This window comes from Balearica regulorum, chromosome 1, assembly GCF_011004875.1.
Source record: "Balearica regulorum gibbericeps isolate bBalReg1 chromosome 1, bBalReg1.pri, whole genome shotgun sequence".
Lineage (NCBI taxonomy): Eukaryota > Metazoa > Chordata > Aves > Gruiformes > Gruidae > Balearica > Balearica regulorum.
In genome coordinates this window covers 142,966,331-143,038,146 of record NC_046184.1, presented here as the reverse complement: position 1 = coordinate 143,038,146, position 71,816 = coordinate 142,966,331, and the positions used below count along the sequence as shown (strand labels likewise).

The window sequence follows — 71,816 nt, the reverse complement described above, 5'->3', positions numbered from 1 at the left end:
CCTATCATTTTTTTTAATATGTCAGTTATAGATAAACAATGATATTACATCAGAGTGAAAAATAAAAACCTTTAAGCCATAATCCATTTTGTTTAATTTTTGTGTAAAATTCCCAGAAAGATAAATGCATAAAAAGTTAGAATTAATATTCTTTGTCACACTTCCCTCTTTCCTTTCTTTGCTTTCCAGACCAATGAAATAACCAATACATGAACTTTTCATAATTGGTAATAATAGACAATACTTACCTATTTTTTGAGGTGTAAAAGCTTTGTAATAAGACAATCTTCGTGAATTGTTTCTCAGATCTCTTACAGTTATGTTTAAATTGATTTTTCTTGATGGTTGGAAATCTCTCTCTTTCATATGGCATCCAGTATTTTTTTTCCTTGCATTTTTTATATATTGCTGGCAGTCAAAATCTTTTCCTACGTGTCTGTGAGAAGGAAATATGAGTCTTTTAAATCAAGGACATAGGTACAAACCAATAAGTTCATACTTATTTTGCACAAGACCCTTACCTGTATGAAAAAAAGATCTGGATATCTTCAGGAGCTTCTGCTTTAATATGCCAGGTGCAATTGAAAAAAGAAATGTTATATATGATGCATGAAAGATTCTGAATATATACTGTAACAAAGAGAGAGGGAAAAAGAAAGAGTGATGTTTATTTTACATGGATTTTCTAATAACAGCATGACAGTTGCCTTTACAAACCCACTATGTAGCCTTATTTCCAGAAGCGTGAATAAGTGGAAGGTGAGAACAAATGGGTCTTTCAGTTTTTTGGACAATGACAACTGAGAAGCACACCTGCTACTACCACCATAAGTCTTACTAACCCACTTAAAGAAAAAAATGTCCAGAGTAGTAGCTGAAAAGCTCTGCTCTTTTAAGGTTTCCTGAAACCAGGTGATACAGAAGACAATCTTCAAGAGACATGTGTTGCTAGGGAAAATGGAGGGAGTGGTTGAGTCGTTCTGACATCTTGCTCAGGAGAATTGGGAGTTTTCCGAATCTGAACATGTCTAATAAAGGAAATAATTCTGCAATATTCCAGAATGTTATGTGCCATCTTTTCAACAAATCCGTACCAAAAAAATAGCATAAGATAAAAACGAGTTTTCAGAAATTATATGTCTTCAAGTAAGACAGGACATTATCATGAATGCTTGGATGTCTTAACAACATGTGGGAAATAGCTGACCTGGAGGTGCCTTGTAAGTAAATTCTGTCCAGCCACTCTCCTTAATTACGTCTCCTGTTCCTTTTGCAAAAAGCTGTGTTTTAACTTTAGCATTAAAACCAGAATGTAACTCAAGACGTATTAGCTTTTTCTTCTCCTGCAGTCTTTCCTAAGAGGAGGAAGAAAAAATTGCATGAAAGTAGATGGTGCTAAGTATTGAAAGGGAAATTATGCAAATTCATCTACTGAATAAAGTAATACATGATTACACTTTAAACTATGTGTAACCATTGAACAACTTACTTTTCTTTCATGAGTGGTATTGAAGAATTTATAACTCAAAATATATTTCACAGTGTAATTCTCAGTTTCTTCTTTTGTTAGGTTATTGTTCCAGAACAGAATAAGTCTCGACTCATGCTTGGTAATCCACAGAATATTATGTAGCCCAAGCGCATCTGTAATTACAATGATATTACACAGAGGAAGAGAGGGCCCACCGCTGTGTACACAAAAGATCTGGCCCTCAGTAAGGCTTGCACACCCAGTAGTTCCCCAGGAGCTCTGTCCTTACATGCAGCAGCTGGTTGCTGTTGACTATGACTGACTTGAGCAATGAGATTCGTGTTGACTTATCTGCAGCTCCCAAAATGTTACATGATTCACTTTTACCTGTCCTGGACACCTCTTCCAGCACAGGTCCCTGTTTCTCTCTATGGGCTGTAGAAAGTGCCTTGACAACAAGTTCGGATTAGACAGCTGTGATGGCTAGCATAGGATGAACTGTTAATTAGTATCTTACTTACCCACTACATCTGGTTGTCCACTTGCCAGGCTAGTGGAAAACAGTGCCTTACGCTGGGAAAAACTTAATATCAGCATGACAGGAACAACTCCAGCACGTGCCATAGCAAATGCTTTGAACCACAGGTCTATAGAAACTGAATTTCTTTAGTTCCAAGTTTGGCTGAAAAAGCACTTAGAGCATGATATTTTCATTTTGCACCTGTGAAACAATATGAAACAGTCACTTAATCATTTAAGTGTTGTCTGAAGTGTAAAAAGTAAATATGAAATAACATATGTTTAATGGGTCTTGTTGATCGATGCCTTCTATTCCCAGGTTGTTTGTATTTAAGCACACTCTTTAACTGGGTGCTGGGACCAAAGAGGACAGGTGTCCCATGCCAAGGTGGTTTTGAATAGCAGTGCTGCTTAATTTGCAAGGCAAGACCACAGATATGGCACTTGTTACTGAAAGCAAGATCACAGAAATGACACTACTGATTCTGAAAGCAGACAGTTTGGGTATGAGGCACCTGACATAACTTTTGCTAGATACAAAACCAGCTGCTGTATCTGTATGAGTTATCTAACTTCTAGTGGCAGTAGAGCAACTGTCACTTCGAGGTTGTGATTTGTGTTACCTGGTTTAGTTATCTGCTTTAGGAGGATATGAACTGTAACTGTCTGAGGAGAGACGAATCTTGCCGTTTGCAAAGTGACTATCGACAGGACTGTATCAGGTGTTTGTTAAATTTGGGATACAGTGAGAAAACAGATTCTTCACTGGTCAAAGCTAGTTTTAGAAAGACATAATTGCTGTTTGATTGCTGAGTATTCATTCAAAGGTTGCTTTAATGTAAAACAACCTCTGAGCCCTTACTAGTTCTCCATAAAATCAACAAGCCTCTGTGTTTGGGGTCTTACACTCACAAACTGACTGATTTACCTTGACTCTGATTGTTTTCAATAATAAGTCCTCACACACAGCCTGTTATCCAGGGATCAGAGAAAGGATTCCTGGAGCCACGTCAAAATGTTCAGAATACATTGACCAACAATAGGCATTGGCCATGTAGAGGAAAATCCGTGAATGTTCAGCACATCCAAAAAATCTACAATGAAGTTACCTGGGAAAAAAACAATACACATCATACACTTTCATTTACAATGTTATTTTGGTATAATGCAGTGAACAAGAGGTCATTTAATGAATGCTGTCGTCGTTTATGAAATGCTTAGAAAAATCACAAAATGCTTTAAGGCAAAGGTTCCCTCACCTTGTTCCTTCTGGTACTGATCTCAGCGGTAGCAGCAGCAGCAGCTGTAGTATGTGTGCCACACCATGCACACGGCAAACAAAAAAAGTGAGTATATTCTGTTTGGTGAGCCTGGGAAAGAAGTCAATTCCAGTTGCCTGGAGAGGTAAGGGGTGAGCTGTTCTTACCCTCACTTCTCAATAATGATATCCCTGGAATGGCAGCATGTGTGGCAAAATTCAGGGAAAATATAAAATTAAAACAAGGAGCTTTCAAGGGTTTCTAATTCAACATGCAGTGGCTGTAAAGGGCTCATACATTCCCAGGAGATGGAGCAATCAAAAATAGTTCTAAGCACCTGTATAAGCTTTATTTAAATTTTGAGACAATGAAAAAATGAGGATGGAAAACATCAAGCAAGTTAAAATATTTGTGGCTGTTAGTAACATTACTTTTGTGAAAAACACGAGTCAAAAGGGGACATGAAACAGGAAAAGGAACAAAATAAATTTTAGAGTAGCAACAACTTTTGACGCTAGAAACAGAAATAATCTGTGAGGTAATATAAATGCATTCAGTTGGAGAAAGGAAACACAGAAGCAGAGAAGGAAGATTTTTAAAGTAAGCCTGAATAAACTTAGAAAAAAAGCAACGAACTTGAATCAAAGAAAGGGATTTCAGGTGAGATCATTGCTGTTTCCTGGAGGTGACTTCTTCCTAGGAGCACCTTCCGTGCAGCGCTGAGAGGCACTTCTCCACTCAGCGTGCGACAAATTCTCCTGCACCTCGCTCCCACAGCGCTGTGGTGGCCAGCAGTGTCGGCAGGCTGAGAACAGGACTAGACAAATTCGTAGAAAGCAGGTCTATGAAAAGCTGCTAAAAGGTGCTGGAGATGGATGTACCCTCTAACAACCCTAATTCAGCAGCTGTAGATGCTGTGGGGAGTACTCAGAGAATGGGTTGCAGGAGGTGGCCAAAGTTGTGGATTATATCTAAGTAGCATCTCCTGTTGCCACTGCTGCAAACAGAACAGCAGACGGACCTCTGGGCTGACCTCATAGGCTATTTCTTATGTTTATATGCAATGAATTGGTCCACGGAAAACAGCAAAGCGAAAGCACTGCAACTTAGGGACACCCAAGGTGATCAGGAGGGAAAAAAAAAGCTGTTCGTACGTAACAGGCTTTTGATCCACGACTTGTCAAAGAATGCCTATTTCCATTTATGCCAGCATAGCTGAGCAGAAAGAGAATTTCTTCTCAAATGTACGCAGACAGGACTGTATGTTTCTAATCCTGTGCTACAAAGAATTTTGTGTCAGCATATGGTGTTGAAATTCAGTCTATGAGTTGCAAAATAAAATTCACTGCCTGACAATTTTTTTTGAAAAGGCCCTCTAGTCCTTTTGTCTCTGGAGAATTGCACACTAGCCAAATATACTTACAGACAGTCCAGATAGTCTAATAGAATAGAAATTATCTCAATAATCTAAATAATTAAAAAATAACCATAAAGAAAAAAAATATTGCTTTCCAAACAGTGCACTGTCAAAAGGAAAATATTCTTAATATTTAAAGACAGTGCTACACTTATATTTTACCTTTCTTTGGGTATTTTGTTTATCCCCGTGCTTTCATTACTGAGCTTCAACTACAGCCAATGCCTGCTGGTTGCTGCCCAGCAATTGCCCGGCAATAGTGGGTTGCTGGAGTCAGAGAAAGGAGAGGTAACACAAGGGCAGCTGCCAGCCCAGACACCACAGCAGCTGCAGAGATTGTAAGGGCTCGTGCAAAACCCATCTGCTGAATCTGGGAAGTAGACACTCAGGGCAATAAAAATGAAAGTAGTGATACCAATCTTCACAAAACATAGAGCAGTTAATTTGAGTGTGGGGAAAATGAACCATTTAATTTTAAAAATTCAAGAAACCTGAAGTGTAGATCTGTTCACTGTCCATGTGTCTGAAGAAAGTAATTTTTGAAAGGTTTGTGAGGCTGATTATTATATCTTCCCAAATACAAAAGTTAACATTTCAAGAAATAGCATTTTTTAATATTTTCTATGAAAAAAAATGGTAAAATTGCCCAAAAAACCAATTTCAAGTGCTCTTGAAAAATATATTCTGCCTAATTTAGAGGGTAAATTCAATCATTAAGCAATGAAATCTTTTATTTGTGGCTCTAATGCACAGTCTTAGATAAGGAGAAGCACTAGGGCTGTTTGTCTATTTAAGACTACCTAAAACTTACGCTTCTTTTAAGGCCGTCGATTCATATTTTACAAAGCTCCCATATTTGATAGTAGACAATTTCAAAATCAAATAAGTAATGATGAAATAAACAATATAGGTCAAATATATTTTAAAGGTCTGGGTAGCTGAAGAGTAAAAAGCAGTACCATTCACATTCTTTTTTCAAAACTTACCTTCATTTTAATGCATGTTAAATCCTGGATACCTATGCATCGTTTGGGCTGAGAAGCAGGAGCGGTCAGCACTGCAGAATGCCTTGATTTAAAACTACAATAAGAAATTGATTTGAGATACTTCCCTTTTCGCAAGATGCCACCTCAGAAAAGCCCATTTCCACTGCCACTTTCCGCTATGGGACCGAAGCACAACTCTGAATATGCAAACACTAACTGGAACCTTAGCCAAGTTCTTAAAAATACCTTGAAAGAGGTGCATCTCTGAATGACTAACTGAGTGGGCAGAGCTGTTACTATTTTTTCTCTCTTTTCATAGAGAAGAGAAAGATTTCAAAGCAATTTACACATTGTAATGAGTTCTTATATGTTTGGGGTTTTTTTTAAGTAGCTCATAGGAGAAATTAAATCCTGTAGTGCAAGTGGTGGCTATGAAATTAAAATCTCAGAAAGATCATACCCTACCTGTCGTTGTTCTCCTGGTGGCTAATAAGCATCTTTCACTGCACACCAAATTTAAAAAAAGGCCAAAAAAACCAAAAACCCAAAACCAAACACAAACGACAAACTAGACAGATAACCAAAAGTCCCAGAACTAATGGAGGAAAAAGAACAATTACATTTTGAACAGATACCACTGTCTGTTTTATTCTCCATATCTGAAGCTTTGCCCAGCCTCTGAAATTGTCCTACTTTTACCTTTTTTTACTTTGTAAATGGAGTTAATTTGCAGTTATCACATATGCAATTGCAAGCCAAACTGGCATGTTATGAGTTGTGTTCTGGGGAGTTTGACTGCTTTGATAATAAGTGGGTTTGAAATCAACTTATCATTTTATTGATATAAGCTGATATTTTACACCTTAAGCTGAATTTGGAGCCGTAATAATAGATAAAATTGTTCATTTTTTTTCTGGGAATGTGGTTTGGAACAGATATGCCTCTTCATTCATGTTAAAAAGTGTATTTGCTGAGAATCTAAGCTCAGGTTTTGGTGTCAAGAATGCATAATATACTGCCTTTAAAAAAAATCCCAAATTTGGACAATCATTACCCTTTTTAAAAGTTTCATTTCACAAGCACTGCTGCAAAGTGCTGAAGAGATCAAGGAATACCTTTTTTTTTTTTTTTCCCCCCTCATTTAGTAACTGGTGCATTCCCCTCCAGAGCATAGAAACTGGCTTTTCTGCTTTGTTTTTCTCCATCTTTAGCTACTGGGCACACAGCACAAAAATGCTGACAAAGAATGGATCCCACCTCCCTCTCGCTTTGATGGCTTGTTAGGCGAAATGATAGAGACCTAAAGATCTTCACCCTCATCCCAGGCAGAGGTTGTTACAGTTAATATAGAAACATTTTTATTCTTTCAGTATGTACATTAAAAATATATGTCATAAAAAAGACCAACCAACCAAAAAAAAAAATCCCAACCAAAGAGACGTCATGTAAAAGCCCAATGGAATGTTTCAGATTCTTACTATTAAAGCATTAAAACCTGCTGCTTTGCATCTTGGGTACACGTCATGTGCCTCTTTCTTTTAATCGTATTTTTTTTGCTGTGATTACTGTGACTGCTTTATATCCAGATTTCCATTATACAGAGATTCAATAAGTTAATCTTGGGTTTAGATTAGAAAAGAATGTCTTTAGGTCCACGTGTTATTTTGTTAGCACTAGATAATGCAATTATACAACATAAGGCCAAACCAACAGCCTTCACCTCTCTTTTGAAGTTTATCAGGCATCAGCTTAAGGGGTGTGTACAAACCCCCCACTTTTCTAACAATGAACTAGATGAAGGGAGGTAAATGATTCCTGAGAATTTTTACTATATTTACAAGTATGTTGTATTTAAGTGAGAACAGTGTGACTTAGAATCTCAAATCCAATGGTAATCGTAGCAAACCTGACCACAGGCTCAGTACATAATTTTTAAAATGTAGGAAATTTATTTTCTCATTGTGTCTTCTGCTTATTAGCAAAACATGTAAATTTTGTCTGGTTTAAGTATGGTTTATACATTGAATTGATGGTAGCACATTAGTAATTGCAGCATGATTCTTCTGGTTTTCTTACATCAATAAAAAACTACCATTGCTGACTTCAGAGAAAAGCCACTCATTACCTGGTGATATGTTTTCTGGAGTTTTCTTACAATTCAAAATAATTAAAGATGAAAAGGAAGAAAGCTACACCTCAGGGATTTATTTTTTTTTTTAATTTTCACACATTGTTAATTTATTCAGGAAAGCAGGAATGGCAGGTATTCAACACTTTTTTCCATCCCTGGTAGACTCTCACACTGAACTGAATAATAGTTCTAGTTCATCAAAGTGCTGCGTTGGAACAACATGCGGATTTGGGCTGATGAAAATGACATGTCATATAATTAAAAAGATCCATAAAGCCAATGCACTGTGCAGTACTTCACCCAGGGTTTAGTTGCCTGTAAAAAGAAATGACTGCTAACAATCCATAAAGCCAGTGCTCTAAGCAAAGCTCAGTATTTCGCAGTCATTTCTTTTGTACTCATCTGAAGCCTGTGCTGAGCTAGTCCCAGGAAGTCCCATGTGTGTGAGTAACGGACATGGGTTTTCCCTTCTCACATTCCTTTGAAGTCTAGTTTGTTGTGATAGCACAATTAGTGTTTGCAATCATGTGCTGGGGGCATTTGGGGTGCTCTTTAGTTCCAACTTCGTTTACATAAAGAGAGAAAGAGGGGGAAATCTCATCTTTTGCTTTGCAGTGATGTGAAAATGAAGTTTCAGAGATTTGATCTGTTGAAAATGAAATGTTTCAATGCAAAAGGGTAGTGAGGTAGGCTTGAAGGATATCAGTAACATAAAAAGAGTGTCCTGAAAGTGATATGTGCTTGTTAGCAGAAGGGAGTTTTGACATCATAGTTTTCTACTGCAATGACTAAATTACCACCATTTTAGTCTCTTAGTCTTGTTTTGAAGCTGATCTCATGTTTCTGTTTCACATAATAGGGATGGCAGCTGTCTATCTGGCCTTCTGCTCTACATCTGCAGTTTCAAAATGTAAAGTTTCTTTTGTTATGGATTACTTTAGTAACATCTTTCAAACTAGATAGATGCATATGTACATACATCACTATGAGACTTGCCAGAGAAAGTAAGATGTCTCTTTGCTTTCCAAGAATTATCAGCTGCAGCAAATAGCCATCTGTTCACAGTGAAAGTAAACTTCAGATACGTCTCTGTTCTAATTTCTCTGTTTTTCTAAATCTGTACAGGTTAATATCAATTACAGTCAAATCCTATGGGCAGAGATTTATGAGACAACAACGCGCAGGTTTGGGATACACTATAGGGTACTCTGAGTTTGCATGAGGGTTGGGAACGAGCCCTATAAAGGAGTGCAATACTAGATAGACATGCTTATTCTCAGCTAATCAGGAGGAATCAGTGAAAGGCTTGCATTTAAAAGGTAGTGCTGCTAGTACTGTGATTACAAATCCATCAGACTAAATCAGACCCGTTTAACATCTACTATAGGATATGCACTACTTTTAATGGGGGAGAGAAAGGAGAAGAAAAGATGGGAAAAAACAGAGCCCTAATGTCTTCTGAGTAAGGAACTGAGGCATGGAGAGATTATACAAGTTTTCCAAATCACACTAGCAATAGCTGAAATAGCTAGGAATTGTTACTATTCTGAAATGTCCATTTTAAACTTTGTGAACTACATAGAAAAATTCAGACCACTGATCAGGAGCTGATATCTCATTATGCATACAAGTTCCTCTGGGGCGATGGTGAGATGAGTGATGAATCACAGTAATTGTGATGACAAGCAGCCTAAGAGACGGAGGCTTGAAGTAATGACTTTTCTATTATTGTGAAAACAATAGATATGCATCCTGAATATTTCTAGGAAGACAGCCTGCTGTATTATAAAAGATAAGCTATGTTTCATAACCATTACCCTTCTTTCAAGGGAACTGGTGAAACATAGCCTAACACAGAGAAAATTCCTGGACAATTAAGAGCATATATATTGGCATCTAATTGCAAATTTACGTAAATATTCCTGATCATATATTCAAGCACTGACAACAGAATACTTTATATATATACTTTATCAGCTTCAGACTTGTAGAATTAAATAAGAGACTAACAATGTATGTAATGTTAGCCTTTATTTATGCTTAGCTCTTAGAGTCAGTTTAAATCATTGGATAGCTGTTGTGCCTCAAACAGCAACTCTGCATGGTCACAGGTGTGTGGTGTGCCAGTTTCTGTATTGGAACTACTAAGATCCATGTATGTCATCATTTATCTCAAGGAGGCAGAGACCTCAATGCCGCCTTCTTTAATTCTGTTTATCACTTGGCATTCCCAGTTAACTAGATGAAACTGAGCTACTAACCCACTGCATCAGCCTAGAGTATCTTCCTGCTAGACCTGCACTCCTTTAGCAGCTACCTGGAGTCCGTAGTGTATGGGCAGAGAATAAACAAGGGAACAGGAACAGTCCCTGCTGGGAGGACACAGGTAGGGAAGGGCTTAAAATACATGCTCAGTCTTTTTCTCAGTCAAAAATCTGGAAATGGCATTAATCCTCAGTTTTGGTTTCTACACTTTAGAACTAGGATTCAGACACCTGCAAACTGGCATCTACAAGTTGCTGGTAGTCCAGGTTTCCATTACAGCTAGTGGACATCTAGCTAAAGTAATGAGTGAACTACAGAGAGAAGGGGTTGTGTAAGGAGGAGAAGACTTATCTCACCTTGAGGTAGACCCATACAGTAAACCTGATAAATCAAACTCTAAGTTGAATTGATTAGATCTCTGCTCATTACAATTGAATTTCAGACCCCTGAAAATAGTTACAAACACAATCCCTACTCCCCTTGCTTGGATAAAACCTTTAAAAATGGGTAGATTGAAAAAAGCAATGGAATCTGAATAAAAAATATTTTTTCTTTCCATTCCTTTAATGGAGCACTGTTAATTTCTCGGCATGCTTCCTCCATACAGTTCAAGAATGTCCTTCAGAATGGTTCCTTCTATTTTCCTTTACAGTTGGTATACAAAAAAAAGCATTTCAGGTGCTCAAAAACTATCCTTGTCCTTATAATATTTTTAAACTTCAAGTTTTAATTTTCATTCTTCCACCATTAAAAGCTAGAACTGGCTCTGGCAAAGCTTCTATTGATTCACAAATCATTATTAAAAGACTGCTTTCTATCTTCACTGAAGATTTTGTAAAATGCTGCCTTCTGCATCCTCCATCTGATTCTTCCAACTCAGAAACCAGTATTTGATAAGGAATCTTCTAGTGCTACCATGGGACACTCTTTGCCTAGCCAAGAAAGTCAACATATATGCGCAGATGACATGGTCAGTGAAGGCAAGCATATCCATATCCTTTACGCAGCCAAATTTGGAGGGGAAAAATGCCTGTCCACCTGCTATAGCCATCATTTTTGGAAGAACTTTCCTCACCCTTGTGACACTCTTCCCCTACCAAATTCTAGTTGCCCAAGATTACAATAGTGAAGAGCAGCAATTACCAGTCAGTTGAAAGAAATTGTCTCATTGCCAAACAGTCTGGTGATATAAAATTCACTAGAGAGAGGCAGAGGGAAAATGTCTATCCATCTGCCAAGCACATGTAAATGAGTAACTTGTTTGTGAAACAACTTTTGCTAATCTCTGTTTCAATACACGTCAACCTCTTTACAATCGAACTAACAAAATCATTGTCATTGGCCACTTCACCTAGAGACACTTTAAAAAATTCATCCTGTTTTAGAGAAAGATATGTTTCTAAGCACTCTGCTCAGCACTCTTAAATATTGATTAACATTGATAGTTGTGCTTGATCAGACTTCTGTCTCCTTGTCACTAATCTGGAGCTCATCAATCAAAATTCTTCCATTGTGTTCTTGTGGTCTCTCAGTCTCCTATCAGTGAGAATACACCAAGCAAGAAATCACACTGAAAGACAGTGAGCTGTGTCCCTTCATCCCGACACTTCTGAAGCATTGCCGTAGCTCAGATTGAAGCAACCATTACATGCACTCTTTGAAGCAACTCTATTCTCACCCAAAAGACTGACTTATCTATGGGCACTGTTATTTGTCATCCATAAAAAAAATCAGAATATGTATTGATAAAATCTTGAAATGTTAGACATTTAACAAATCTGATTTATTCAAAATTTTAGAAAGTTTTGTAAAAAGAGCCTTCTGAAATCTCCAACTTTGCCTGCAAATAATTCGAGAGTTCAGAGGGGTTTTTTTGCAATTTCCCAGTGGAGGGTACTTGATTTTTCTGTCTAAACAATAAAGTTTTTCACTTGAGAATTACTGGATAGAAAACAGAGGCGGTGGAGGAGAAGCTAGGTTAAAAATCTGTCAGTCAGAGGAAGGCTGCTCTAGCACAGCCCTGACTCCTGTCTTCCTCAACAGAGGAGGAGGTGAGGGTTTCTGCACCTGGAAAGAATTTGAGAGAAGGGAATTAACCTTGCCTGAAGTTTAAAGAAGAAATGATGTTATGACCTACCTTTGGCAGAGGTTCACAGCTGTTGCAGTCCATCCACAATTCACTCCTTCAGTCCCACAAGAAGGGCACACACTTTTCTGATGGAGAAGATGAGAGGATACAGCCCTCTGTGGTGCTATTTCCAACTGTGAAGCTTAGGTAATTCCCAGTTTAGCATGCTGGAGAGTCCCAGTGAGATGTCTTTCTCATTCTGAGGTGATTTCTCAAAGCTGTAGCTTCCACTGTAGATCAAGCTTGCCTCACATTTCCAAATCCTCTCCTGCACTCAGTCCAATATTACTTGCCCTTTTCCCACAGATTAGCTTACTCACCTCCCTTTGTGCAACCAGACTAGCTAACTAGTGAATTAGTCAGATTCCTGCTCACTCCCAGGCACCACTTCCTTTTCCAACCATTACTAGTGAACTTGATCATGCAAACAGTACCAGGTCTCTTGACGCAAGAGGACTCAAAGTTAGTCCAGCTGAGTCATGATTCTCATCACTGTTAAAACTGCTCCCTGTGCTAGGCTGAGCCGCATTAATTTAGCCACTTCCATTTCATTTTATCTAAGTGAATGTGACTAAACATTTTCTTTCCTTTTAAGCAGCAGTTCCTTAGTTTAAAAAAGGTTTATTTCTGAAGAATCACTGTAAGTGTTCCAAAAACTGGAAAAACCTAAGGGGAAGACAGACTAAGCATTGTGCAAACATGATAGAGCTAGCTAATTTGTAGTAGGTAACCTCACCACTGAAACTACCAGTACCAGTATCAGTGGATACATCACATGAAGACTATTCAACACTTCATCTTCTCCTGAAATTGCTAGTAACCTATCTTAACTGGGTCATTATTTCTGATAAGCATAGTATTTAAATTCAGGAGCAAGAAATGTCCCTGCATTTTCTGACCTGTAACTATTTTGCTGGTGAGAATGACTGTACACAGGTGACATCCCAGAGAAAGTGCTGTTGAGCTCTAGCTCAATTTTATTTCACTCTTCTCTTTATTTTAGGAAGAAAAGGCAAAGCATTAGAAACTTATTTTAACATGCATTGGGTGTAGGTGGCCAGAAGTGGTGATAGGTGTGGCCAGGACTGCAGGGGTGGCCCCTGTGAGAAGACACCAGGGACTGTCCTGCATCCTATTCCACCCAGCTCCGATGAACCCACAGCACGACACAGCTGAGCCCAGCAGCCAAGGTGGTGGTACCTCTGGGAAAACAGGAAAGAGGAGGAGGAAGCAAATAGAGTGAGAATAAGCAGAGGGAACACCAAGGTTGGAGGAGGAGGAGTTGGAGATGGCCCATCATGGAGCGGAGATTCACTGCAGCCCATGGAGGACCTGTGCTGGAGAAGAGAGGAAGCATGAGGAGGAAGGAGCAGTGGAGATGAACTGTTCATGTACCGATCATAGCCCCTCAGTACCCATCCCCCTGCACCACTCGGGGAGGTCGAGGAGTGAAAAGCGAAGGAGTGAGGGAGAGCTTGCGCAAAGGTGGGGGTAGGCAGGTGTTGTTTTAACGTTTGTCTTTTTGTTTCTTACTACCCGTATCTATTTTAATTGGCAATAAATGAAAGTTAATTTTCCCCAAGTCAAGTCTGTTTTGCCCACAGTGGTAATTGGTAAGAAATCTCCCTGTCCTTATCTCAACCCATGAGTTCTCATTCCTGTTTTTTCCCCATTTTCTCCCCCCATCCCACTAAGGAGAGGGAGTGAGCAAGCAATTAGATGGGAGTTTGCTGGTTAGCCAAAGCTAGCCCACCACACTATTGCACCAAAATATGACTTTTAACTGATTTAGACCATATACTGCTACAGAAGCAGATGACATACATACTTTTACCTTATCTCACCTTGAGTTACCAATACCTGCAGAAGAAATTGCTGAAGAGATGCTTTTCTTCCAAAGCCAACCCTTCTGCTGAGTGGAAGGATCATTCCCTGTTAGATCAGACCTATGACCACATGGCTGGGGTTCTGACATGTCCTGTTTGAACAGAAAGAAGATTAGCCAAATGAAGAAAAAAAGGTGGTCAGCAAGTGTCGTGGTTTAACCTGGCAGGCAGCTAAAACAACCAAACAGCCGTTCGCTCACTCTGCCCGCCTCCCCCTCCCCACCCAATGTGATAGGGGAGAGAATCAAAAAGAAAAGGTAAAACTTGTGGGTTGAGATAAAGTCAGTTTAACAGGACAGGAAAGGAATATAACAATAATAATAATAGTAGTAATAATAATAATAACAACAACAATAATATCAATAATAGAATATACAAAACAAGTGATGCAAAGCACAATTTCTCACCACCCAGAACCAATGCTCAGCTAGCTCCTGAGCTGCATTGCCTCCCAGAAAACCCCTAGTTATATACTGAGCATGACATCATATGGTATGGAATATCCCTTTGGCCAGTTTGGGTCAGCTGTCCTGGCTGTGTCCCCTCCCAGCTTGTTGGGCACACCCAGCCTTTTCCTTGGTAGGCCAGTAAAAGGAGCCAAAAAGTCACTGACTGCTTGGCCACAACTAAAATATCAGTGTGTTATCAGCATTATTCTCATCCTAAATCCAAACCACAGCACTACACCAGCTGCTAGGAAGAAAATTAACTCTATCCCAGCCAAAACCAGGACAACAGGTCAGTAGAGAAGAACACTAAATCTGAGAAAGATGTGTCAGTATGATGAAGATGGACTGCAGCCAGGCCTGGGATCTTTTTTATTCAAAAATAGTCTGGGAATGTTTAACACTGTAGATGTCTGGGGAGGTTTTATGGATTTAGTAATGATAATGCGGAACACATTACTGTTGTAAGGTTGTAACCTAATCTTTGGAGGAGATTTGTTGTCTTCATTTGTCATGTGACTTCTTTGGTCATTGCTCACCCTTCCAACTTTGCTATACAAGTATTATATTCAGACACACCTCCTGTGGAGACTACTGCCAGAAGTGTTCAGGGTGTCTGGGTTTGATAAAGACTATCAAGGCCTTTTCAGTTGGTCTTTGCATGTGATTTGCACTAAGTAAGCATCATCGATAAAACAAAGGCTCTGTGGTAAAAGGGGATTGTCAGAGTTTGAAGCTCAAGAGAGACACTGAGCAATTATGTCTTGAAGGGCACTATGGGTATGGTGCCACTGCTGAGCACAGCACCATCACCAGGTGTCCTATTAGAGATGCTCATACATTAGGCTACCAGAAAAGGTCCCAACAGCTCCTCGCAGTGCAGTGCTGCAGAAACAAACAAATTCTCTTTCAAGAACTTACTACCTGCACTGCACCCATTTATGTCTTGTTGAAATAGTATCCCACTGCTGATACATCAAAGTGCGTATTAGAGAGGCTGAGGCAGTCTCATAGGGTCAACAGCTCAGTGTGTGCTGCTTTACAGCTAAAAACTGAGTTGCTGTAACAGACTACCCCCTTATGACTGGAAAGTTACTAACTATTCAATATTTAGGATTTAAAAATTAGCATATCTTTTCTGAATATCTCAAAGGAAAAACTACATTAACTTGAAAAACAGAGGCTAAATAGTTGTTTAAAAGACTTGAAAGAAAAAAAAGCAAAGCAGAACTGGCTTGGATAGTATACCTCACAAACTTGAACACGTCAATGAATGAGGCACTTCTAAGAAAAAAATTGCTCTGATGCAAAACCTCACTAGAAAATAACAATTAGAACAGAAACCAAAGTTCACTAAGAAATACAGAAAGGCAGAGGAAGAACATCATTAATTTACTTCCTTAATATATTTTCTCACACAATACTCAGCATAGCCTAGACTGGAAATGACTGAGGAGCCAGAGCACAAGTCTCTGTGAGTCAGATTAGAATAGTGAGTGCATGGATAAGAAATAAAAGTACTTACGTTACTGTTATATAACCACAACTTCAGACTGATGCATATCACCTTTCTCAGAATAATCAGATGATTATCATTGCAAATTAAAAAGCAAATGAATTCTGAGATGAAGAAATGTCTTTTCAGTGAAGATATTTATATCTGATCACATTCAGCTATCATCATTGTCACTGAAAAGAAATACAGTCTGACAAAATAATATTCCTCTCACCCTGTTCATTTTCACCCAGATATAGTATCCATTTCTCTTCACAGACTCTGAAGTGAGCACAGAGTCATGCAACTAAAGTACAGATGACTACAATACGCAGTTTTAATCTACACGTCAGAAATTAATCACATCCTTGAAGTCTTCTTTAACCTTCACTGTATGGAGCTATAATGTATAAAATGACTAAACAAAAGCATAATTTAGTCTGGTCAGTCAGCATGCCTGGAAATTGAGCACTAATCTGCTCCTCGTCAGTATATAAATTCTGTTAACAGAACTTATGTTTTGGCAAAAAGCTTTAAGAGCTTTAATTCTGGAAAAACAAAACAAAACAAAACAAAACAAAACAAAACAAAACAAAACTAAACTAAACTAAACTAAACTAAACTAAACTAAAATAAAATAAAATAAAATAAAATAAAATAAAATAAAATAAAATAAAATAAAATAAAATAAAATAAAATTTAGGACCAGGAGTTAACAACGTCTGTGGCAAAAAATCTTTATCTAAACTATCTCAGTTTTTCCACTTTTTAAATCATTTGTTGCACACGGAGCAAAAGGGTTAGATGAAATATTAACACCACAATAAACACTCCGTTTGGTTGGTATCACATCCAGGTGGTGACACCGGACTGGCCTCCACCGTTGGTGACACCAAACCAGACCCAAGCAGGGTCAGACACACAAACACAATGCACACACAGATGATCAAAAGGCTTTTATTACCTCAACTTCCCAGCGGGGCTTTCCCAGTAGTTTCCTGCACGAGGTAAGATGCAAGCGGGAAGATCCCTGCACCGCGGAGCGACAGCCCATGGCGAGGAACAGCGGGTGTGAATATATGAGGTCTTTATGTGAGAATGTGCATGCACAATAAATCTATGTGACGCGATGGCTAACAGATACGCCATGTCCTTGCAAGCGGACACACGAATAGTGCATGGTCAGCTACAGAGAAAGTGTGTGACAGAGGAACCTAGCCAGGGACAACATAAGTAACAATGTGCTATAATGTGGAATAGAAATCTCTGCTGCCTTAACAAAGCATAAAGGGATTTATTATAAGGAGCCTGGGAAATAGGTGAAAGGAGTCTGGGAAAGAGTTGTACTGACCTCCACCGCCTATCTCCTCACCATTCTTCCGTGGGTAACCATACAGTTGGAGACTGGATTTAGATTTCAAATTGTGATAGACTCCAACATCGATTATTTCCTGATGAAGAACTCCAACAAAGAATCCAAGGCCATTCTGCAATGAATATATTAAGTATGTAGTTTCTTTTTAAATACTATTTCCATTACTATCTGAATAAAAATTAGGCCAGTACGAGACCGTTGGTACAAAATTTTGCTGCACAATATAGGCTTGTATTTGACCTAGAGATCTCCATTCCTACCCTGACAGCTGCAAATCTATAGCACCAGATGTTTCCATATTTCTCTGCTTTGATTCACACTCTGAAATAATATGAGCTTTGGAGAGTGTTTACTACAATCACATTTTATAGAATCACAGAATGGTTTGGGTTGGAAGGGACCTTTAAAGATCATCTAGTTCCAACTCCCCTGCCATGAGCAGGAGCATCTTTCACTAGACCAGGTTGCTCAAAACACCATCCAACCTGCGCTTGAACACTTCCAGGGAGTGGACATCCACAACTTCTCTGGACAAACTGTTCCAGCGTCTCACCATCCTTAAATCCAAAATAAACCTACCCTCTCTCAGTTTAAAACCATTGCCCCTTGTTCTGTCAGTACAGGTCCTGGTAAAAAGTCTCTCTTCCTCTTTCTTGTAAGCCTCTTTTATGTATTGAAAGGCCACAACAAAATGTCCTTGGAGTCTGCTCCTCTAAAGGCTGAACAACCCTAACTCTCTCAGCCTTTCTTCAGAGAGGTGTTCCAGTCCTCTAATCATTCTTGTGTCCTTCTGGTCCCGCTCCAACAGGTCCATGTTTTTCTTGTACTGGGGACCGCAGACCTGGATGCAGTACTCCAGGTAGGGTCTCATGAGAGCGGAGTAAAGTGGGAGGATCACCTCCCTCAACCTGCTGGTCACCCTTCCTTTTATGCAGTCCAGAATACAGTTGGCTTTCTGGGCTGCAAGTGCACATTGCCAGTTCATGTCTAGTTCTTCCTCCACCAAGTCCTTCTCCATAAAGCTGCCCTCAATTCATTATCCTCCAGTCTGTGTTAAGGTTGGGGATTGCCCCAACCCACGTGGAGGACCTTACACTTGGCCTTGTTGAACTTTATGAGGTTCTTACAGGCCCATCTCTCAAGCCTGTCTAGGTCCCTCTGGATGACATCCCTTCCCTCCAGTGTGTTGACCGCACCACACAGCTTGGTGTCTGTCAAATAGTACTGGTCCCAGTACAGACCCTTGAGGGACACCACTCCTTACTGGTTTCCACTTGGACATTGAGCCATTGACTGTAACTCTTTGGATACACCCATCCAGCCAGTTCCATAGCTGTCTAACGGTCAGAGAATCATAGAACCATAGAATGGTTTGGGTTGGAAGGCATCTCAAAGATCATCTAGTTCCAATCCCCCTCCATGGAGTGGCCTGATACTGCTACTTACAGAAAAATTTGCACCTTTTCCTTCTGAAATTAAGGCATGCTGTGTCAGTATTTGGAGAGTGAAGTATTAAAGCAGAAGAAAACAGACACCAACCAAAGGGTAGAGTGTCTAAGTAAGGGATGACTGACTGTAATCAAGAAGCAAAAATTAAGCTCTCTGAAAGCTACATGTGGCCTTCATCTTGTATGCAGGCAGTACCTTGCTGCTTTTGAGGCTCAGTAATCAGTCTTTTGTTTCTGTTACTTGGGAAGATTCTCAAAGTGGCCACATGATGGTAGCCTAGGATCAGAGACAAGCAAGCTAAAGCATGACACAAAAGGAAATAGGTTGAAAAATTACTTCTTCTTGTAATCTGAAATCAAAACAAACGTTGGGACCAGTCACCACCACACAGTGAGGAAATGAGCTATATTTCATCTTCCAAGTAGTGCAATATCCACGATATGGCTATCTAGTGTACCTACTGGATAGCCCCATACCGGGATATGCTAGGTGTCTGGAGCTCTGCACTGTTATGGACAAACTTATGTCTAGCAAACTTCTGCTTACACTTCCCTTACCATACGAGGTCAGCATATCATAGCTGCAGTTGCCTGCAGTTTCCCCTTTTCTTCTAAAGTGCAAAACAGAAGGAATAAATGGTTTAAATGAATCTCCTTGGTACAGTCTCAGAGTGTCTTATTCATCAGAAAAACAAATAGCTTTGACTGTATGCCACAAATAAAGCAAAAGGAGGATTTTGGACAAAATCAGTCAGTTCTGTAGTTTGAGGAGACCTGGTGATATTTTCAGATTTGAAGAAAATTCAGCCCATAGATTCTTAGTCCTCTTTCTTGGAAGGGTATAAACTCTGTTTGTAAGATCTGAAGCATAACTTGGTCAAGCAAAAAGGTGAAGACAGTGTTCGTGTTCAACAAAAAACATCACTGGCCTGAAGCTAGCTTGGGGCTTGGGCAATTCTACTACATGGACAGGTATATATGTTGGTGGAAGTAAAAAAAAAAAAAAATTTAAAAAACCCCACCAAAGAAACAAGCAAAAAAAAGGCAAAAAACAATTCTAAGCCATATCCAAGTTGCTAATATCACTTGCTTTCTGCTTCTGATACCTCCCATAGCAAGTGATAAATTTAAAATAGATTAAACCATAGAAACAAAAATAACAATGAATGAAAGATTCCCTTTTGATTATCAACTTCTTGACTATAACAGCAATGTTCTTTATTAGCATTAGCTATGAAGAAGACTAATTGCAAATGTTTGAATTCTTATGTTTTAAATTAAAGGTTACAAAGATAGTCATATAAAACTTCTACAATTAGTCTGGTTTCAAGAAGAATCCAGACTGACCCAAAAATTCTGTGGTAAAACATGCTGGTCTAGTAAAGGATGCTTTTAGACTACTCTGCCATGCAACTCCACTCCCTTTCTTTAAGGAAACCAAATCATCCTTCATTCTGCACAGTAGCTAAGGGGAACTTCATCTTCAAGTTGACTGGTTTGTTTAAAACATCCATGTCTATGTCAAATACTGATTATGACACTCTGAATGTCAAGACTGGGATGCATATATAGTACCCCAAATTCTCTGTAAAGGTCATCTTGGGCATTCTGTGAATTTTCATGAAGTCACACATTCCATATAGTTAGTTAAATTGCCTATACTGAAATTAATAGCATATTGCTTACTCTGTATAAATACTGAAGGTTTTAATTTCATACTTGACCAATCTGATAGCCTTCGATGATGGCATGACTGGCTGAGCGGATGAGGGGAGAGCAGTAGATGTCATCTACCTTGACTTCAACAAGTCTTCTGATACTGTCTCTCATCCTCATAAGCAAGCTTAGGAAGTGTGGGGTAGATGAGTGGACAGTGAGGTGGGTTGATAACTGGCTGAATGGCAGAGCCCAGAAGGTTGTGATAAGCAGTGCACAGTGTAGTTGCAGGCCTAGTGTGCCCCAAGGGTGAGTGCTTGGTCCAGTCCTATTCAACATATTCATCGATGACCTGGATGAGGGGACAGAGTGTTCTCTCAGCAAATTTGCTGATGACACTAAGCTGGGAGGAAGTGGCTGACACAGCAGAAGGCTGAGCTGCCATTCAGTGAGACCTGGACAGTCTAGGGAGCTGGGCAGAGAGGAACCAAATGAAATTCAATAAAGGCAAGTGTAGCGTCCTGCACCTAGGGAAGAATAACCCCAGGCACCAGTACAGGTTAGAGTTTGACTTGCTGGGAAGCAGCCTTGTGGCGAAGGACCTGGGAGTCCTGGTGGACAACAAGCTCTCCATGAGCCAGCAATGTGCCCTCGTGGCCAAGAAGGCCAATGGTATCCTGGGGTGCATTAAACAGAGTGTGGCCAGCAGCTCGAGGGAGGTTCTCCTCCCTCTCTACTCTGCCCTGGTGAGGCCACATCACGAGTTCTGTGTCCAGTTCTGGGCTCCCCAGTTCAAGAAAGACAGGGAACCGGAGAGAGTCCAGCGGAGGGCTACAAAGATGATGAGGGGACTGGAGCATCTCTCGTATGAGGAAAGGCTGAGCGAGCTGGGTCTGTTTAGTCTGGAGAAGAGAAGAGTGAGAGGGGATCTTATTAATACTTATGAATATCTAAAGGGTGTATGTCAAGAGGATCATAGAATCATAGAATCTTAAGTTTGGAAAAGACCTCTAAGATCATCAAGTCCAACCATCGTCCCAACAACACCATGTCTACTAAACCATGTCCCGAAGTGCCACGTTTACACGTTTTTTGAACACCTCCAGGGATGCAGACTCTACCACTTCTCTGGGCAGCCTGTTCCAGTGCTTGACAATCCTTTCAGTGAAGAAATTTTTCCTAATCTGTAATCTAAACCTCCCCTGATGCAACCTGAGACCATTTCCTCTTGTGCTTTCACTAGTTACTTGGGAGAAGAGACCAACAACCACGTCAATGCAACCTCCTTTGAGGTAGCATAAAGAGCAATAAAGTCTCCCCTCAGCCTCCTCTTCTCCAGACTAAACAACCCCAATTCCCTCAGCCGTTCCTCATAAGACTTGTGCTCCAGCCCCTTCACAAGCTTTGTTGCCCTTCTCTGAACACGCTCCAGCGCCTCAATGTCTTTCTTGCAGTGAGGGGCCCAAAACTGAACACCAGCACTCAAGATGCAGCCTCACCAGTGCTGAGTACAGGGGCACAATCACTTCCCTAATCCTGCTGGCCACACTATTTCTGATACAAGCCAGGATGCTGTTGGCCTTCTTGGCCACCTGGGCACACTGCTGCCTCATGTTCAGCCGGCCATGGACACCCAGGTCCTTTTCCTCCAGGCAGCTTTCCAGCCACTCTGCCCCAAGCCTGTAGCGTTGCATGGGGTTGTTGTGACCCAAGTGCAGGACCCGGCACTTGGCCTTGTTAAACCTCATACAGTTGGCCTCAGCCCATTGGTCCAGCCTGTCCAGATCCCTCTGCAGAGTCTTCCTACCCTCAAGCAGATCGAAAGTCCCACCCAATTTGGTGTCAACTGCAAACTGACTGAGGGTGTGCTCGATCCCCTCATCCAGTTCATTGGTAAAGATATTAAACAAGACCAGCCCCAAGACTGAGCCCTGGGGAACACCACTTGTGACCAGCTGCCAACTGAATTTAACTCTGTTCACCACAACTCTCTGGGCTTGGCCTTCCAGCCAGTTTTTTAACCAGCAAAGAGTGCACCGAAGCCATGAGCCACCAGCTTCTCTAGGAGTATGCTGTGGGACACAGTATCAAAGACTTTCCTGAAGTCCAGGTACATAGTCCAGGATGGACCCAGACTCTTTTTAGTGGTGCCCAGTGACAGGACAAGGGGCAATGGGCACAAACTGGAACACAGGAAGCTCCACCTGAACATGAGGAAAAACTTCTTCACTGTGAGGGTGACCAAGCACTGGAACAGGCTGCCCAGAGAGGTTGTGGAGTCTCCTTCTTGAGATACTCAAAACCCACTTGGATGTGATCCTGTGCAACCTGCTCTAGGTGATCCTGCTTGAGCAGAGGGGTTGGACTAGATGGTCTTCAGAGGTCCCTTCCAACTCCTACTGTTCTGTGAATCTGTGACCTTTTCCAATCTATATGAAAAAAAAAAAATACTTAAGGAAATTCACTCGATAATAAATTAAGGTTTTTACACCATCCCAGTTTTCTGTGTTCTAATTCACTGGAAGAGTTAGATCATGACCCAGCTTCTCTAGTGCTGGCTTCAGGGTTCCAAGAATATTTCTGTTCTGAGAATCTGCAGGGTCCAGTTTCAAGAATTACAGAACTTGAGTAGACACAAAAGTCTTAGCACTATCTTTATCCTCTAGCAGGACTCTCAATTCCTCTACAATGCAGCAATCAAAACAACTAAGTTTTTCTTCTCTCCCATTTCCTGTTTTATGAAGACAATAAATGTACTGAATAAATGCATCGGCCCACAATTCACAAGATCTCTCAACCTCCCAGACATTGTCATAATGCAATACATCAAAATAAACTTTTGGTGTAATTGTGGACTTCTCCTATTTACCTGCTGTTTATGGGCATGCTTGATGCAAGAATTCTTTTAAGAACTATGAATAGCCACATAACATAGCTCTTCTCAGATCAGTGCCATTATCACTCCACATTCTCTGGCACATGTGTGTTTCAGCCCCTCACTTTCTTCACGAAGATGTTTCTTTTGCTGAAGGGACTTCAGCAAGAAGCAGCATCAGCTTTGGAAGACTAAGAAAATTCTGTCTTCATACTGACACCCCTTGACTATTTCAGCAGTTTGTTCATTCTAACAGGCTCAAAGAAGCTCTCTTGATTTATATTTGAAATCACAACATTAACCTTTCTTGGTATGTTTACCCTATGAAATGTTTTATGTTATCACCTTCAGTTCTAACATGAAGCCAGCACTGAAGGAGAAACAAAACCTAAACCATAAAATCTTACTGATATCAACCTCACCACTGGCAATATAACATATTTTTTTCAGGGGAAGCCTTTTACCATAAGATAAACGTACACTTGAAGTGCCAGTTTTCTTTGGGGGGTTCATATTAAGTCCCACAGAAATCAGTTTGCTGAATGATTCTTCACATCTCTGAAAGTGGAGCATTTGTTTTCTTTTGTGTTTGGATTCTTTCCATTGCTATATTTGCACAGTAATTCTGCATATCTTTTTGCATCTGTTCCCACAAGCCTCCAACCAAAAGTCCCTTGCAGAGCCTTTTGTGCAATTTGGTACTCTTTAGAAGGAAAGGAATAAATAAGGTGCAATACTTTCTCTTAACTAAGAGGAAACCAATGACTGTCCTCACTCATACTGCATTACTTCATCTGCTATTAAGCACAGTATGTGCATGAGCACCATCCACCTATCTGCATTTTCTGTTTGTTGTACAGGAAGCTAATCAGGGGAAAAAAAAAAGTTAAGTCTCATTTCAAATCTGGTTTTTGGTCAGTTGGTCTGAAAGATGTGCCAGTTTGTACCTTACCTAGAACTCTCATCATGAAAGCCATTTTGTTTCTATTTTGGCCATTTCACTTATTTCCTGAGGTTAGGTTATGATTGTGGGGGGTTTAGTTGCAAACAATACATACATTGTTTCAGAGAAGACATAGTGAGTGCAACTCATGCAAGTTTACTAGGTACAACAACTCGTAACTAAATTAAATACTAAGATCTGAACCAAATGCAAGGACAAGTTCTTCCTCTGTCACTGCTGATAAAGAAAACATCCCTAGTTTTATTCTGCATGATCCCACTCTGGTGTTTTCATGAGTGGCTTCACCTGAAGGCTCATGTGTTCAATTATAGATTACCTCGCGGTGTGTATGGTTCTGGATCAGGTACAATACTTTTCCTCCTGATTGGCTTGTAGAGAGTACATATCAAGTGTCCGATTGGCTAGGAGTTTGTATGTATAACTGATGGGATTTGGACTCTTTTCTACTCTGGCCTTTCTAAATTCTTTCATTACTTTATCTTCCTTTTTCCCCTAGGCAATCTGCCCTTAACAGGTTCAAGGACAGGGTGGCAATGTCCTTTATCAATAGTTCATTAAAAGTGAGTGTAGAATTAACTGACATTTTGCAAAGCAGCAATCCTGCCAATGGACTAAAGAACATAACCAGAAAATCCAAGAAATCAGTGGACAATTACAGTTGTTTTCCTGGATAATTCATCCCTTTTACAATGTTAAATGTTCTGAGAAATTCTCATTTCTTAAACTAGAAAATAATAGTAACAAGGCTGTAGATTGTGTCCACTGCACAATAACTGGTATTTCCTGCCGTACAGAAAAGCTTTGACATCAGTGTGATTACATACTTAATTCCTTTCCACGGAAGACCTTTTTCATTCATTTCATAGGAGCACCTCTTCTATGAGGACAGGCTGAGAGAGTTGGGGTTGTTCAGCCTGGAGAAGAGAAGGCTCTGGGGAGATCTAATTGCAGCCTGCCAGTACCTGAAGGGACCTACAGGAAAGATGGTGAGGGGCTGTTTATCAGGGAGTGTAGTGACAGGACAAGGGGTAATGGGTTTAAACTGAAGGAGGGTCGATTTAGGTCAGATGTTAGAAAGAAATTCTTTCCTGTTAGAGTGGTCAGGTACTGGAACAGGTTGCCCAGAGAGATTGTGGATGTCCCATCCCTGGAAGTGTTCAAGGCCAGGTTAGATGAGGCTTTGGGCCATGTGGTCTAGTGGAGGGTGTCCCAGCCCATGGCAGGGGGGGTTGGAACTAGATGATCTTTAAGGTCCCTTCCAACCCAAACCGTTCTATGACTCTATGATTCTATTGTCATCTAGCTGGGCAGGTTGCATGTACCTTATGGAAAATGAGGTTTCAGGTTCACTGATGCAAATCTATCCCAAAACTACAATCCACTCCAACACTCCAATTGTATAGAAGTGTCTACAAGAGCAAGTGAGCAAGAGAACAGAAGACCTTATTCCTGTAGGTCCTAAAATGAAGTGTCTTAGCAGGGAATGTGCTAGCGTCCTGCTGTCTAATCTATGAATAGAATTGAGGAATTGAGACCTGAAGAAGAGGAAACATCTCTAGAAACACCCTAATTACTCCTCTGCCCAGAACAGCAACAAGAACAAAGGCTGATGGGGATGAAGCTGTACAAGATACAGACAGACAGAAGCAGGACAGATTTGATCTGATTTACCATTCCTCCAGTGAAATGTAACAGGTACATATTGTAAGACTAGTACAGTCAGTGAATATTATAAGTAATCAGATTTAAATGCTGTTGTCTACTTTAATATGCTATGTTTCTCAGGTCACAGAAAGTTGCCTTGCTGGACAAACATCTTTCAGGACCCAGGCACACTCTTCAGTGTCAAAAGCAGTCAAGATGGCAAAAAGGCCTTGAGCTTATTCATTTTGGAACCTGCTAACAAGGGCAGCTGTGCAATGTCTGTGCCTGGGCAATCCACAACCGACTGTGTTAGCACCACACCGTGTGCACTCACATTGTTGAATGCCATTGGAAATAGGATATTCAAACTCTGCAGCCAGAGGGCAAGGAGGACTGCACACCTTCCTGGGACCAGGGCATGAGCACAGACAATTGACATAGTGTTGATTTGGTACACTCAGGTCATTTGCACATGTGCAGAAATTTTTCCTGGTCAGTGCATTGAATTCACCCAACCCAGAAAAATGGGTACACATCATGTGGAAAAGTTGTGGAGGTTGGTGACATTCGTTTGTTACACACCTACAGGAGATGAAGCTGGCTAGCACAAAGGTGGGAATGGCTGTTATGAAATCCAGAGCGCTAGGCTTATTCTCCTGTGCAGGGCGGTGACCCTAAACAATAAGCAGCAAACAGTGGTGTGGCTTGAAGCAATGGTACCTGACCTATACCTGAGCCAGAAGGTAGACTCATATTTTCATCTACCTTTGAGGTTTGCCCTGTAAAAACGCCTATATGAAAAACGTCTGACAGAAATGAGTGAAAATTATGTGAAGTGGTAAAGAGGGTGTCCCTCTATTCTGACCTATTTGTCTCCCTGTAGAAAAACAATTGCTGCAATCACACTTTTCCCCGTTACATTACAGAAGTACAGGGTAAGGGAAATGAGTAAGACATAGGCGGGTTTTTTACACCCTGTTACGTGAGCGGTTCAGAAGAACTAGTAATGAAGTCACATCGTCAAAGCACACAGAAATATGCCACCAAGGCACATTCACAGCTTCCGTCCTTTTTCCCCATTGCTGTAACTGCTGCAGGGAAACGAGTTGTTAAGGAGAAGGTAGGTTTACTTTTGTCTTTGTTGTTTACTTTTACTCCAAAGAAGCTGGGCAAAAAAAAAGCGCATTTTGTTATTTGTGCTAGTTTTAATGTTGTTAAAATAACTGTCGGGGTGGATAGATACTACCTGCAAATGCATAATTTTGTCTGATGAATGTCTAGCCAAAATTTTGACTGCATGTTTTTTCTAGTCTGAAAATAATTATGTCAAAATATTTTAAAATTAGCAGAGTTTCCAGTAATATTGGCCTCATCCATATAGCAGTATTTTGCTTGTCAAGTTAAAACATGTTACAGCATTGAAGAGTGCCTATGTCATTTTGCCTTGAAAACACTTTTGAACTGGAAATGTTCAGATTTTAGCTCTTTACATCCACAGAGCAAAAATCACTGTGCAGAGTGAATCTCTTTTAGTACTGCATTTAGGCACCAGTAGAAAGGAAGTATGTCAGTGTCTTTTCTCTTATTACGATTTGAATACTGAAGAAGATTTCACATATACACAGTGCTCTGAAACTGTTGAGGGAATGTAGGCATAATTTTATCCTCATAGCACATCTAACATGTAAGCGGTAATTTGTCACAGAGGAGTCCAAGAAGACCCTTCTACCGAGTCATGAGGTTCAGACTGGACCCCCTTACTTTCTAAATTCCTTCTCAGAGAGGAGTCTAGGAGCGGTTGGTTCCAGTCTTAGCCTCTGACTCTAAAGGAGAGTTTGGACCCTAGGTTCTACCACAGAGTCAGTTTATTTCAGCTTGAGCTGTGTATCTCCAAAGAGAGACACCCTTGGTTATTTTCCTGTGCCTTTTAAGGCCCCACAGCACACCTGTCCACTCAATATGCACAGACTTTCTGTCCAATCAATTTGTTTAATAGCTGCTTTTCCTCTGTGATGATTGGAGTAACATCTTTCAAATTTTATCTACTCATGCAGTTTCATCATCCTCCCATCTTATCTGCACTTGGGTCTTGTCTGTCTTCTGTTGACTTGAGATGGAATGGTCCCTCTCTTTCTTTGAAGGTCTCTCCCTTGAATTATAGGCTTGGTCCAGTTTATCTCATTGTGCAAGACTCCCAGTACTCCTCCTTTTCAACCAAGCAAAGGTTCAACTATGGTTTGCAGCCTAAGGTTTCTGCACTCCAGTCACTCATGCCAAGCAAAGCCACTCAAGTTTCAATTGAACCTAATTTTAAGCAATCACAATTAATTCTAATATTCTGTAAGTAAGCTATTTAAATCCCCAAATAATTCCATTTCATATATTCCTCCAGACTAAAATAACTTTCCAAGTGTTTCAAAGGCAAAGCTAGGAAATAAAATTCAGAGGTCTAGTCTTAAGTACTATACCCAACACAGATAAGATATTCCCCTTAACAAAAATAGTGATATAAAGAAAAGTGTGTTGTTTGTTCATTTTTTTCAATTACAAATCTTCCTTTTCTTTGGTTATAAAAATCATAGCAGTATCGAGACTTGATAAGCTGCATGGTTGTATGTTACTTATAATCAGCAGGTTATCAGGCAGCATTTATGCTCATCTAATCAACTCTTTAATGAATCTGGATAAGAATAGCCACTGCAGCAGGATTTCAACCTCGCTGATATTTCCAAATTCCTTACATGACCATATCCTGTGGACATGTGTCAGGATTCAGCAGGCTTTGAGAGGTAACTGAGAGTGGCTTGTGCAGTAGCAGGGAGTCTAGCACTAGCCAATTTTCATAGAAAGTTTATAAACTACAGTGCAGAAAGGAAACAACTTCACACAGAAATACTTTTTGTTTTCTTAAGATTTTGATCAATAATCTGCACAGCATTTATGTGAGATGTGAAAGAAAGTTTGGACCACCTCTGGGGAAAATGGTACTGTTCTTCTACTGCAAATGTTTTTCTAAAGAAAAGCACACAATAGCAGCACAGGTATAAGAAAGAGGAAGAAAAGGCATTTACAAAAATAAATTTGCAGTTTACAGTGAGAAAAGTAAGTACTGTTTAGTACTTACATGTGGATTCCAGATGATGTAAGAGGGGAAAGGAATGAATCCCCCCGGATTCACCTGACCAAGGCAGATAGCTTAGTCCTAGAGGGATCCCTCTGGGCTGCTCACCCTAGGCTGTCTTTTCAGTGACTGTCAGGAAATAAACATAGAAAAGCCTTCATTCATCTCATCCTATACTAGGTTGAATAAACTGTGTCTTAAGTAGCTGTTTCTTTCCAGCCACTATTAAGGCAGCATAGCATTACTGATTTTCCTGTGGGCATATCTATACAGCACTTGGGTAAGTATAGGTAAGACAAACTCCACCCCACAACTGGACAGCATCTTCAGAGTAAGGTTTCCAACAGCAAGTATGTTATTTACAATTTTTTACATCTGATCAATTGTGTCCAAGACACAAGTTTATGAATTTTCTATTCAAGAACTACAGAATAAAAGTAAAAATTATCTTGGGTTCAAAGCCCAGAGGTGAGATCCTGTCCTTCCTTGTTAATAACTCTGATTACCAGAAAGGACTGCAGAGCCAAATTTTCTTTTCTCTGATCTTTTTCTGCAGCTACTACTCCTACACAGTTTCTAACATCTGCCTAAAAGATGCAGGTAATCTAAGTTGACTCAAGAAAAGTAATTAATAGCATTGCGTGTGCTCAAAACGTAGGTTGTTGTGCAGTTGGGTGCAATCACAATCATCACATCTGTCTCAGTTAATGTCCTGGTTTTCAGCTAGGATAGAGTTAATTTTCACAAGAAGCTGGGAGGGAACACAGCCAGGACAGCTGACCCAAACTAGCCAAAGGGGTATTCCATTCCATATGACATCATGCTCAGTAACTAAGGAGGGAGCTGGCCAGGGAGGAGGGCTTGGTGCTCAGGGACAGGATGGGCATCAGACGCCAGAGGTGAGCAAATTGCATTGTGTATCACCTGCTTTGCATATTCTTTTATGAGTACAGTTGTTGTTATTTTTGTCTTCCTCTACTAGTAAACTGTCCTTATCCCAACCTACAAGTTTTATCTTTTTCTTCTGATTTTCCTCCCCATCCCACTGGTGGGGGGGTGGGGGGTGAGCAAGCAGCCCTGTGGTGCTTAGCTGGCAGCTGGGGCTCAAACCACGAAAATTAAGTACCTTACCTCTTTCATGAAAAGTTACAAAGAATGTCAAGAAAGATTTCAAATATAACTAAATATATTAAAATATGGGAAAATAAGTTATTAATTTATGAAACAAAGGATGCTTGTGAGGATATTAGTATACTTGTATACATGTTTCATTATCATTATCAAAGAATATAGGAGGCAGTTCAGAAGGAAGAGTGCACTATAGAGCAACTAAACTTCTTTGCATCACAACTCACAGAAAAGGATCATGACAGTATGGTCCCTACCTCTTTTTTAAGAAAATAATGATAAAGAAGTGACAAATATGAGGTTATTAAAAGACGAATGGTTAAGCAAGAAGCCACTAGAAAAATTTAGCTGGTCCCCAAGTGTAAACTGGAAAGAGAAAAATTTCAGTTTCTCATTGAAATAATGGGAGATAATGGGACAAATGTCTCATGAAAGCTTAGCTCAGTTCCAAGTGTTGCTAAAAATAAAACTGTAACACACTGTGAATGAATACAGTAGGCTCAAAAATAAACTTTAACAGAAGCGTAGTCATACTTGACTACCCTGCTAATTTTTTGAGGTTTTTTGCATATCCACAGAAAGTGAAAAAAAGAAAAATGAAAAATAAATCCCCTCAAAACCTGAACAAAACTTGTGTTGGAAAAGGGGATAAAGTGACTTACACATGTCTGAATGATCTTCCCAGCGTGTGCTTGATGTTGGCATGAATGTGACACTGTGCAGTTGGTGATGGCTGTTTTGTAGGCAGAGTAACGTTCTGGCTGCAGAACTTAGGCTAATTAGTTTAAAGAACATCTGAGTATATTTCTATACATTTCTCTCACATATAAAAAAAAACAAAGCCATCACTGAAGAGGCCAAGGATGTGGTTTCATTTGCATTTTCCTTGACCACAATGCAATGTTAGGAGTTCACTTCACCCTATGTCCTATGCTGCCAGCCAAATCAACTGCTTGTTGGGCCATATGTGAATCAGGTTGTGATCGGATTTGAAATCAGAAGAGCCTGGTTTGATTTTGATTTGCAGCATTGCTGAAGACTTCATAAAGCCCATCCGTCTAAGACTCTTGCACAGCACCTGTGATCATACTTTAGACTGCTGCATTTACTTCACAATTTCTTGATGGGAAGAAAACTTCTCTATTTCTTTTATAAATGAGGAAGTGAAGTACACATATTTGATTGACCCTAGGTCATAAAGTGAAGCTATGGCAGACCAGAGAACTGAGCAGAGCTCTCTGTCGCCTCAGTACAGTACCATAATCACTGGACTCTTGGGAGTGGTTTGCTACACACACACACACACATTTGTAAACTTACACACAATTTTAAATGCCTGTCAACATTTCTTGCAGCAGCAAGACCTTTGTTGCTAACCTACACTGTCATCTCAGATGAGCTTGTTCTATTGTTTGTGGTAAAGGATGATAAGCCAGATGTCAAAAGAAGAAACTCAAACTGCTGAGGTGGGAGGAGCATTATTATTTTTAGTGATGATCATTTCTTCAGCACTACTCTCTACAAGACCTCACAAGGAATGGCACTATCACAGCCAGGGAGGCAGGATGGAATCAGGAAGGAGCCATGGAGGTAGGGGAAGGACAGGGAATGCTTAGGCCAACACTGCTGTAGAAAGAAATGCCACTGAATCAAGCTCTCCAAACAATTTCAATCTTTCTCTTGGAAGAGAGGAAGTTTTCCAGAAATCCAGGTGTACTCTGACAACTTTGTCATCTCTTGAACAATTCCTCTTTATTTCCAAAGTTTTAAGAATCCGATGGTTGCTATTCTTGTGACTCCTTTGCAAAGTCATGTCCCTGACAATAATTCCCCTAGTGCATGCTGACTCCCACTGTGATGAACATGAAGTGAACGCTTCCACCGAGGTGTTCTGAGGGATGGGGTTTAATTCATCCAGCTCTATTTACAGCTAAGCTACACAATATCATATTATGTCACTGTCACAGAACCACACAAACTAGGCCAGTCCAGTTAATAAACAATCAAACAAAAATATTTATTTTACAAGAGGGAAGGGGACAAACTAAGTTTTGTTCTAACTGAAACCACTCTGGCTCCAACAGACATTAACAATTCACAGGTTCAGGATGTCAGTCGGGAAATTAGTACTACACCACTGACTTAAGAGCTCCTAAGGTTTATGGTTGATGACCCAAAATGTGCAAAATCACTCACCCGTGTAAGATGAGGTCTCTCAATCTGTACAGAAGATGAACCACAGGTGGTATCCCAACCCACGGGGAGAGCCTCCAACCACAGACTCACTGCCCTGAGGGAGACTGACTCAAGATGGCCCCCTCGTGGGACTCCATTTATACCCAATTCGAATCTGACCTGTGGCGGGTGCATCTGCCACATTCATGTGTCCTAAATAACAGCCTTTGCCTCTGGAAACTGTGATACTAGCCACCTTTATTATGTGCCTACACTTGTAGTACACTCAAACGAAAGAGTCTTCCTCCTGTAGAGTGGTCCCAAAAGCCTTCATACAAAACAGGAGCTGCCTGGAGCAAGCCATGAAGAAATATTAGTTACAAGAGTGTGTTTGAGCTCCTTCTTTTCTGGAGAAGAATTGCCATTTCTCGCATTACAGCTGAAAAGAGGAAAGGAGCTGGAAAGAAATACACCCTTTTAATTCTCCCTTTGCTCATGCTATTGGCAAGGGGTGTGGTAGAGACCAAAAAAATAAATGTATTCAAAATGGATGAAGGAAATTAATGGTGGATCAGGCTTTCTCAGACTGCTAAGCACAGTGATCTATGAGGTACCCTTCAACTTTGGAAGTCCACAGGGCACTGCTCGCTGGTAGCTGAGAGAGCATACAGGTGAAGGCTTGCTCAGTGCTTTCTCTCTCCTTATACTTTTCTCACTAAGCATACACGGATGTCAGATGTTTTGGTCTGCTCAATAACAGCATTTCTTTTCAAATCAGTGCGGTCAGCTAAATGATCAGATGCTTGTGGGAGCATAAAGAAAAAGAGGCTTTTAGCTTGGACTGCTGTGAAGCTTGGATGGGAGGCAGTCACTTGTGTTCATAAATTCATATTTTGGAACCTGTGTTAGACATGAGGGGTGCTTTAAGAGTTGATTAAATCCTAGTCAGATCTTTAGCATCTGTAACAATGGTAGATAATCCTCACGGCTCAGGACAGATACATCACTGCTGTCTTAAAGCACATAATTGCAAGGCTCAAAAAATGTGGAGCTGGATTTACTAAACAGGTGGCTAAAAATTACTAAATGAACTTGCAGAGATCTGCATGATTATAGAGTTTTTCCACAGAGTTGATATGAGATATTCTTCCTGTGTTTGCAGGCATGAATGGGACAGCCATTGAAAATTTTGTCTGCGTCATTTTTAATGTTTCCTTCATGAACTGCACTTGGGATGTGGGCAGGACTGCTTCAGAAGATACCCAGTATTTCCTGTACTGGAAAACCTCAAAGTAAGTAGGTCTGCTTGAATTTAGGGAATTTTGATTTCTGATCTGACACGTGACATCATTGTCAATATTTAACTGATGCAATATGTCATATAAAGGAGAGAAGATTTCTCAGGATGCCAGAATTACACCAAAGATAATTTTGGAAGGCACACAGGATGTAGATTCCAAAATGTGACAATAGAACATAAGACAGCTTATTTCCTGGTAAATGGGTCTCGAAATGGACAAAACATTCAGTCATATGAGAAGAGGATTCTTCTGTACCAAATTGGTAAGGATTATTTTTCAATTTTATTTCCAGTTTTATGCTAAGGGAATGAAGAATTTATCCCTGAAAAAATCATATGTTTTTAAAATACTGCTCCTCAGAACAGATTTTATTTTTTTTCCCTTTTCCCCAGCCTTGATAGCTGAAAAGTCAAAAGTACAAAAATGAACAAAAACAAATAAATGCAGAGCCAATCTGAAATCATAGGTCAGAAATGTGCACATTTCAGTCATGTATTTATTCTCTGAAAGAAAGGTGTCATCTTTTGGGATTAACTAGCTAGGGATGCCTGAGTGGGACTATCTAGAAGTTGGGTTTATATCATTATCTCATAATTTTTTTCATCCACATAATAGAAAAGAACTAATTAGCTTAACGCTGTGAGCAAAAACTTTCATTTTTTTAATGGAAGAATGTTGCTAATAAAAAATAAATAAATTACTTCTGTTTAATATGAACACAGTATAAAAACCCAACCAAACAAAAAGAAAAGCCCACAAGAAAGCCAACAACAAACCTGCACAGATTGTATGCTGAATTCAGTAAAATCTAGCAAATGCTTTGCATTTTTTAATTTCACCTACTGTTGCTGCTGATATTCTGGGGTCCTCAACAGGAGTGTTAAATTAGCGAATCCTGCTTCAGAATATGGAGAGAATATAATAATTCTGGTAAAGCTACATTACCTCTTTTTAGATCAGTTTCTTGAACATCTACCTATATTTTGAAAAGGCAGAGTGAAGACAAATTAGTATTAATCAATTGTATTTCTAATTATATTATTATAGAAAAACTCACCCCTCCAATAAATGTCACTGTGAACTGTACAGAAGCTTCTCATAGTTGTGAAATTCGGTGGCAACCACCTCGCACAAGTCATGTGAAAAAACATACTTGTTTCAAATACGAAATTGTCATAGAAAACAAGGTAAGAATAATTATAACTCTTAATAGTATTTTGTATGCTTGTTTTTCCATACATGTTACCATACAAACAATACCCTGTTCTCTTTCCCTACTTAACTAATCTCTCTTTTTTGATATGTAGTATCCCCTCTTGCACATGAGCTGAGGATTGCTGTCACTCACAAACAAGGGCAGCAAACTGAGGGAATGCTTTCAGCCCACCGTACAGCTGGTCCGTAAAGAAACTGGGCAGGGCATTCCCCACACTGAGGGTGAATGACTATTCTAGCACGTACAGGGGGATGGACCATATTACCTCATGACTTTATTATGAACAGTTATAGGATACATCAAATGAACTCTAAATATACTACAAAAAAGCAAAGCTACTGTTAAATTGGATACAACCAATTTTATGTGTCCCCGTAAGGCAGTTTGATCTTAGTGTAATCTCTCAGTCCTGCTGCTGTTTTGTGATGAAGTTAGGTCAGGAATTTCTTTTCTGCGGTTTTCCCCTCAGCAGTGTCCTATCTCATCAGTCACTTTTTAGCATGTCTTTCACAAACTCACTTTGCGTTTGTTCCTACTTCTTGTAGTCATCGCTACTGCCTAGTTAGGTTTATGGTATTACCACATTAGGTGCAAAGTAACGTGCTTTATTACAAAGGCACACCTGTAAGTTAGGATGTGCTGCAAGAGCTCTTAGGTATCTCCACCTGGATCCCCATACTTTCCATCCTGCCCTTTGTGGATTCAACCTTGCCTTCTTCTCCTGTTGCCTCAATTTACTGACACCAGTGAGGTGTTGCTGAAGGAGTTTATGGGTTTAGCTAAAGTATAGACAATAAAGCATACATAGTCAGGATGGCTGCACCACAACTGTCACAATCAGATGTAAGAGACAATAATACAGCTTTTGTTCATTGTGGGGGTTTATTAAGTTCAGTGCCCTTTCTTTTTAAATTAAGCTGGAAAGAACCATGCATGTTTTTGAATAAAAAGAAATATTCTGTCAGGTTATTGGAACGTAACATCCAGGTTTTCCATATCCTAACTGTATATGGTTGCTATTATACATTTCAGTAATTGCAAGTATTTTGAAGACTTGGATGAATATAGGCAATAGTATTATATCCATCAAAAATAAAATTTGAAACATTTGTGGAAATATTTGTGAGTTCATTGTTCCAATGGTGGGGGAAAAAAAAAAAAAAAAAAAAAAAAAGAGGAGACATAACATAGCTAAATTAAACATTTAAGAATGTAAAAACTACACAGACAAAAGTTTTAATGGAGAAAAACATCATCCCAGTTTACTAGCATTTTTTTAGATACTTCATTTTGTAAAAATAAAAAGTACAATTTTAATTAGTGGCAACCTGAGCCTTTTTTTTTTGTTTGTTTGTTTCTTTGATAATCAATTCTGCAATCAAATTTAAAGGGTATAGTATTTCAGACCACCAGTGGTGAGGAAAAACCTTTCAATGGAAGAACAGCTTAACTTCATAGTCTTCAAAAGAAAGCATTTAAAATATTAAATGTACTTTTTTTTCTTTTTTTCCCCAAAATCAAACATCCATAAGGCAGGACCCCTTATTGTATAGTAAAAGAAGAACAATAATAAAAATCAAAATTTTCTCTTGTTACTAGGCTAATCCTGACAAAAACATCAAACCCTCATCTAAAACAGTAAGTCTTTTTTTTACTGTATTAATCTAACATATATGCTGGGTGTAAATGTGACCAATATCAGATCATCCTCCAACAAAATTGTTTTGGTTTCACACTACCAGTTTCAGTACACTATGTATGCTCTTTATTGACAAGTTTCCTAAATTCAAAGTTTTAAACTTTTATTTATAAAACATAGTACAAAACCCACCTGCACATGTGGAAATTTATATTACTTCTATGCAAGTCACAAAATCTTCCATTTTACAGTCTTTTGAACTTCATATCAAATTCATATATATGTATAAATATGGATCATATCTCCACAATACACTTAGAAACACAAAGTGTGGAGAAAATTTTCTTTATTAATGGTCTCTGGAAGGTGTTGAGTTGGAAGAGGCAAGAAAATATCACCTGAAAGATTAAGCCAGTATAAAGAAGGAAGGAAAAAACCCCAGGTTTTCAAGAAGGCTCAATATTCTTCTAACAAGGATTTCAACGTATGTCAATTTTTTCCCTTCTATATAATCTGGCTATTAAACTCTACTTCAGTTTTGAAAACATCAACGGTAACGGAATGTCAGATCTTTAAAGAATTACCTTCTAGTAGAATAAAACATTTAGAAACTGACAATAAATTATTCGTTATTTTTTCCCAAAGACCCATTGTTTAACAGAGTCTAAGGAGCCATGGAAGCATACTACAAATTTCATCTTCACATTACCAATAACAAAAATGTTCAAACAAAGGGAATTAGGATGGAACAAGCTGATTTATTAAGGGATAATTTTCTATTTTTTATTTCAACCATCTAGTCTGTTCAAAGAAGTATGTGTAAAATTTTCTTTTGTAATCTTTTGTATCATTAAATGAACCTGATGCATTTTTAACATCTGTACATCTAGTGAATAAAAAGTTGTCAGTCTAGCTGTTTTGTATTTAGGAGACAAGCGGCCCAGGAAACTCTTTCATATTTGGGAGCTTCAGTGCAGAAAAAAGGTACAGCGTCAAACTCAGAGCAACTGACAATGGTTGTTTAGTGAGCACAAGCTGGGGAGAGTGGAGTACACCCGTAGAGTTTGGTAAGAATGAAAATCACTTCCTTGATCTAGTTTCCCCTCAGTTATTACATGTCTGCCTCATTTATTACTTCATTCTTACAGATGGAACTCATTGATATTTGCACATTAATTTGCTAGGAAGAAAAGGAGCAGAGAATTGGCATATCTCTCACTATGAGGGAAGTCTCCAAGCATTCTGGTGTGACAGTGGGTGTTTCTTGCAAGGACACAGTGAATAAAGAAGACCTTTGTGAGGTCTCTTGCCAGCTCTTTTCCTTCTTCCATTTCTACTTCTGGCTTTATACATTTATCTTTTCCCCTGTTAGTCTCTTCCACCTTGGATTTTGAAGCACTCTGTAGGCCTCAGCTCCTTACAAAATGCTTGGTAAGGTCTCAAGTTACTGCAGAGAGTTCACATACTGTCGACCATCCCGTTCCTTCACGTCACTGGGCAATGAGGCGCTAAGCTAAAGAAGGCGGCACCACATCCGGTGCTTGACACTATCAGGCAAAGCAAATTGCATGTAGCTGTGCGTTCATTCCTGTTCTGTGATACTAATTGACACTTTGATGACTACTTGTCTTTCAGGAAAAGAACAACTTACATCTACTTCATCACATATGTTATTTCTGATACCAGTGCTGACAACAAGTCTTGTATTTTTTCTCTTTGTACTGTAAGTCTTATATGTTGTGCAAAATTTTTATTCTGTAGTTGAAATAACACCTCGTTCCCCAACAGAAAATTTCTGGTCTCATTTTAAAGGAGGAAGGAGGGGGAAAATCAACATTGAAATGTAGCAGCAATCATGACCTGCTGGATGTTCCTCAACTGGGCTCTATATTTCTGATTCCAAACCTTCTTATCCACTTAATCAACATAAAACAACATTTTCCAGTACTGGGACAAGGCCTTATATCAGTGCCGCTTTCCTGACATCAAACCCTGCAATGTAGATGGGTAGTACATGAAATTGTTTCCTTGTTTTGAGGAAATTTTGCTTTTAGATACTTTAAAATCAACTTCCTATGATTCTTTAATAAGTCATAAAATAAATAATTATCATCCAAATTCTGAAGGTGATACCATTGATGAAATGATACCATTGTATTCAGCCTATGCAAATTTTAGTTACTCTTTCACTACTTTTGTCTTAGAGAAATAAAACAATTCCTCAGGAGCATTATTATATATTATGTATTCGTATGTTTAAATACAAAGTCTTTTCTTCACCAATCCTTTTTATCACCGTAGAAGCATTTATTTGAAAAAAACATCTGCTACAGTACCACAGCCAAGAAACCTATTCCATGAGGTCTCTTCAATGGATTTCCAGGTATGTTTTCTTTCCATTTGCCTGAAATTTGTTGTAAATAAGGATCCATTGCAATCTCAAAGGTATGACCTAAGTGTCAGTAAGGTGCATAGAAGATAAATTTTCTTTCTTTTTCTTGATCTTGGGGTATTGAAAGAGAAGGTCCACATGCAAATAATTTTTCTGGTTTTCCTTTTCCATTCTGAAACAGTTGTCATCTGTTTACCTGAAACACTGGAGAAATTTCACCCTGTTCTCCCTATAAGCCATATGGTATCACTAGAATAGTGCTGAGCCTAAGCTTCTCAGGACAATAAAAATGCAGAATCAGACTGTTGGTCAGCTATGGGGAGAGAAGGGACAAAGAAATCTACTGCTGGCCAAAACCAGTTGTGCCATAGCAGATGTTGAGACCCATATTAGTATTTAGCAATCATGCTGAAGGAGGAAAAGTTTTTAGGATATGGTAAGCAAGAAAATCTAACAGAGACCTGAGAGGTTCTAGCTTATGTGGAGAGCTGGAGAGACTCATGAGAAGAAGGAACAGACAGGCAAACGTTGCAAGTAACAGAGGGGAATTGCCCATCTAGAGAGCACGTTGCAAAGTTTGCTGCAATTTTCAATTTGCAAAGTCTTTAAGTTGGCTACAGCCAGGTCTGGAAGCAAGACTGTGTCTGCAAGCACACGCTGGATCACTGGTGAACCCTTATAATTCCTTTTACTTTTTGTTCCTTCATCATGTTAACTTTTCCATGTTTAAAAAGATGAGTTTTCTGTCTTTTTAGTTGAAAAGTCTTTGACCTCTTTGGCGAGCTTATCATGGCGAGAAGACCTAGACACGTACACAGTCCTCTCATTGACAGAGTCCCACTACAGCATCTATATAATAAATAAAAACTCTCTGAATGAGAGAAGACTCATAAATTATAAAGTCGTGGCTAATCTCATGCATGAAACACTAATGAAATATTTTATTCTTCTTTATTAGACAGAATATAAGAATCAATTAATTAAGCATGAAACTGAAGAAATAACAAGAATTACTGAAGAAGTGGCATAATGGCATGCAAGTGAAATGAGCAACTTGAATTTTTTCAAACATGTATATGTTGTTGGCAGTAATTTTCAGGTTTTCCATATTCTCTCCCTCTTGCAAGCAGAGAGGACAGTGCTGCCTGTAGAGACAATTCCCCAAGAGCCTATCTTATTTGTATCTGATTGCATTTTCCATAAATAATTTTAGTGGTTTAACTATTTTTGTTTCTTCTTATAATGAATATTCTTGCAATGTTTCAGCAAAAATATTTCAATAGAGTTTTGGAAGTTATTATGCTGATTTTCAACACCATGCGAAAGAATAACATAAGAACAACCAAACTTAAGGGATTTTTTCAGGATCTCCAGTGGTCCAATGCCTTGGAAAAGGTACAGGCACACTGAGATTGTGATCAAGAATAAAACTTTGTCACCTGTATGAAAACCCACTGAAAACCTGCTGTGCTGGTTTTGGTTGGGATAGAGTTAATTTTCTTCATAGTAGCTAGTATGGGGCTATGGTTTGGATTTGTGCTGGACACAGCGTTGGTAACACAGGGATGTTTTCGTTACTGCTGAGCAGTGCTCACACAGAGCCAAGGCCTTTGCTGCTTCTCACACCACCCCACCAGCGAGTGGGCTGGGGGTGCACAAGGAGTTGGGAGGGGACACAGCTGGGACAGCTGACCCCAACTGACCAAAGGGATATTCCATACCATATGATGTCATGCTCAGCATATAAAGCTGGGGGAAGAAGGAGGAAGAGGAGGGACATTCAGAGTGATGGTGTTTGTCTTCCCAAGTCACCGTTACGCGTGACGGAGCCCTGCTTTCCTGGGGATGGCTGAACACCTGCCTGCCGATGGGAAGTGGTGAATGAATTCCTTGTCTTGCTTTGCTTCTGCCCGTGGCTTTTGCTTTACCTATTAAACTGTCTTTATCTCAACCCACGAGCTTTCTCACTTTCACCCTTCCGATTCTCTCCCCTATCCCACCGGGGGGGAAATTATAGAGCAGCTGTATGGTGTTTAGTTGCCAGGGTTAAACCACAACACTGGCCAAGACTAAACCTCTTACAAATGATTATTTGCTCACACAAAATAAGTATTGTTAAAGAATTCAGGAGACAATTTTCCCATAATTCCATTTGTTGCTTTTTTGAATTATGTTGCTACATCCTTCAGTACAGCATGCCCTAGATGTTGCTCACAGTCGTTTACAAAAGCAAACATTTCCTCCCACTTTTCATCACTTCACATCTGTGGTAGATGAAAAAATAACTTAAAATATGACTGCTAACAGCAGATAATTATGTGTATGTGTGTGGGGTGGGAAATGTTGGAAATTGAACTTTTGAATTCTCCAGCAGAAGCCTGCCACATGGTACAGGCTGGTGGTGTGGTTTTATAACACCTGGACAAAACAGAAGTGGCACATCCTGAATCCTCCGATTAGTGAGGAGATATGAGACAAAAACATCAATTTGGAGGCTAATCACACATTCTGCTTCTGTGGATGGACTATTTAGATTGGGAAAACCAGGGTTTAGAGGCCATTCATAGCCATGAAGTCCCAGTGCCATGCCTGTGTCCCATCTCTTATCCAGCCCCATGCCTCTACACCCTGTCCTGTGTCTTCACTTCTAAAGGTCTCTGCCATCATCCAGACCTACACTGCATCAGTGCATTAGAGTTGTAAAAACTCGGTGGTACCATACAAAGATAAACAAAAGTAAAACAAATTAGCCGTGGACACATGGTCAAACAAAAGAAAAACAGGTCAAGAAAAGTTCAAGCAGAGCAAGCCTGACAAACTTCAGCTCTACAGTCTTGCAAACTCATTACAAAACTTATGGTCTGTTACTAGCAATGGCAATACCATATTACAGGGCTACATGGTTACAACAGCTAAGTTCACTAATACCACCATTACAAATGATCTGGTTTTTCCTCACATAAGTATTACTTGGTGAATGTCTCTATAGAATAAACACTAAAGATCGCTCGTGCCTACTAGGCAATTCTGTTCCTGACTGACTTTTCCAAAGCTTTACCTGAGGTGGCTGTCAGATCCAGGCGGCAGCACCCGACTGGCCTCTGCCAGTGGTGACACCAAACCAGACCCAAGCAGGGTCGGATACACAAACACAATGCATGCACAGATGATCAAAAGGCTTTTATTACCTCGATATCCCATCAGGGGTTCCCCAGCAGTTTCCTGCACGAGGTAAGATGCAAGCGGGAAGATTCCTGGCATCGTGGAGCGACAGCCCATGGCGAGGAACAGCGGGTGTGAATATATGAGGTCTTTATGTGAGAATGTGCATGCACAATAAATCTATGTGACGCGATGGCTAACAGACAGCCTTGCAAGCGGACACATGAATAGTGCATGGTCAGCTACAGAGAAGGTGCGTGACAGAGGAACCTAGCCAGGGACAACATAAGTAACAATGTGCTATAATGTGGAATAGAAATCTCTGCTGCCTTAACAAAGCATAAAGGGATTTATTGTAAGGAGCCTGGGAAAGAGCTGTACTGACCTCCATCGCCTATCTCCTCGCCATTCTTCTGCACGTAACCGTACAGCAGCTAAAATGACTTCATCTGAAACTAGTTTGGTCTTTGTTTCTGCATTTCTGCCAGAAAAAAACATAGGACAGACTCTTACACAAATCTCAAGTGATTTGCACATTCTGGTAAATTGAATCCCTGCAAAACAGAAGAGGTGCTGCCAAGGTTAAGAAAGACCATGCCAGGTGAAAAAACTCAGTATGGTGACTCCTAAACTAAGAAGCTGGAGTTAGCTGTCTTCATCAAACCAGAGCTTCCTATGGGAGTTTCACTTCTGTCTAGAGCAGAGCCCTGGCTCGAGGGAGGCATGCCTTGAGCCATCTCATACTGTAAACTGAGCTCCAGCAGTCAGGCACCAAGGGAGGTCCTACAGCAGAAGAGATAGGATCAGATAGGATAGACTAGGATAAGATTCAATAATATATCTTATTTTATTTTATTTTATTTTATTTTATTTTATTTTATTTTATTTTATTTTATTTTATTTCAGTTGAAAGGGACCTACGCTGATCATCTAGTCCACCTGCCTGACCACTTCAGGGCTGACCAAACATTAAAGCACATTATTTAGTCCTCAGCTGCTCCTCACAGGACATTCCTTCCAGTCATTTCACCAGCTTTGTTGCCCTCCTCTGGATGCATTGAAGGACCTTCACATCCTTCTTAAATGATGGGGTCCAGAACTGCACGCAGTACTCAAGGTGAGGTCGCACCAACGGTCAGTACAGTGGGATAATCAACTATTTTGCCCGGCTGGTTATGCTGTGTTTGATACACGCCAGGACGGTGTTTGCCTTCTTGGCTGCCAGGGCACACTGCTGGCTCCTATTGAGCTGCTCTCAACCAGCATTCCCAGATCCCTTTCTGCAGGGCTGCCCTCCAGCCACTCCTCTGACAATTTATGCTTGTGCCCAGCATTATCCATCTTAGCTGCAGAATCCGTCATTTGGACTTGTTAAATTTGATCCCATTAATCATTGCCCAATGTGCCAATCTATCTAGATCCCTCTGCAAGGCCTCTTGTCCCTCAAGAAACTCAACATCACCTCCCAGTTTGGTATTATCAGCAAACTTGCTAATGGTGCATTCAAGTCCTGCATGCAGATCATTAGTAAATATATTGAACAGAACTGGCCCTAGAATTGAACCCTGAGGAACACCGCTGGTGACTGGTCACCAGCCATATGTAGCCTCATTTGCTACAACCCTTTGAGCTTTGCCCTTCTGCCAGATCCACAAGGTCAGGAGGAAGCAAGTGGTGGCAGGGGGTGCAGAGACCTGGGTCTGTGAGGTATGCGAGGACACCACTGGCATAGTAGATTGTGCGCCGGGGTAAAGGTGGAAGATGTCAGGTCTGTTCAGAGAGGTTACTTGGGACTGCAAGGGTTGAACTGTGGTACGTGTCATGGTATCCAAAATACAGGAAAGAACAGGAAAGATGTGCTGGGGGCTAAACCAAATCTGCTGGCAGGAGTCCAGCACATCCATAGTGGAAGTCTCTGAATTATTGCCAGTCTCCCAGTTAAAAGCTGAGAGATGGGCAGAGTACTAGATGTCAAATCCTAAGCTGCCCTGAGCAAGCTGAAGTCTGCTCTCATGACATCCAACGTATATAGCATGCTATTTGCCTGCCTTCTTTCTCTCAGGATCTTGAAGTCCACCACATCATGATCCTTGCAGTCAAGACTGTCAATGACTGTCATATCCATGACCAGTTCTTCTTTGATGAGTTGCAGATCTGGCCGAGTACCTCCTGCAGTCATCTTGTCCAGCATCTATATCAAAATATTGTTCCTGGTGATCTCTATAATTCTCCTGGCTTGCTTGTATCCTGCCATTTTGCCCTTCCAGCAGGTCTCAGGATAGTTAAAGTCATCTCAGGTGGTTGAAATCCTCTCACGGTAGATAAAGTTCTCTCAGGGTGGTAAAATTCCAATAGACCAGATTGCCTCCAAGAGGCCACCTTTGAAACCAATTTTTTCTATGATTCTGTGTTTCTAAATAAGCTTTCATTAACAATTTCTTTTGAATAACTTTTTAAAACAGAACCAAAGCAGGAGCCTTCTGTTTAAGTTATAACAGCCTACAGATAAGACCATCTGCATCAGAAGTAGCCAACTAAAACCAAAGTTACTTTAATCTAAGGGGAATTAAATAGATAAGGTCTACTGGATCCTCTCCATCCCGCTTCACTAACAGTTGACTATGTCCATTGGTGCACCCCTTACATCCCCACTGCTTTCACTACGAAAGCTGCTGAGACTGCAAAGCCATTCAGAAAACTTGTTCACTACCAGCACCCTGAAGAGAACACCAGAAATTCTATCCATGAAAGAGTGGAAGTGGGAGTAGGAGTGGGATTAAGATAACCCTTTCCCATCCCTGGGCAAAGACCCAATATAACAGTCACTGGGAAAAGATGGTCAGGCTATATAACCTTCTAACCAAGTGGCTCAGATGTTCACATAGATAGAAGTCCTTTATTCTGGTGTCCTATGGCTGTTCCTCTGTTCTGTGGAGAAAGACATTTGCTAAAAACTAGAAAGTTCTTGCCACAAGGACCAAAGAGAGGGTCTTATCTCCTGTTTGTATTTTTGAGGTCTACACAAAAGGTGTAACTCACTGGCATAGCAAAATGCTCAGGCAGTTCTTGTGAGCGCTCCTATTGTTGTTGGAGCAATAAATTATTCTTCAGGACTTTGGGATATTTAAGTAAGGTTGTTTTTAATCCTGTTCCTGCAATGACTCTAATTGTAGAGCCAAAAGTGTCTCTGCCTAGCTTTCTCTTCTCTTTTTCTCTTTCTCTTCTTCTTCTCATTTCTCTTCCAGCTCCTGGATCATAGTGAAGCCACTCAACACTAGTTTTCTGCCATCTAAAAGATAACAGACTGTAGTAGCATCATTAGCACCAGCTTTGTTTGGGGATTTTTTTTTTTTTTCCATTTTTTTTGCATTTTTTAAAGCCTCAGGTGAGGACTTGGCCTAAATATAGCCAAGCAAAGAAATCCCCTGGGTAGACCATTTCCTTTGTCTGTGGTAACACCACTGTTCTTGTGGGCTGTCTGGATTGTTCTGCTGCAGTATATTCCAGTTTAAATACAAAAAGTACCCCAAACCTCAAAACTCAGACTTCCTCATTGTGTTACAGACATGCATAATCTGAGAGAGCACCAGAGAGCACACTGCTCCTCTACTGCCTGATGTACAGGTTCAGGAGACCTTCAGAGTGTAGACATGGGCCTTTTCTTGGGGTACACAAGTAACCACACAGTTGAGAATTCAACTGGAGAAAGAGAACCCAGCACTGGACAGATGTGTTTGTCCTTGTCCACCCATTGCAAGATGCGTAATTGGTATGACTCAAAAGCTGAAAGTTTGCAGCACTTCCCAGGACTAGATTTAGGCACAGAAAAAACACACAGTTGCCCAGGGCAGTCAGCATCCCACTGTATCAACAGTAAACAGCGTGATGAAAGGGCAGATACAGACACTGCCCAGCAGTCCAGCCACAGCCATCAGTGGGCATAACCTTGTCCTGCTTCTGCCAAGAAACTCCATCTCCATAGGAGTGTGGAGCTACAGCCCCCTCAGAGCAACAGCTGCCCTTAAACACCATCCCTAAAGTGGTGCAGGAACAGTAAATGCAACTTTGGTGCAATTGATTCTAGCCTTTCTCCTCCCCAGCCCAATCTCTTGGCTGCATGGCTTACCTCAACTCCCTCCCTTCTCTGCTTCTGCAGTGTGAGGTGCCAGAGGGTGGGCAGAGCTCCTGGTTTGGATGTGTCTAGTGCGGGTGGGAGACTGCCTAATGCTCTGGGAACTTACCTGCTGGAGGAGGGAGACCAAAGGAGGTAAAAGGCTGGGGGAAAGGAGAGAGAAAAGCAGATACACAGAAACTCTGTCTTCCTTAATTTTCCGGAACCCCATTTGATTCTCCATGACATTTCCTGTGGCTCTAATTTTATTGCCTTGGGACTTCTCTCCCTCCCTTCTCCATGAAGTGTAGTCTGTTACTACCACAAAATCAATTACTTTTCTTCCAAAGATGAGGACATAATAAAGCATGAGTTTTTTCACTTTGTGATCAGAAGTCCTTTCTTCGACCTTTACAGCACAGTAAGTGTTAAAAAAACGCCTACACAGGTAAGTATGGAGTTTCTTTAATTTGGAGGTGCAGTAAAACTTCTAACAATGAACTACTTTTTCCTCTGAATGACTACCATGGGCCCAGACCTGAAGTCTAACCTTGCAGTTGCTTTGTCTGTTGACATCTTTAATGTGATAGGGATAGTGACAGTGATTCTTATCAAAAAGAGCATCTTCTATGACTAAATCTACTTTTTGGTAGAATATCCACCTATTCTTATTTGATCATCATTGCCACTCTATGCTTCAGAAAGGTCGTGTCACATTTTTATTCTCTCCTAGCATATGAGAAAGTGAGCTCCCAGGAACTGGTCTTTATAAAGCCACCATTGCCTTAGATCTTTCTTTCTGAAATCCCAAAAAACAGGACTGGCTCTGTTGATTCTTTCCAGATTACTGTTTGTAGGGATGACTGGAGTTGTTTAAAGTTCTGGATGCTCAAGGTGAGTTGTTCATTGCCTCAGTCAATATCAAGTTACTGGCAAACATGATCAAAAGCGTGAACACAACCATAGGGTGTCACTTAATACATTGCTTTTCAGTTCAGCCCTTGCTTCATGCTTCTGGTACTGCATACGAGAAGAAGTGGAGCTGGTTCAATTTTTATTTTTGTAAAAAACACTTTTGCAGTCAAAAAGTTGCTAATACAATGAGTAGAGTTGCTTTGCTGCACTTATTCCCTTTATACTGTATGAGTTGCGGGGAAGAAAGCAGGTCAGACATCCACTTTGGGGTGTTGGCTGGTCTCAGTGACAACTCAATATCATTCATGTTCACAAGCAATTTAAGAGAATGAACCTGGAAAATGACGACAGACTTAGACCTCATCAGTCATCAATCTCACACTCTAGCAGGAATTTATGAAGCAGAAATACTCCTGAGCCTAGGCATTTCTGAGTCTCCAGAAGGTAAGCCCTCTTTGTCCCCAAAGACAGTCAGCACTGCACTATCTTTGGCTTTCCTTTTTGGAAATAATTATATCTTAGTTATGTATGAATAGCTGATATATGAACTACTACTGATATGGTTCTATCACTCCATATGTCAATAAAGAAGCAGTAGGATAGGAATGACCTTGGGATTTTGATAAAGGTGAATCCTGGAGCATCCTGGAAGGGTGCTGGACAGCAGGTGACATTTTCCAAATGTAATAGGCAAGAAATGGGAGTGGTAAACAAGTACCTGGACAGTTCTCTGTCCTACAAGTTTTTAACTCCAGCAGAACAGATCTGCCTGTTTTTAAGAGGAAAATGTTGACATATCTTACTGTTTGAAAAATGTATTTTCTAGTGGTACTTCAATTTCAACCTGTGAAGAAATGAAATTACTTTACATGGATTATATACCTCCCTATTATGTAAATTATATCTTTTTCTGTGCAGCAAAGCCTTTCAGGGTATAAGAGAGTTTTTGATGTTTTATAATGTTTATAATAAGCCTCTCCTTTAGAAAATCACAGCTGTGACCTGAGAAGATAACAAATGCTCAGCATTGGAGTGGCTTTTTATACTTGGATGCTTACTACTTGCAATTTTTTGTCTGTTTTTGCAGTGCTTTGTGGTTTGGTTTTTTTGACACTGGGAGAAATGGACCGAGAACAAACCCAGATCACAACTTTTGATTGCGATATATCTTATTTGAAGACTTCATATCCAAGATTTGAAATCCTGTTTTTCCACAGGCTTAAGGAACTTCTTTAGTTTGCATTGTCATTTCCCTAAGTACCCCATAAATCATTCCTGCCCAGCCTCCCGGAGCTTCCCCAATCCTGCCCAGGGCCCTGGACCCCATCTCAACCCCCTAGGGCCGTCAGCCCCTGCCCCAGCTCCCCACAGCCAGGCCCTGCCTGGCCATGGGCCCGCATCCCAGCCTCAGCCTGTCCCCGTCCCCATGGAGGTGCCCAATGCTGGGGCTGCCCCGCTGCCCCTGGCTGCCCTGTGCCTGGCTGGGTCTGGGACAGGCCCTGGCTGCCAGCCCTGCCATGGGGAGCCCACGCAGCCCACAGGCCCAGAGATTGTTTGTATTGAGAGATGCTTTGTACTACTCAGTATTATTTAGAACTAGAGAGAAATATGTGTAAAGGAAAAGATTTGTTTGCACTCGCCAGATTCCCAAGCACCAGTGGACTCTGGTCAGAAAGGAAAATTTAAACCACTAACTGCTTGTTCATGTTCTATGAAATCATGAGTTGTGCAATTACCATGCATTTGGTAAGACTCAGGAGGGAAGCGATGAATATCGTATCTTGCAACACTTCCGATGGTATGACAGTTCCCCAAAAGACAAGCAGCAAGGGAGACAGCCCTATTTATAGCTATACAACCAATTCAAATACAAGTTTTTTCCATCTTTTCTGAACCTGAAGACAATGATAGAAAGATAAACGAGATGATAAAGACATTTTGAAATAGAAGGTAGGTCCAACTTTGTCTTTCTGACTACTTTGTTTGCTGACGTATTCACTGAGACTCTAGGAAGTCCAGGGCTGGAGGGGTGACATCCCAGGCAAAATCTAAAAAGCCGTCAGAGGAATACACGGAGCTAAGTTGAATGAAGTTTTTTTGCAAATAAAGTACCTACTGCATGCTAAGAAAAGTCCTAGCAACAATTTTTATTTTCTTACTGGGTTTCGTACTGAATTTGTAGAAGTTAGACGCTGCTCCTAGATCCACTTTATGCATATACTCAAAAACATCCTTGAAAGTACACGAACAGATGTTCTCACCAAACTTACCATATTCACCATTGGGTAACTCAAGCTCATTGATATTGCTGTAACCCATTTAGATATTTTCTGTTTGCAGCTGTTTACCCACCTGTTTGATGTCTGTTCATCCTAACCTTTGTATATAGCAGATAGATAGATAAATAATCTTTAGACTTTACGATAGCCAGTCATTAAATGTATGTATGTAATTTTTATACAGTGCTCCTGAGATCACCAGCGTCACAAATCATCACAAAAATTGTTTTGTTACAGAAAAGGACAACTTCTTTAACTTCTTTAATTTGAACATTTCTCTGACTGCTTGAGAAATCTATCTAATCTTTCCTCCCACCGGAACTGGGAGACGGTCAGATGGTGTAGAAGCAGGCATAATGAGCAGGTCCGACTAAACAAATTCAGAGGAGAGTGGTTCACGCTGGCATCTTTCATCTTGAGCAAGTTTCACTGTTCTCTGTCTCCGAGGCGGAAGAGATGGTTGCTCCTCTTGCACTCATCTTAATGATCCAGTGGATGCTTCTGAACACCCAGTTGTGTGCCGGCTGGCACTGGACAGACTGTGAGTAAAGCACTTCCATGGGGCAATCCTCTGAGGTGGACTGTAAAATGCTTCTCATTATGGGTAGCTGTGCTTAAGTTGCCTTCTGTCTTAGATGTGCTAGGTAGTAAACTCTGCACCTAAAAATCTGAGAATCAGTCCTGCACCTTACTGATCCTACTATGTGATACTTGCAGCGGAGATGCCAGACTGACGTATTAGAAATTTGATGCTGAATCAGTGGAAAAATGGAACTGAGTTGGATGAGCAGCATGAATTTCACTGAGAACCGGTGTTCAGTGACTGCAGGAGATTTTACCGTGACTATAATGGTAAAATTGCTATGTAAAGTTTTGACGGAGATAAGTCATTACACTTTCTTTTTTTCTTTCATATTCTTAAGTAATTGAAAAAAGTGTCCTTGTTATGTACAAGATGATAGTCTCTTTCAGCAGTCCTTTCTAGTTTGTGTTGAGACTTATCTTGGTACTGAGGCATACCTGTGCTCTCTGGCCATTCTTGTGAAATTCTTGCCTTCAGAGGACTCTTGTGGAATCAGGGCCTTGATGGGACTGAAGTGTAAGATTGTTTCTTTTCTTGGTTTCAGAGGAACTTTGATGAGAGGCATCTCATGCTGTGGAGATGAGAATTTTTAAGTACAAAGGACAGACTGAATTAGCTACATGCATCCTTACTGACTGACTTAAAACCAAGACATAAGCATTCAGGGATATTGGAAATGTGGTGATGTGATTGATCAGGGCTGACTGGTGTGACACAGAAGCCTGTGAAGACACAATATTTCTGGAGTGGCTCCTGAGGGCCAAGCAGGTTCATACAATCATAGAATGGTTTAGGTTGGAAGGGAACTTTTAAAGATCATCTAGTTCCACCCCTCTGCCATGGTCAGGGACACCCTCCACTAGACCAGGTTGCCCAAAGCCCCATCCAACCCGGCCTTGAACACTTCCAGGGAGGGGGCATCCACAGCTTCTCTAGGCTACCTGTTCCAGTGCCTCACCACTGTCATAGTGAGGAATTTCTTCCTTGTATGTAATCTAAATCTACCCTCCTTCAGCTTAAACCCATTGTCCCTTGTCCTATCACTACATGCCCTTGTAAACAGTCCCTCTCCAGCTTTATTGTAGGCTCCTTTAGGTACTGGAAGGCTGCAGTAAGGTCTCCCTGGAGCCTTCTCTTCTGCAGGCTGAACAACCCCAGAGAGGTGCTCCAGCCCTCTGATCATCTTCGTGGCCCTCCTCTGGACCCACTCCGACAGCTCCATGTCTGTCTTGTGCTGAGGACTCCAGACCTGAACGCAGTACTCCAGGTGGCATCTCATGAGAGTGGAGTAGAGGCAGAGAATCTTCTCCCTTGACTTGCTGGCCATGCTTCTTTTTATGCAGCCCAGGACATGGTTGGCTTTCTGGGCTGCGAGTGCACATTGCCAGCTCATGTCCAATTTTTCACCTACCAGTATCCTTAAGTCCTTCTCTGCAGGGCTGCTTTCAATCAATTCATTCCTCAGTTTGTATCGATATTGGGGATTGCCCTGACCCATGTGCAGGACCTTGCACTTGGCCTTGTTGAACTTCATGAGGTTCACATGGGCCCACTCCTCAAGCCTGTCATGGTCTCTCTGGATGGCATCCTTTCCTTCTAGCAAATCAGCTGCCCCACTCAGCTTGGTGTCATCCACAAACTTATTGAGTGTGCACTCAATCCCACTTTCTATGTCATTAATGAAGATATGGAATTGTATTTGTCCCAGTATGGAGCCTTGAGCGACACCACTTATTACTGGTTCCACTTGGACATTGAACCATTGCCTACTGTAAGCTGTTGGATGCACCCATCCAGCCAATTCCTTATCATCTAACAGTCCATCCATCAAACCCATATGCCTCCATTTTAGAGGCAAAAATGTTGTGGGGGACCATGCCAAAGGTCTTACAGAAATCCTGGTAGATGACATCTGTTTTTCTTCCCTTATCAACTGATGCAGTCACTCCACTGTAGAGGAGTATTAGATTACTCAGGCACAAAATGCCCTTGGTGACGGCATGTTGGCTGTCTTCTGTATGCTCCCACATTACTTTCCAGGGTGATTTGTTGCATGACTTTACCAGGCAAGGAGGTGAGGCTGACTGGTCAGTAATTCCCAGGATCCTCCTTACGACCCTTTTACTTTTCTACAGTCACTGTAGACTTTGCCTGACTGCTATAGCTTTTTAAATATGATGGTGAGTGGCCTGGCAACTACATCAGCCAATTCCCTCAGGACCCTAGGATGCAACTCATTGGGACCCATGGACTTAGGTATGCTCAGGTTCCTCAGGTGGTCTCAAACCTGATCCTCTCTTATCATGGGAGGGACTTCATTCCTCCAGTCCCTGCTTTGAGATTCAGGGACTTGAGAGATGTGGGAAGAGTGATTACAAGTGAACACTGAGGCAAAAATTTGCTGAGTGCCTCAGCCTTCTCCTGTCTTATTTATCAGGGGCAGTACACTTTCTTTAATGTTTCTTTTCTGATCAACGTACCTGTAGAAGCCCTTATTATTATTTTTTACTCTCCTTGCCAAATTCAGGTCCAGATCAGATCCAAACTTAGCTGCAGATCCAAATTTTTTGTAGCAGATAGAAGATCTAGAACTCAGATCTTGTGTAAAATGGATTACTTGAGAAGTGTCATGACATTATGAAAAGACAACTTCTGCTTCTGATTTAGTCTGTTTTCAGTGGTTATGCAGAGAAGACAGCAAGCTAAGCATTTCCTATTTTGCAGCTACTAGGTTTGTTAAGCAAAATAGTTTTCTCTTTCTCTGGCCTCTACAGGCTGCACAGATAATTCAAAGCAAGTCATGAAGTTGTTCTCTCGGGATTGTTCTTTTACCTGTACATGTATTATTCCTGTCTTAGTTAAGTTCACAGATTCACAGATTTACAGATTCACAGATTTACAGATTCACAGATTGGTTGGGGTTGGAAGGGACCTCTAGAGATCATCTAGTCCAACCCCCTTGCTAGAGCAGGAACATCTAGAGTAGGCTGCACAGGATTGCATCCAGGCAGGTTTTGAATATCTCCAGAGGAGTTCTCTTCCTCTAGAGCCCAAAGCTGTCTCCATCCATTTGGCCAACATTCCTTGTGCATCTGATTGGGTAAGTAATCTCCAAAATAACTTTGTTTCAGGAACAGGAACTGTAACAGGAAGGTATTGTTTTTCACAGTTTGTTTTGCATGAATGGAGAGGGAGCGTTTTACGCTACATTACTGTGTCAAGCAAGATGTATGCCACATCTATAGTAAACATTAATGTTTCTATAGGCAGTTTCTAGAAAATTCTGACATTTGGACACTCCTCTGATACTCCATGAAGTTATATCACCTGTATCAGTAATCACAAATTTGAGTAGATTCATGTCCCCCTCATTTCAACAAAGCATGGAAATTATAGTCCTCTAAGCTCTGACAGGAGCTGCTAGAGAGGTATAGACCCTGCCTGAAGGCGGTGTATCCCATGCATTTTATATGCCGCTGCCTGTGTCTTCCTTCACCCCTGCATAGACAAGGCACCTATATGACTTGCCCAAATTAGGTGCTAGTTTTTAGAAAACTGTTAGTGGAGATGAATCTCAAGCCAGCTCCTTGCACAGGCAATCATTTGTGGGGTATCTTCCTTTGTTTGTCAAAGGAGTGTAAAGCAAAATACAGCCATCTGTTGATTCTTATGAAAACACATATGTTCTATTTTGAGGCGGTTCAACTGATTTGGTGGACTGTTGTGGATATGGGTAGAAGGAGGGGAGGAACTGCTATTCATAACACCACCATGAGCTTTTCTGGAGGGAAGCACTGAACTCCTCACCTTGCACTGGCAAAGGTTCATTACCCAAAACTTCTGGGAAGAGAGTTCTCGAGCCTGGGAAAACATCAGTACCTACTTCACTATTGTAGTGGTCCCACTGCTACAAATCAAGCACAAGCTTAAGCCCTTTCTACAGGGAGTAGCACTGTGTAAACCAATAGATGAAAAACTAAAGAGTAAACCTGCTGCATGACATTTTTCAGGCAGGGAATATGAAGTGCATGTTTGGAAATACAGCACCTCCTCTGCACTCTGGGGCAAGCTTTTCTGTTACAGGAGTGAACATGAATGGCACATACTCAGGCGTATGCAGATGTAGTCCTCAAGGTAATACGTTAGACTTTGGGAAATGGTATGCCTACTTCCAATGGCCTGAGGTAAAAGCAAAACTGAAACCCTTCATTCCTTAATTCATTTGTTTCCTGCAGGTTGCACAGGTTCACAGCCTTATGACATTTTAGTGAAAAGGAATTTCCCACAACTAGCTCAGCAATTTTTCAGTCCTCAGTTGCCACCTTGCTTGGTGTCATGTTTTTAATTGCCACTTCTCTTTTAATTGCGCTAATATTTTATTGACTGCATTTGAATGTCTTTAAAATGTTATTAAAAATCCAAATGAAACAGATTTGTGGCTGTAGTTTTGGAATTCTTCCTTGAGAAATCTCTGACACCTTGTCACGGATTGTCACAGCATAACTCATGGTGTAATGTCCAACACTTTTCAGTGTCCCATCCACAATAATGAAAGGTCTGACAGAATTTACTCCTCTTTATATGAGAGAGATAATATATGTGTTAAAAGAATAAGATACCAGAGCTGTTCATTTAAGCAACATGGAGTTGGCATATACAAAACCGCATTACTTCCTGCCTCAAAATGTTTGCTGATTCCATATAAAAGGATGGATAATTCTTCCTTTTAAAATGTATGTTTAGTCTCCTTACTGGGTTTTGTAGGGGGCGGGGGTTAAGGAGTAAATTGATATGTTTGTGATAAGGACAAGATTCCTCATGTTAATCCCAGGTGGAAGAAGGTATCACTGCAGAGCACAAACACCTCACAAGTTTGCACCAACACCTCCCTACAGTCTTGAAAAACTTCACAGCTCTGCATTTGGGTTTCTCTCCCTTTTTAGAGTCCATAGGGAAGCTCCTCATGCTCTTCAGTCATTTGGCAGGGCACTGAAGAATATCCTTCAAATAAAAATGCTATAGCAGGGTTCTGAAGGATGACAGGCAAATGTTTCTGTTTGTGGCATTGTGGCACCAGTGATTCCTTTCAAATAGGAACAATTTGAAGGACACAGGTAGCCTGTTTAGGTGTCACCCTGTACTACAGCAGTGTAGGCTCCCCTGAGACTTATTCTATCAGATGCAGCTATAATATCTTTAGGGGGTTTATCCATGACAAATTCTTCTTTGAATTTGTCAGTGCAAGCATGTTCCACTGTGACTACCTAAAATGAAGCAAGTCATTCCTAACCCAACCAATAACAGCTGCAGTTGCAGGTGTCTAACATATCTGGGCGTGTGCTAAGATCCTCCAGCTTGGAGCAATCACATGGTTTTTCCTCATCATGGGCATTCCTGTGTTTGCAGGCATGAATGGGTCGGCCGTTGAAAACTTCTCCTGTGTGATTTATAACGTTTCCTTCATGAACTGCACTTGGCAAGCGGGCAGGGATGCTCCAGGAGATACCCAATATTTTCTCTACTGGCAGAACTCGAAGTAAGTAGGTCTGCTTGAGTCTAGGGAAGTCTGAATTCTCATTTGACACATCACACTGCCCACATTTAACTAAAATACCTTGCTATGTACAGATATGCTGACGAGATGGAATGTGAGCTTTACATTAAAGATGAAAATGGCAGGAACACGGGATGTAGATTCCAAAATGTGAAGATAGAGACTGAAAAAGCTTACTTCCTGGTGAATGGGTCTAGCAAAGTCTCCCTGATCCAGTTCTATGATGAGTACATTGAACTGTATAAAATTGGTAAGTAAAGAATTTCTTTCTGCTTTATTTTCATTATTGCATGAGGGTAGTGGAGCATTTATCCCTGAGAAGGAACCAAGTACACTGTCTCACCTAGAGTCAAAAGTAAGAGACTATGGTCTCTTCAAGAAAACCTATTCCCCCAGCAAAAGAGCACTGAGGAAAATTAAGCAAGAAAGCTCCACAGCTGCAGCCTACCTCAGATTCTTTAGCAAGCTACCCTTATTGGTTTTAGGTCTTTCTCGATCAAGGTCCACAGGGCTTAAGAGACTGTTCTTCCCCCTGCTGTCCTTGCAATGATGGCCAAAGACCTTCCAACAGAGGAGACTTTTCAGGAGACAGGTTGATGATCTGCTATGTCAGGTGGCTGAGTTGCAGGAAACAGTAAAAAGGCTGCACAGTATTAGGGAGGTCAAGACAGAGACGGATAGGTGGTTTCATAACCAAGTATCTGTAGTGGACACCACAGAGAATGAGGCACCTTGGACCTTGGTGACCCACAAAAGTAGGGCTCCGCTTCAGTCTTCACCCTCCAGCTTCACAACCAAAACCAGATATGAATCCTTAACAGCTGTCGACACCCATGAGCAAGATGTGCAATGAGAAATTGTACCAGCAGCAAAAAGTGGATACTGTAAAAAGAAACGACAAGTGTTTCTAGTGGGAGATTCTCTGTTAAGGCGCACTGAGATGCCCATCTGCCAACCTGACAGGGAGTCATGAGAGGTATGCTGCCTTCTGGGAGCCAAGATGAGAGATGTTGCCGAGAGCGTGCCACAACTTGTCAAGAGCACAGACTACTATCCACTGCTACTCTTTCATGTGGGCATGAATGACACTGCAAGCTGAAACCTGGGTAGAACCAAGGAAGACTATAAAGCCCTGGGGGTGCAAGTGAAAAACATTGGTGTCCAAGTTATCTTTTCCTCCATTCTACCAGCTGGAGGGAAGGGGATAGCCAGAAATAGATGTATAACATATATCAACTCCTGGCTATGTAGCTGGTGCCATCACGAGGGTTTTGGCTTTAATGACAATGGGAAATTCTTAGACTATAAACTGTTATGAGAGAAGGATGGGATCCACCTGTCTAGAAGAGGCAAGGGAATCTTCAGCAGCAGGCTGGCCAACATGGTGAAGCAGGCTTTAAACTAAAGGATTCAGGAGGTGGGGTCCAAAATGGCAAAGCCCATGCCATTGCATACAACTGGGGAATAAGCCAGGCTAACGAGAGCAGCAACAAATGTCCTGTAACTGCCTCCCAAGATAAGAACCAGAAAGCCAACCACCTCAAAGCTGTGTGTGGCTATGGCGGACCCTCTTGCACCCCTCCAGCGAAACCTCCACACTCGATTACCTCTCTAAAATGCCTGTACACCAATGCACGCAGCATGGGGAATAAACAGGAGGAAATAGATATCTGTGTGCAGTCGCAGGGCCATGATCTCATTACAATTACAGAGACATGGTGGGATAGCTCGCATGACTGGAATGCTGTCATGGATGGTTACACACTTTTTAGGAAAGACAGGCCAACTAGGTGAGGTGGTGGAGTTGCTCTTTATGTAAGAAAGCAGCTGGAATGTATTGAGCTCGGTCTAGGGGAGGATGAGGAAAGAGTCGAGAGCTTATGGGTAAGGATTAAGGGGCAGGCTAATATGGGTGACATTGTTGTGGGTGTTTACTACAGGCCACCTGATCAGGAAGAGGAAGTGGAATTCAAGATCCTCAGGGCAGCGAGGTGGGCACACAGCAAGCTCACTACCCTGGACTTCAGGAGAGCAGACTTTTGCCTCTTCAGGGGTCTGCTTGGTAGAATACCATGGGACAAAGCCCTGGAAGGAAGAGGGGCCCAAGACAGCTGGCTGATATTCAAGGGTCACCTCCTCCAAGCTCAGGAGCGATGCATCCCAACAAAGAGGAAGTCAAGCAAAAACACCGAGAGGGCCCCGTGGATGAACAAGGAGCTCCTGGGCAAAGTCAAACAAAAAAAGGAAGCCTACAGAGGGTGGAAGCAAGGGCAGGTAGCCTGGGAAGAATACAGAGAAACTGTCCGAGCAGCCAGGGATCAGGTTAGGAAGGCCAAAGCCCTGACAGAAATTAATCTGGCCGGGGATGTTAAGGACAACAAGAAAAGCTTCTATAGGTATGTCAATGATAAAAGGAGGACGAGGGAAAATGTGGGTCCCCTTCCGGAATGAAACGGGTGACCTGGTTACCCAGGACATGGAGAAGGCTGAGGTACTCAATGACTTCTTTGCCTCAGTCTTCACTGGCAAATGCTTGAGCCACACTGCCCAGGTCATAGAAGGCAGGGACTGGGAGAATGCAGAACCGCCCACTGTAGGAGAAGATCACATTTGAGAATGTCTAAGGAACCTGAAGGTGCACAAGTCCATGGGACCTGATGAGATGCATCTGTGGGTCTTGAGGGAACTGGCGGATGAAGTGGCCAGGCCAATCTCCATCATATTTGAGAAGTCCTGGCAGTCCGGTGAAGTCCCCACCGACTGGAAAAGGGGGAACATATAACCCCTATTTTTAAGAAGGGAAAAAAGGAAGACCTTGGGAACTACAGGCCGGTCAGTCTCACCTCCATGCCTGGCAAGATTATGGAGCAGACCCTCCTGGAGACTATGCTCAGACACATGGAAAATAAGGAGGTGATTGGTGGCAGCCAACACGGCTTCACTAAGGGCAAATTGTGCCTGACAAACTTGGTGACCTTCTATGATAGGGTTACAGCGTTAGTGGACAAGGGAAGGGCAACTGATGTCATCTACCTGGATTTGTGCAAGGCATTTGACACTGTCCCGCACGACATCCTTGTCTCTAAATTGGAGAGACATGGATTCGATGGATGGACCACTCGGTGGATAAGGCATTGACTGGATGGTCGCACTCAAAGAGTTGTGATCAATGGCTGAATGTCCCAGTGGAGACCAGTGATGAGTGGCGTTCTTCAGGGGTCAGTACTGGGACCAGCACTGTTCAACATCTTTGTCAGCGACATGGACAGTGGGATCGAGTGCACCCTCAGCAAGTTTGCCAATGACACCAAGCTGTGTGGTGTGGTCGACACGCTGGAGGGAAGGGATGCCATCCAGAGGGACCTTGACAGGCTGGAGAGGTGGGCCCATGTGAACCACATGAAGTTCAACAAGGTCAAGTGCAAGGTCCTGCACATGGGTCGGCGCAATGCCAAGCACAGTTACAGGCTGGGCAAGGAATGGATTGAAATCAGCCCTGTGGAGACGGACTTGGGGGTATTGATTGATGAGAAGCTCAACATGAGCCAGCAGTGTGCACTTGCAGCCCAGAAAGCCAACTGTGTCCAGGGCTGCATCAAAAGAGGTGTGACCAGCAGGTCGAGGGAGGTGATCCTGCCCCTCTACTCTGCTCTCGTGAGACCCCACCTGGAGTACTGCATCCAGCTCTGGGGGCCCCAGTACAGGAGAGACATGGACCTCTTGGAGCGAGTCCAGAGGAGGGCCACGAAGCTGATCAGAGGGCTGGAGCACCTCTGCTATGAAGACAGGCTGAGAGAGTTGGGATTGTTCAGCCTGGAGAAGAGAAGGCTCTGGGGAGATCTAATTGTGGCTTTCCAGTTTCTGAAGGGGGCCTACAGGAAAGATGGTGAGGGACTGTTTATCAGGGAGTGTAGTGACAGGACAAGGGGTAATGGGTTTAAGCTGAAGGAAGGTCGATTTAGATTAGATGTTAGAAAGAAATTCATTACTGTTAGAGTGGTGAGGCACTGGAACAGGTTGCCCAGCGAGGTTGTGGAGGCCCCCTCCCTGGAAGTGTTCAAGGCCAGGTTGGATGGGGCTTTGGGCAACGTGGTCTAGTGGAGGGTGTCCCTGCCTATGGCAGGGGGGGTTGGAACTAGATGATCTTTGAGGTGCCTTCTAACCCAAACCATTCTATGATTCTATGATTCTATCCTGGGGTGCATTAAGACGACCATGGCCAGCAGGTCAAGGGAGGTTATCCTCCCCCTCTACTCTGCCCTGGTGAGGCCACATCTGGAGTTCTGTGTCCAGTTCTGGGCTCCCCAGTTCAAGAAAGACAGGGAACTACTGGAGAGAGTCCAGCAGAGGGCTACAAGGATGATGAGAGGACTGGAGCATCTCTCATATGAGGAAAGGCTGAGCGAGCTGGGTCTGTTTAGTCTGGAGAAGAGAAGAGTGAGAGGGGATCCTAATAATGCTTATAAATATCTAAAGGGTGGATGTCAAGAGGAAGGGGCCAGACTCTTTTCAGTGGTGCCCAGTGACAGGACAAGAGGCAATGGGCACAAACTGGAACACAGGAAGTTCCATCTGAACATGAGGAAAACTTCTTCACTGTGAGGGTTTCCGAGCCCTGGAACAGGCTGCCCAGAGAGGTTGTGGAGTCTCCTTTTCTGGAGATACTCAAAACCCGCCTGGATGTGATCCTGTGCAACCTGCTCCAGGTGATCCTGCTTTAGCAGGGGGGTTGGACTAGATGATCTCTAGAGGTGTCTTCCAACCCCTACCGTTGTGTGAATCTGTGAATCTGTGAGACATTTATCTGAGCACTGATTTCTCCTCATTGCCAGTGGGGATGGCGTAGATTGACACTATACCCTTGATTAAAGAAATTAATGTGAAAAATATACCAGGTTTTCATATGCTCTTTCACATGTGGTGCTCTACTTGGAATCATCCTGTGCAATTTTTTTTACTGTGGCAATGTCTTTTTGGCAGAGTCCCACTGTGTTTGGTATTGCCTCCAAAAGATGAACAAACAAGGTTTAATTCTGTAAGGAGAAGGTATTGAGCTGTAATATTACTCATGGCAGATGAACCAAGACTGTTCTTTGAGCAAACAGCCCATCACAAATAGGCTAGGCTTGTCTCTAAATATTGATGTAAAGTCTAGCTGAAACTCAGGTTTCCTCTATCAGCCTTTCATCACCCGTTCTGTCATGAGTGGCTGTCTTTTGCTGTTACAATAATCAAGTCCTTAGCAATAACCAAAATATAAAGGTCCTTATATTTTTGCTCACATTTATGAATTTAAGGGAGATATGTGAAAAAGTTGGCTAGATTCTTAAAACTGAAGTGTCATTCTTAAATTTGCATGGCTAATTTTTGGAAGGTGGGAATAAACTGCATAGTTCACAACACCAAGCAAGCAACACCTTCATGTTACAGAAGCATAACATGAGGAGGCTTGAAGAAAGAAATTACCTTTGGATTTCTTACATTAGGGTTAGCATCAGCTTGTTCTTCTGCAGTAAAATACATCCGTATAAAAAGAAGACAGGCCTCTACCTTATTCATCTAGAAAAGTAAATGGAAGGGAGTTGTATCTTTGTATGCTCCTAAGTCATGTTCCCTGGTTTAGTCCGTGTTTTTTCTGATCCTAGGAACAGGATTTAAAGAACTTTGGTCTTTCAATTATTTCTAACAGAGTTCCTGAGAAAAATAGATACAAATGAGTGTCTTTCTTCATAGAGGTGTTACTTGCAATTGCACTCTCTTTTATCAAAGCAAAAAGAGTTCAAGTGATTTTAAATTATTTGAATTCTTGGTTATATCATTTCAGAAAAGCTCATGCCTCCATCAAATATCACTGTCAACTGTGATGAAATTAAAAATGATTGCATAATTCAATGGCAACAACCACAAATAAGTCATTCTAACAAAGACAAGTGTTTTAAATATGAACTCAACATAAAGTATAAGGTAAGAGGAATTTCTTCACCTACATTTAACATTAATACATACGCTTGCATTTACCAGTACACATGGATAGAAAGAAAATCCATCTCTCCGTATGGTGCAGCCTTCCTCACACATAGCAACTTATTCCTTTGTGGTTGTGCTTTTCAGGCACCCTGTTATGCCATACTGCCCCATTTTTTTTCGCTGTTCCCCTGTGTGAGATATTGCTGGAGATAAACAGGTTGACTGTGACTGTGTTGGACTAAGAGGAGAAGCCTGGTTAATCGAGACTTGAACATGTCACAGCTCTGGCTGTGAAAAAACTCAGAAAAGGCACCTCTTTCACTAGACCTGTTGGAGCTGTCCTGGATTGGAGTCCTTCCCGTGGTGACTGCATCTCTGTGAAAGGGCAGAGCTCAGCTGTAAATACTGGACAGAGAAACGTGCATCCACTTAAGAAGTATGAGTTGATGGAGGTGAATGAAATTTATATATGTAGGAAATGTAAATAGCTTATCCAGATAACATATATAAGCAAACAACACACCTGTTGATCCAAGAGTTGAAGGTGTATAATGTTAAATAAAAGGAAAATAAATGTGAAAGAAAGCAGAAAGGCAGTGTGAACAAGCACAGGTTGCTGAGGGAATCATTGAAGCTACTGAAACTCTAATTCAGACCTTGTCTTTAGAAGTCTTTTTGCAGCAATAGGGCAGGAGGGAGATTGCTGTGTTCCGCTGCAGGAGTAGACCTAACTCTGTAACTGTGGCAGAATTGCGTCCTATGACCACAGGGTGGCAGATAGTGACTACAAAGGAAAAACCTGCCTGTATTACAACCAGATTTGGCCACTTCGTTGCTGATTGAAGGCATTTCCTAGATTTCTGTTATTTGAAACTTCTTAGTCTGGATCGGGCTTGCTATTTCATAGATGGGTTTTCTTGCAAGCCCAAATAACTGCTACAAAACTGCATTACTTCTCCAAATCCCTTGGCTGTTGTAGCAAATACAGTTTATAGAAAATTCTGTGTGACATTGGAACAAAAGTACATTGCAGTAAAGCAATACATACTTCTAAAAGTCTTTTAATATGCCTAATACTCGGTTTATAAAGAATATTCAATTCACACATAGTCTGAATAGCCTAGCATTTTTAAAATAATCATTAGCAGTTTTCAAATTACTAATTATGTCAAGGTCTAGCAATTACTGTATTGCAAAATTTATTGCTTTACCACTGCCAGGTATAAACTTGCATTGTTTTACTAATACACTATGAGAAACATATATTACAGTTAACCTTTAAACTTTATTTTCACAATTGGAAATTACTTGCATTGGGAGCAAATAAACAACAACAACAAAAAAAGGATAACACCGTGAGTAACATAATTTCAATCACATTTTTTCATGTCTGACACCAATAAACTGAATTTGCTGAGAATCTTGGATTCTTCTTCAGCAGTGTTTTAAGTTAAGGTTTTATAGATCAGGATATCTGGGAAACCTGAAAGCAAAACTTACCACTAAAAACTGAGCCAAAAAGGCACAAAATACCTCAGCCTTTCCCATGTACCTTGTCACTAGGTCAGTAGATTGGTGCCACCATCCCCTGCATGAGAGTTGTTTTTAACTGCCATACACGTTTTCTCCATTTTTTTTAAATGCAATGCCCTTTAATACATTTCATCCAAAATTTGCAAAAGACCAGCTGTCCTTCTGGAGTGAACTCCGCTTTCTGAAGTCTACCATGACCTCATTGTTTTCATTTCTCATATATGATTTTAGTATAAACACAAAAAAATGGAGACTATATTGTTGCACTTTCTCCTAGACTGATCCCTGTGCTTAAGCTAGCTTCTTTACAGATTCTAGAGGTGGTCCTGTACAACATCATGCCTTGCAAACTCATATTCAGGTGCCACATGAGTATGCACGCAGCTATTTGATAAAACAAGTTTGGATTAATTTTATTTTCTTTTAAAATGAAGTAATACTGAATGCAAAATAATTAAAAAATACATAACACTGGCAGGACAATGGAGATGATATAGTCTGCAGTCATTAGTTGTATGTGGTCACTACATTACATGGTAGTCATGGCTATTCAGAAGAGATGAGCAAATTTCATTCTATCAAAAATGCAGTTGGAGGGCAGCTGAAAATTTCTGTGAATCCATGTCAGTCCTAAATATTTTCATCTGAGGGAAAAGGAAACAATATTTACATAGTATTTACAATTAAATATAGTGACAATTATTGTAAAATATAAACACCAGGTGTAAATGAAAAAGTTTATATTTCACAGATTTTTATCTTTTTTTTTTTTTTTTTCCTGGTGTGCATAAAAATAAAGTTACAGTTTTCATTCAGGTCTGATTTGCTTGTGTTTCAGTTTAATCACCAATCTGAAATAAATTTTATTTCTCAACTCTGGTGGTAAGGAAAACAAATATTTTTCCATAGAAGAATTAATAATTATATAAACTTGGCATTGTAGATGAATTATATATTAGATACTAAATGTTAGATAAATTACTAGTTCTTCTGAAAAAACTATCAACTAGATAAGAAAGAGAAACACAGAAAAAGGAGAAAGTAGATAAAAGTAACTTATTATCTAAGCACAAAACAAGCAATCATGAATTATTTTTTTTCCTCAATTTACAGGACAATCCTGAGGGAAAAACCAAATATACTTCTGTACAAGTAAGTCTGCTTGTTCTACTAATCAGCCATGCATGTTAGTTTCATAGTCATTTGTGAAAAGTAAATAGTATGCAAATGCCTTTAAATCAGTATACGTTTAATGTGCTATGCTTTATGGGATCCTTATTTATAAAGTTCATGAATGTGTCAAACTGCTAAATCATCATGACATATGTCATTTATTATACATTGAAGGGCAGAACTTTACTACTATTCGGTAAGTATTTTGAAAAACCTTCCATTTTACATTATATTGTCCACTCTCCCCTCAAATATTTAGATCAGAATTTGAAGTTACACAGCAGAGAAAAGAGACACAGAGAAAACACCACCTAGGAATTTAATTTTGTTTATGAAAAACAAAGACCACAAAAGCCCTTTGGGATCCTTTGGGGTGGAGGCTGTCCTCCCAATACGCTGCACGTCCTTCTAATCACTGCAGTTGGCACATCCCACCTCTATCCTGAACATATCCGAAAGCATGCATGTGTTAGTAAATTGTAGTAATGCTAAGTATTGCAGCTTTCTACTTGTTTTACAGGTTTGGCTGGACAGTTATGCTTTTCCTGAAAAGTCATAATGCAAAGACTGAGGAAGGTGAGGTGCATGCAGACAGTTTATTCCTCAAATCACTCAATTCTAGCAGTATTGAAATGAGACAATTCAAGATATATTTTTCTGCCTCTGTCAATGCACCAAGGGAAATTATCGATAGATCACACTATATTGTAAGAAATTACAGGATATAGTTTAAAAGATGAAAAGCTTCTAAACATAAAAAGTTTACTGAGTGATAGGCTATTTTTAAGGAGATACACAGATTTGTACATATTATATACATAACAAACATGCGTATGTTTACTTCAGCAAGCAATGCTCTCCTAGCCTTGTAAAAGGTTCACTGGTAAATGCCACTTTACCAGTCATGCAACAAAGAAAAACAACACAGTTTTGCTTTGTTTTAAGGAAGGGGGGAATAGTCACACATTTCAAAGACACAATACAAGAAAGAAGTACCTCCTGAAAATGAGAACAGCTGGCAGTGCCTGCCTCGTGAGCCCAGCCTGGGGGCAGTGGAGCGCACCTGTAGAGTTTGGTAAGAACGAAAATCCATGCCGTGGGCTGTTCTTCCCTCAGTGATGTCCTAGCTACCTCACACATTGCTGTGCATCTGCAAACACACAGATATATAGAGGCTTGGCAAATATTTTGTTTCCCTCCACATTACTGAGAAGAGGAGGAAGAGAATTAATGCATCTCTTAACAGTCTGACACTGGAAATCAATACAAAAAGTTACACGTTTGCAACTGAAGTGCACACTTGCTTACTGCAGGGGGTGGACAAACAGGCTCAAAGTCAGTCCTTCCCATCAGATGTTACTGCTAAGGTGCTAAATTAAAAAGTTGACTTTTATACCAAGTGAAACCTTTTAGACTGACATTCACCAGTCAGTCACTGGAGTAGATGCTTGACACAGCTGTGCTTCTATTCCTCTTTGTTAACAATAATACTTTATGACTGTTTCTCTTTCAGGAAATGAAGAGATTATTTCTTCTTCAGTGTGGATTTTACTTGTGGCAGTAGTTGCAACCCTCTTAGTGGCAATTGTCACAATTTTGTTCTGCAAAAGGTAAACTTAATTTATGCATTTATTTTATTTTGTGTGTGTGTGTGAAACACCTGCAGTTCTTAAATAAGGTAGAAGTGTCTCTGTAGTATAGATTAAACTTTTTCACTGACACTGTAGTAGAAATCAATGCAAATTAGTGATCCTGAGGCAAGTACTGCAATGGTGATGCCCAAAGTCCCTCCCCAGCTGATCCACACAACTTTTTCCAGGGCAATTATATGCAATTACTTATATTAACAGTACAGCTACTCTGAATATTTGCAATGTAGACTGTCTATGCAGTAGGTTTTCTGATTTCTTGAACTGCTGGATTTATTGCAAACACACAGGTTTACTGTACTTACTGGTGAAGATTTTGCAATGTTCACTAGAATTGTCCTTGCAAACTGAATGTATCTGAAAGCACATAAGCTAACCAGCTTGCTTCTTGAAATAAACCATGTAAGTGAAACAGTGAAAAGGATATTCTGCTGTATCACACAAGTTGTATAGAAATATACAGTAATTCAGAGAAGATGCTGTTCTTCCGACTTGTTAATATTTTTACATCCACTTTTCACTGGTTGTAGTGACTTAAAGAGCAGGACAATTAGGAGTTCCTTTTCCTTTCAAAGAGGGAAAGAACTGCTAGTGAATCTTTAACCAAAAATGAAACTATTACCATCTAAATTCTTAGTTTTCCTGATATCTCATTCTGTGCTGAGATGATGTATATTTGTTATTTCTCTTCTATCCTGGAAGAGGAAGATAAGAGCTGGTTCAAGGGTGTAATGGTTTTGACACATGATGGTTACTTAATTTTTCTTTTCTATTCCATCCCTTTTGATCGCCAGGACTGGCTGTTGGAAAGCAGCATTTCCACAAATCCCAGAGCCAAAAAATGCATTTCATGAACTGCCTGATACAAATCCAGAGGTGTGTTCTCTTTTGATTTTATATTAAATGTATGAAATACATACAAAACTCTATTGCAGGTATTTTTAAATTATAAGGAAATTAATACAGAGAGTAACTCTTCTATTTGCCATATTTTGAGCAAATCAGCAGGCAAGTTTGTTCGGGGAAGTCAAATGCAGTGCTCTTCTAGACTCAGGGGGTTTCTCCCATTTAACAGGAAAAAGGGCTGATGCTCCCTTTGGTAGGTTCAGACAGCAGCAAGGGCTATGTGTTTTCCAACACAAGGCACACACACACATGCACAAACACACACACAGAGGACACTAATGCAGCCAGCCACAAAGACCTGCACGGGTGTCCGTGCTGGCACCACATCAACACCAACACCACAGACAGCCTGCTGCTCCTCTCTGGCAGAGCAGGGCTGAAGTTTGCCAGTGAGACGTGCGTGCACCCTCACCCTCTTCGTTCACAATAACCATAAATTCACAAGTTCCTCACATCTGATCTCTGCAACTGGACCCTGGCTCCCGCACCAGGTCACCAGCTCTCACCTTGGGTCTCCAGGTGCAGATCTCCTCCCACTCACCCACTACTCCAGCTTCAATGAAGTTTGCTAGCAAGTTACACACACAGGATAGAAAGCAAGGTGGCGCAGAAAACAATTCAAAATAGGATTTTGTAAGGTAACAGGACAAACTGTGATGGTCAGACACAGCATTTGACCAGATCAGCATATGAACCAGCAGCTCACTTGCACCCTTTTCTTGTCCAGCAGTTTCTCATGCTATGTCCAGTAGTTTCTCATGGTCTGTTCAATTAGCTAAACTTAAGGCCATTGTGTACTCATCTATTTTCACACCTTAGCAAAGTTAATTATTTTATATTAATTTCTGTGAGATGATTTGTGGTAATCTGTGTGGTGCATTGGAGAAAAGCACACCTTCTCCCTGTCCACTTCCAGACCAGCCAAAAATCATGTGTCAGCAATACAAAGTTGCTGAAATTTCACTATTATGTCCAACTCAGGAAATCTTACCAGCTAAGAAACAAAGAAGTAACATATTTCTATAAAATATGCAACAAAATTTTAAATACTCTCAGAATTGCATATAAGTAAGTAGAGGCTAACCTACCTTATGTATAAAACTAATGGAAGTTTGTATTTTTCTTTCAGCTGATGGAGAGCAAAATTCAGTCAATAACATCTGAAAATGAAGAGATAACATTAGTTGCTGATGTAGTGAAATAACCAAGAAAAACTAAGGAATTTGAAAATGCATTTCTTAGCTCAGGCAACTGTATATTCCTGTGGAAAGTCTGGAATAATACATAGGCTTTCTTCATTTTCTTCATTTTCTTGGCAAAAACCAGTAGTGCAGCCAAGAATGAATGATACCTCACATGTAGTTTTTTAAAATGCCATTGTATTTGCTTTTAATTTTGGCTAACTTTAACTGTTTGGGTACCTTGTCCTTACTGGATATTTTCCAATTTGTGAAAATGATTGAAATATTTCAGTCAAGAAGTTTTAATTTGTTTAAGGAAAAATAATGGGTTTGTCTCATATTAAAAAGAATAATAATTAATTTATTGAGACAAATAAAATTTAAAAAAAAATCTGGTGCCTGATTGCCGTTGTTCTCCTGTCAAGAACGGGCCTATTCATACTTGAAGTTTCCTCAGATCTCTTAAAGATGGGCAACTAGGAAATTGAGAATGGGATTGACAACTGGCTGACACATTGAGTGGTGGCCTGTAATCAACAGGAATCTGAAAGGACAGGAGTATGTCTAAAACCCTAACTAATCCTAGAGCTTAAGTGTTAAGAGCTTAACTTACAAGTTAAGAAATCAGACACCATTAATTTGATATTAACCCAGAATTTACTCCTGTAGGTATCTAGCTCTTTATGTTCTTACTGCTCACTTGCCTTTTTAATACTTTAATTCCTCTTTAACTTCTTAGTATTTTAAAATATTGAGTGCGTGACTCAGTTAATCTCTGTGTCCTTTTGTTCAAACAGAGGCCTTTACTACTCAGTTGGACAACAATTTTTCTCAGCCATAAGGTTAGGACAAGGCATTGGGAAAACAGCCCAGGCTGTTGTTGAATGCAGTTACTGGTTATGAGCCACACTCCTCAAGGATCAGTGCTTGAGACTCGTAGCGTTTAGTGCTAACAGTAACTTGGACAATGGAATGAAATGCAGCCTTAGCAAGACTGTGGATGACAGCAAACTGGGGGCACTGCCTGATACACTGGAGGGTAGGCCTGCTATTCAGAGCACTCTTGACATGCTGAAGAAATAGGTTGACAGGAACCTCCTGAAGCAAATGCAAAGATATTTGGGAAGAAGTAACTGCATCTAGCCTAGAGAATGACTGACTGACAGGTCTGCGGAAAAGACTTCTGGTGGGCAACAAACTGAACACAAATAAGAAGTGCTTCCTCAGGGTAATGAAAACCACCCACATACTAGGCTATACTAGGAGCAGCAGACCCAGCAGGTCAAGGGCAGTGATTATTCTCTCTACTCAGCACTCAGTGAATCTGCAGGTGCAGTTCCGTGTCCAGATTTCAGCCTCCTCATACAAGAAAGACATTGACAAACTAGGTAAGTTCAGCAGCGTGTACCAAGATGATTATGGGGGTCTGAAAGAATTTCAGCCTGGAGAACAGAAGCCAAGGGGATCTACTGCTGTCTTCCACTGCGTGTAGAGAAGACAGAACAGACTTGTCTGGGAGTTGCGCAGTGTCATCTGACATTGAACTTGGCTCTGCTTTAAATGGGAGGATGGATTCAATGACCTTCCGAGGTACATTCCAACCTAAATATTTCTGTAAATATTTCTCTAAATGGCTCTTGTCAAAGCTGGCCAGCTTTTCTAAGTTCCTGTTGTGAAACAATGGTACCCATTTGTACACTTAAAGCAATGGGGAAAGCTGGAGTCACACTATGTACTGGTGCAGTTGCATAGAGAAGTACTGTGCAACGCATGCCTCCTCCACTTGGGAACAGGGCTTGGCTCAGAAGGATCTTCTTGTTTCTTTTCAATGCTGAGCTGTCAGTTTGAGCCAGCACTTCTTTTTCTTTTTCATTTCCTGATGCATTCTCCACCTAATACATAGCCTTTGGGTTAGGGCTTGGGGAAGCCCAGTATTGGAAAAGGATCTCAGGTGACTCATGTGTTTTGGTGGTCGCTCTGAGGTAGGAAAAGGAATAATGTCCTTTAGAGCCAGTTCTTCATTTTCGGTTTCACTGACTGGAAGGGCCCTTTGTCTCTCATGAATCCCAAAAGAAGTACTAGTCTTTACAGTCAGAAAGCACCATAAATTGCAATTCTTATTCAAAGGAGAAAGAACTGAGGTGGAGTAGCAAACTACTGAGGTGTGCTTAGGTCTTCTTATTGTAGAGGAGCGTAACCCATTTTAATAATATGCTTGTTTTATATAGATGTAGGAACATGTTTCTCACCTTCTGATCCAATGACACTGCAGACCAAGGAATCTGAGAATTATGCAGATCATTATCAGAAGGAAAAGGGACTGGTCTGATGAGAACTTTTGTCCTTTTTAGGGTTTGAACTTTTTCAATGGCATTTCCAGTTCCCAGTACAAGGTGAGATACAGCTGGAGAAAGCAGCCTGAGGAGGTGTAGATTCTTCTGAACATTGGAAGGTTCACAGACTTATGAAGAAGTATCATATCTGCACTAGACAACTACATGTATTTGCTGGAAAGTGCTATACCTAATGCTGAGACTTTGAGACAAGCATAGTCTTACATTTCTGTTTGAGAAAGATCAGACCCTTGTGCAGAGAGCAACGGTTTGTCTTGGAGGATGGGTACATTAGATTTGGACCAACTGTTTTTTCCGCTTTCATTTTCTATGGAAAGTGTATACCCAACCTCTGTTCTTACAGGTTCACTCCTGGAAAATATATAAGCTCTATCAACGGTTTTCAGAAAAATATTTCTATTTCTGTTGTTGGTCACGGGTGTCTGACATGGCCTTACCTTGACATAAATTCATTTGTATGGATGGAGCATTTTTGAAAGGACTAGCAACAGCCTTTTCGGATAAGTGATAAACATAGGGAACCATTTCTAAAGAGATGTGAATAGAGATATCTTCTGGGATATTTTTCTTGATGTAGGCTCTGTTAGGCTATTTTCCCAGAAGCCCGGGAGACCTAAGGTTTACTTTGCCATATTTCAAATTTGAGATTGTGTTCTGCAGGAGAGGCCGTGCTTCAGTGTTTGTGTGTAGAGTACTATAAAAGCCCTATTGCCTGTTTTCTCTGCGTAGAGCTGAAATATCTAAATGTGGCAGACTTGAGATGTTTAGCTGCTAAATATCAGTTACCATTGCAGACAGTCTCTCTAAGTAAGCCTTAGAAAACTGTTATCATTTCAGCACTTAATGTTCTCCTCTCTTCCTAGTAACACTGGGCCAGGTTCTGCTAACATTTTTATTAACTCACAAGCAGTTACTCTTTCCAATGCTAGATTGCTGTGTTTCTTTACGCTCTTGCTTTGCTGCACCCTACACTGAACTGCTCATGCAATTTATCAGCACAAGTGGCTTCAGAAGAGATTCTGTCCTGCTCGTGGTGTCTTCCCTGTTGCAGAGGACAGGTGGAGTTCTGTCATGCTCAGATGATGCAATCTCCGAAGTCAGGCATTTTTAGACCAGACAGAAAAATCTTTGGAAATACAGATCAAAATACAGCAACACCAATATACAGGGGCATAAAGGCCATACCATATCAGAGTAAAATGTTAATCCAGCCAATCCAGCACGTCAGCATGTTAGGATTTTTCTTCATCAGGTGTGCAACTTTACATTTTTGTACATTGTACATGAAACTGGCATTTCATCTGCCAATTTATCATTCAGTCACTCACTATTATCAGGTTATTGAACTTCCTCACAGTCATCTTTGGTTTCTGTTATCCCAAACTAGTCGTTACTATTTATCCATGTGACGATTCTCCTCTTATCTCAGGGCAGCTTAGACTTTTCTCCTGGTCTAACAATGTGATGCTGATTTTTTTCTCTAGCCCCTTTGACTGGCACTTGATTTTGAGC

At 40.8% G+C, this 71,816-nt stretch overlaps 3 protein-coding genes across 5 annotated transcripts in view; 2 read left to right on the top strand and 1 right to left on the bottom strand.

The window, feature by feature from the left end:
- Positions 1-5,822, bottom strand: part of LOC142598421 (interleukin-5 receptor subunit alpha-like) — a 23,722-nt gene extending 17,900 nt beyond the window's left edge. For both annotated transcript variants that reach the window (XM_075736956.1, XM_075736948.1), the window contains exons 1-6: positions 5,653-5,822; positions 1,993-2,192; positions 1,490-1,644; positions 1,208-1,355; positions 522-630; positions 249-436 (exon numbers count right to left, since the gene is read on the bottom strand). In XM_075736956.1, coding sequence (XP_075593071.1) covers positions 249-436; positions 522-630; positions 1,208-1,355; positions 1,490-1,644; positions 1,993-2,095 — 703 coding nt within the window. In that variant the 5' untranslated portion in view covers positions 2,096-2,192; positions 5,653-5,822. The remainder of the gene's footprint in view (positions 1-248; positions 437-521; positions 631-1,207; positions 1,356-1,489; positions 1,645-1,992; positions 2,193-5,652) is intronic.
- Positions 5,823-26,984: 21,162 nt separating this feature from the next.
- Positions 26,985-40,883, top strand: LOC142598404 (granulocyte-macrophage colony-stimulating factor receptor subunit alpha-like). Of its 2 annotated transcripts, XM_075736930.1 has the most exons (9): positions 26,985-27,085; positions 33,552-33,681; positions 33,777-33,952; positions 34,738-34,877; positions 36,506-36,544; positions 37,474-37,612; positions 38,181-38,268; positions 38,847-38,928; positions 39,896-40,883. In XM_075736930.1, the coding sequence occupies exons 2-9, from the start codon at positions 33,554-33,556 to the stop codon at positions 39,965-39,967; spliced, it is 864 nt and encodes a 287-aa protein (XP_075593045.1). In that variant the 5' UTR covers positions 26,985-27,085; positions 33,552-33,553; the 3' UTR covers positions 39,968-40,883. The 2 variants fall into 2 exon arrangements, with proteins under 2 accessions (XP_075593045.1, XP_075593037.1); XM_075736922.1 differs by having other exon boundaries at positions 38,847-40,883.
- Positions 40,884-49,761: 8,878 nt separating this feature from the next.
- LOC104634556 (granulocyte-macrophage colony-stimulating factor receptor subunit alpha) lies at positions 49,762-68,249 on the top strand. Its single transcript, XM_075736903.1, has 9 exons — positions 49,762-49,945; positions 55,394-55,523; positions 55,616-55,791; positions 61,366-61,505; positions 64,155-64,193; positions 65,160-65,289; positions 65,728-65,824; positions 66,658-66,739; positions 67,899-68,249. Exons 1-9 carry the CDS (start codon positions 49,861-49,863, stop codon positions 67,971-67,973), a joined length of 954 nt encoding a protein of 317 aa, XP_075593018.1. The 5' UTR covers positions 49,762-49,860; the 3' UTR covers positions 67,974-68,249.
- The last annotated feature ends 3,567 nt before the right edge of the window (positions 68,250-71,816 follow it).

Bases quoted from the DNA above. Each gene is read 5' to 3' on its own strand.
- LOC142598404 (XM_075736922.1), top strand. From the start codon at position 33,554: ATGAATGGGACAGCCATTGAAAATTTTGTCTGCGTCATTTTTAATGTT. The intron at 34,878-36,505 runs GTAAGAATAATT...TCTTGTTACTAG, and splicing joins AAATTGTCATAGAAAACAAG to GCTAATCCTGACAAAAACAT. The intron at 38,269-38,846 runs GTAAGTCTTATA...TTATCACCGTAG, and splicing joins GTATTTTTTCTCTTTGTACT to AAGCATTTATTTGAAAAAAA.
- LOC104634556 (XM_075736903.1), top strand. From the start codon at position 49,861: ATGGTTGCTCCTCTTGCACTCATCTTAATGATCCAGTGGATGCTTCTG. The intron at 61,506-64,154 runs GTAAGAGGAATT...CTCAATTTACAG, and splicing joins AACTCAACATAAAGTATAAG to GACAATCCTGAGGGAAAAAC. The intron at 64,194-65,159 runs GTAAGTCTGCTT...CTTTGTTTTAAG, and splicing joins CCAAATATACTTCTGTACAA to GAAGGGGGGAATAGTCACAC.